The 72,089-nt window shown below is 37.2% G+C and overlaps 1 protein-coding gene across 8 annotated transcripts; it reads right to left on the bottom strand.

The window, feature by feature from the left end:
• Nucleotides 1-3,768: 3,768 nt before the first annotated feature.
• pax2a (paired box 2a) lies at nt 3,769-48,252 on the bottom strand. 8 transcript variants are annotated; one of them, XM_015346440.2, is made up of 12 exons: nt 48,012-48,252; nt 40,133-40,153; nt 37,880-38,045; nt 36,346-36,543; nt 31,427-31,512; nt 30,668-30,787; nt 20,548-20,723; nt 17,994-18,114; nt 11,842-12,051; nt 9,247-9,348; nt 7,053-7,139; nt 3,769-6,143 (listed from the first exon to the last, which is right to left on the bottom strand). In XM_015346440.2, exons 1-12 carry the CDS (start codon nt 48,034-48,036, stop codon nt 6,022-6,024), a joined length of 1,434 nt encoding a protein of 477 aa, XP_015201926.1. In that variant the 5' UTR covers nt 48,037-48,252; the 3' UTR covers nt 3,769-6,021. The 8 variants fall into 8 exon arrangements, with proteins under 8 accessions (XP_015201926.1, XP_069045015.1, XP_015201928.1 ...); XM_069188914.1 differs by having other exon boundaries at nt 3,769-6,162; nt 48,012-48,249; XM_015346442.2 differs by lacking the exon at nt 40,133-40,153 and having other exon boundaries at nt 48,012-48,250.
• Nucleotides 48,253-72,089: the final 23,837 nt, after the last annotated feature.

Below are 72,089 nucleotides of genomic sequence, written 5' to 3' on the forward strand. Positions count from 1 at the left end.
TAGGGGACACTAGGTAAATACAGCACATTGCAAAAGACTTTGAATTATTTTTAAAAATTCATAATGATTTTAATTCTGTATTGTTTGTCCAAAACAACAGCGTGGGGATATGGTGAATAATGCACTTTTTAATGTTGGAAATCAGGTGATTAGAATCAACGATGCTTTAGCAATCGGCTGTGAATCAGAAAAAGCAAAAGAAATGGAAATTTAGTTTTGACATCTAAAAAAATGCGGAAAGAGGTATTTTGTCTGATCATAAACGCTGTCAGGGCCAAGACAGCCACTGGAAGCTTCTTGAGTCATTTCTTGAATTGTACGTTGGACAGCTGTGAATCACCTTATTGTTCATCGTTTGCTGAGCAAGAAGCACAGCCCAGTCAAAGGGAACATTCACGCTAGCAAGCAGAAAGAGAAAGACCTAAACATATTCTTCTAAGAAATGTCTTAGAAAATTCCATAAAAAATTAAACAAAGCCTAGCCCCTGAAATTTTGCATCTAGGTGTCTGAATTAAAAACATGCTTTCCAGGTCTGCTAGAGAGCTTATAATATAAGCTCAGTTCACAGTTAAGACAGTTCACAAGCTCCACTTGACTTACTTTCAGGGAACAAAGTAACTACTTTACAAATAGCAATGCCAGCTCTACTAATGATAGGGAATACTGCTCTACAGAGAGGATTCAAATGATATTTTTTACAGAGCACTAATAACATAATAATTAATAACTGTCATGGCACTTACAGGAATGTATTTGCTTTACTAAGAACATAAGAATGTTAACAAATGAGAGGAGGAAATTCAGCCCATCAAGACCCTTCGGTATTTACTGCTTAATTGATCCAAGGATCTCATCCAGCCATTTTCTGAAGGCAGTCAAGTATTGGCTTCAGGTATTCTACTAAGAGAAGAGGGCTGTTTGTTCTCTGCTACGTGAACCAAATCACTAGTGCTTGGGGCTCCAGTCCCCATACCAGTGTATAGTGGGTGCAGAAGGCTGCTGTGGAAGTAATGAGCAAAGCACTTGACTCAACTTGCTCTATCGCCCTGCTGTACAAACACGTGCTCTCCTAGCATTTATCAAAGACTCGAGCAGGATTTGCTCTCATCTAACTGGTGACGACAGCGCCGTAGAGACATTATAAACGTGCACAAAACATACTTCCTTGAGCCCCAAATCCCTCTTCATCGTCACTTTCATCCCTGCCACATGAGGCGTGTGGATAAATAGAAGGGACACAATTAACAGCGCGGTATCAAAACTGTCACACCTGTTTTAACATGAACACAAGTACTGTACCCGGCTGTTGTAAAGATTGTAAACACTCTGTCACATCTTGATATTCCGATCAGGAGTGTTTGCGACTATTCATAGGTCATTGGCGTTGCAGACCTCCACCTGCTTCAGCTGAATGAATCTGAATCGGGCTGAACAAGTGGGCTGAGAGCTGTGTTAAAATGTGAGTCCGTGTCCTGTGTTAGTTGTTGGGGTGTTTAGATACTTGTTGAAAAGTAGTTTTGGTGCAGAAGCTCGATCGCTTGCAATAAACCACTCCTGATTCGTAACAATCAATATCATACTGGTTTAATTAATTACTAAAAAAACAATACAAAAGCACCTGACATTCAGAATTCAGTCCATTATTGACTGAACACAGCTCTAAATACTGGCCACCCAACAGTATTTTATAAAACATTAGGGGTTTCTAATTGAATTGAATTTTAGTATACATTTTAAAGACAATTTCTCAGTTCATCTGGTAACACAGAAGTTGTTTTCTGAGAACTTCATCAGGGTTCTGAAGATAGAAATGTTGTTTTATATTATATGTTGGAAAGTATTGCAAATCTAGTCACATTTGCAAAAGTAAAACATGTAGGAACCTTTTATGAAATGTGCCGATCTTCCAACAATTTGGCACATTTATGAAACATATATTTCATCAGTAGTATGCCTGATGTTAAACCTGCCTTGTGCTTGGTCAAAGGTTTCCTTTAAAAACATTCAAAGTGTGCTCAATTTGCCTCAAAAAGGCTAATGGTTGATTAATGTGGATGAAATACAACAATTTTAACTTTTAAGAATTTACTTTGATTTAAATTTATTTTGTATTCTGCATTGGGCAAGCTAATGTGTATACAGTATGTTTTATATCTATTTTGTATTTACTATTAGTTTTAAATATTTGTCATTTCTGTATTAAGTGTGATCATCATCCCCTAATGAAGCAATGCTTTTATTTTTTTTAAAGAACTACCCACATGCATTTTTGATTATGAAATCAAATATTATACTACACAGTGTATGTTACACCCAAACGAATGAAAATATCCAGGTAGGTGTACTATGGACTACATTCACTTGTTTGCGTTGCTGTAACATGAAAAATCCCTTTACAAATTTCACTGATCTATTGATCCACTCAGATAAGATTTATTAATCCAAAGAATTGTAAAGTTGGATATGTAAGTTGTGAATATGTAATCAACACGCACTCACACACACTTAAAATAGCAACATTACCTTCATCGCACTGAACAGGAAGTTGGCACCTAGAGGTGCTCCCTTTAAAACAACAGGCAAGCTTAGGCGCCTCTGAATTCAAAAGAGACCTTGCAATGAAGCAGTTAATAAGAAGTTACTCGTGATTCTGAGTTGACATACAAAAATTTATTTCTCATGTGCACAAAAAAATCTGAACAGAACTGGAACAATGATTGAAGCCATGTGGCTTTAGTTATAGACCATCAAAAATCCTTGTTAAGATCTGTGACACATCCCTTGTATCATCTTTACAACCGGAGGAGACCCATTCCTGCTGTTGTCAGCTGTGCAGTCTTACTTTTTATGCCTGTTTTTTAAGGTGGCACAAATGTAGTACCCAACCATAGCTTTAGAGTTCAATAAGAAATAGAGCAGTTTATTGTCGAATCCCAAGTGCAATATGACTATGATCATTTCTTCTTTCCAAGTGAGGGGCTGCAATGCTGGAAGCACAGTCTTGCTGTTTGATATTTCTGCCAGAAGTTTGCCGGCATTATAGGGTCACCTGATTCAGATGTGACATTCACCCAAATAATTACACGAGAAGAGTTTTCGATGCAGGCTTTGTCCAGGATGTTACTCTGCTGTGCGCTTTTAATTTTATCCCATTGGGTGTGTGTGTATGAAAAAGCATGCAAACTTGACCACAATGAAGTAGGTAGGGTGATGTTGTCACTATAACGTCTAATGGTCACAAAAATAAGTTGCTTTTTACTGAGCAAGGAAAGGCCGGGCTTTCTCATCACTTCAGTTTAAACATAGTTACACACTTCACAATGAATGTGGAATGAAGGTCACGTTTAGACAATAGTTGTGACAACAGTCTTCAGAATCAGAGAATGAAAATATATATCTTTTTCTTTTCCCTCTGGCAAGCACATCAGTAATTTCAGTTTTTTAAAATTGAGGGTTGTGTTTGACTTGGTCCAGTGGCAGAGCCCAGCAACAGAAGAAATTAAAAAAAGCCATTTTCTTTCTTTGCATAGTGATTTAAAAAAGTCATTGTGGGAAAAAAGACAAAACAACGCAACCAAACCTACAGGTGATGACTGTCACGGCCTGAATCCCTTGAACAATTTGTAGGAGACTTGTGAGTTTGTAGGTTCATGCTGTGCTTGGTCTTTTTGTAGACCACAACCACACTTCAGACACAAATGTGATGTCACTTTTGTCCTTTTTATATCTACAAATGGGAGAAGTAAATTAGTATTCATGTAATGCTGTAATGCTCAGGGTGTACGTGATCTTATATACAGAGAAGAATTGTCTTCACATTATACACAAATTATTCTACAAAGCAGCAATTTGTTGCAAATAACATAAAATTAAATAATTGCTAGAATTCACCTTTTCGCATACAGAGATTTAATATGCATAATGATGTTCTTTTTTCTCTGCATAATATTACCACATAAACTTTCAGTGTTGACTAGTTGGTTTTTACTATAATACTGCTTTTACAATGCATACACAGACTGTAAATAAAATATTAACAAGAACTAAGTCTTTGGCAAATGTGGTAAAAAGTTACATTCACTTTACATTTTTAGGAGCAGTAAGAGTGAAAAATTTCACCACTGAAAAAATATTGTTGTTTTATATTCCTTCTTCACTGCATTACCTAATCTTTTAGTTTAAAGACTAGCGGAACTAACAATAATTGGTTGAGTTCTTACAGTTGCTTTCTAAAACAGAAAACTGCTGTAATGATGCTTTATACTAGAAATGTAGATTGTAAGGCATTAACTGTGGTCTCAAACTGTAAGACTTGAGATGGGTTTTTTTCAGTTCATGTCTTGAACTAATCTTCATGGATTCAGTGTGAGGGGGTTAGGGTATATCCAGTTTTATCACTTAGAAAATAATTTATGATCCATTTTTTTAGTAAAATTTTAGTCCATCAAAATAAAGATGCCCTTGTTCTTTTCTGCAAGTGATTGGGGGAAATGTGTTGCGTGAATATAGTGTTAATCTTGTTCATTATTGATATGGCTTGAAGCCTGAGGCCTGACAGAGTCTACATAAAGCCAGCAATGCAGTAATAGTGCCTGTCACAGCTGTCTGCATCTTAAACAGCTGCCCTATGCAGTATGTGCCTCCGTCTAACTTTCATACCTGGATGTTGTCACAAAAGCTGTTTGCTTTGTTCTTGTTTTTCATTATAAGTGCAAATAGTTACAGAACACCTTTAAAAAGACACCTTGTCTTAATTTTTTTTGCTAAAAAATAGAATTTTGGACTAAGGCTTGGAAGCCAGTGTACATGGAGGATGTAACATAAATTTAGAGAAAGATTTTAAAATGTTTGCTTGTACTGTATGTATGTTATAACTGTAATGACTACACCATGTGAATCTAACCAATGCAATGGCATGGATAAGTAATTTGTAAACTTCAATTCAGGGCTTCTTTAAGTGCCAGCTCTGATCAATTGATATATTTACACACGTTTTCAATGAAATGGTTGTCTATACTGCCCTACAGAAAAAGGTAGTTACCAACAGTGAGCTCTGAGTGTTCCAATCCTATAGTGTCACACCTTCAGATAATAGTGCAAAATAAGAACCAACAAAGGTCAGATATTGCATGGAATTGGATCATTTGCTCTGTCTTTAAAATACAAAAATGAAATGAAACAAATTAAAAAAAAAATCAAATGATCCTGAATGTTCAAAACAACAACGACAACAAAAAAAACGACCTTCATAATAACATCAACAATGATAAAAAAAATAGAAAAAATTAATTTAAGAATATATTTACTCATTTAAATTCTGGTCGGCAGAAGACCATGATGTGTCATGGCTTCCTTTATTTTTACATTTTAGTTTTTACAACTGATTGTGTATCACATAAAACATGTCCACATAATCCTCTCATGGCATCATCAGTAAGGAATATACTTCGTTAGACGTGCTGTGCTGCTTGTCAGAAAGAGTTTCTGGAATCTGTTGACAAGGGGACGGCCCACACTGATGGCTCTGTCTTTTCCACAGAATGAATGTGATGTGCAGTCCTCTTGGTTACAGCGCGCAAGTGAAGGGAGCTGTGCCAGGCAACTCAGGAGAGTCAAAAGATTCTCTGCTTCGGAGTAAACTGCTGCTTTCAAGTTTGAGTCCGTTTGCAAACTTTTAAGAGGTGAGATCACAGTCAGATAAAGGAATGTATTGATCCATGAAAAAAAAACAACTAAAAAGAAAAAAAATCACATCACGTTTTTTACGTTGCCTTCTTAACAAGCCTTGTTTTTCTTCTTTTTTTTAACAATATATATATATAATCTCTCAAAGTCTCTTGAAATTTTACAGTCTTGCAGATTGAAGCATAGGACTGTGAACTTGGAAGGGCCAAATAGTGTGTGTGTGTTTTGGTGTGTGTAGTGGTTGGGAGTCCCTGTTAGTTTGTCCTTCATAATGTAAGCAAGAGACAGTAGGAGGGTTTTGGAGCGGTCTTCCATCTGTTTGCCCTTAATGCTGATCAGACTGGTACAATATGGAGGCCATACCCATGATCCTGCAGTTTGATTTGGTTTCCATGGTAACTAGTGGCGGTCGTAGGCAGTGGCAGCAGTGGGAGGGGCGGAGCCTCTAGATGCGGCACTATAATAATAAGGGGAACCTGAAAGTTAACACAGGAGAAGAATGGACCGGTTGAAAAGACACAAAAGTGCGACATAAAAATTTATAATTCATGCACACTCCAATACCTGTGATTTAGATGGAGCAAGACTTTAACTCACATGGAAAATAATAAATTAAATCGCTTTAGAATGAGAAAAAATTATTAGGTAGAACAGATGTGAGGGGGACGTTTGTGTTGTTTTTCTATTTATAGGTTTATTGTTGAGACCAATATTTGAATTTCATAAACATAAATATAACATAAGCTAATATCCTAAAGCCAGTACCATAGCTTCTTTCAAGAAGCAGCTGGATGAGATCCTTTATCAATTAAATACCAACTACCAAACGGGTTAGATGGGCTTCATGGCTTCCTGGTGTGGCCTTACAAACACATGGACATGTATTTATTTTCAAATTAAATTGACTTTGTAAGACCAAAATTTATCTGATGGTATTACATCTGCAAAAACACCATTCTCATTAACATACTCATCTTAAAACTGATTGATGAAGTTTATTGGCGAAACATTAAAAAACTCTAGATTGCAATTGGCTTAATTTGATTTTATTTTTCCACAGACAGAACTGCTCATTAAAAAAGGCACAACATGTAAACCACAAACGCCACACTTTTATTGTCAATTAATATTGTAATTATACATTATTTACTTCATAGTCAGATGTAATTGCTTTTGCAATGAACATTTAGCTGCAAAATAAATTATTCTCCTTTGTGTCCTAACTGTACTTTCACTAAAATATTGATCAGACATGAGTGTGGTATTTTATTAACATGAAAGAGTAATTATTAAAAGGGAAGTTGTTATAAGAGACAATAGCAGTAGTGCATATGCACAAGAAATATGCCATTTTAAAAATACTCACTTAATAATGCTGGGTTGCTGAATCTCCAGGCTTCATTGTAGGTTGTGTACTGTGGATGGGTATAGGGGTTTCCAGAAAACTCACTCCCTAGAAAAATAAATGATAAGATCTCTATTTTTGAATTCTGAAAAGCATGTAACAGCAAAACAAAAAGGAAAGGGTTTCTGCATTGGGGATTTGTAGTCTGTTCTATGGTAAATAGTTTGTTTTAGAAATGTAAATTGTGATGTGTTTTCTTCCCACTCTGCTTTGAAACAGTGTAATCCCTGCTTTGAAATTCTTTAACAAAAATCAGTGCATCTGAAATTAAACCGTTGGACTGCAAGCCCTTTAAAGATTTTGTTTTTTGTGTGTGGTGATCATTTCTCCTGCAGGAGTACTTCCCTTCAATTTATTACTCAGTGGATCCTTTGGTAGTTTTAAAGATCTGTCTTTGTTTCCTTGGATATGAGTTTAGAGTCTTCTCCCTGCTCTATTTGTTGAAGCAGCCGTTTAAACTCCTGGGGCCGTGGTAGGAAAAGGATTGTTGTAAAGATTTCTTTTCTCTCTCCACTGATTTTTTTTTTGTATGCTGCAGAATTCCAGTTTCAGGAAGTAACTCAGACCATGTCAGTGAGCAATGCTGTTGGTCCAACACGTTTCTTTCTTTTATGAGACAATAAAGGCAAGATTTTATATGAAGCTGGTGAAGAATGGCTTTTGGTTTAACAGTGTTTGGGGCCTGTCACTAAATCTTAGTCGGTCTGTGCCCGACGAATGGGGTAGTGCACAAAATGTATAGCCTTAGGATTAAGAGGGTTTCTGAGCCTCACATTACTGTGTGTGACTGATGAAAATGAATGTTTGATAAAAAACATATTTGAAGTACTAGAAAAGACATGTTTTCCAATGGAATGAAGTCTGTCACAAAATCAAATTATCAAGCGGAAAACAATATTTATGTCACTGTATGCAGAGGTAATGCATAAAAACTGAAGCTTGTTTTCGTTTTAGATATATAAATATTTTTCTGATAAAGTGAGAGAACATATACAAGTCCCCCATTTTATGTAAATCGAAATCACCTTGCTTTCCCGAATAATGTGTCCTAATATTTTTTCACACAGGTGAATGTGTTCTTGAGAAAATGCTGGTGCCATTTTTGGTTTAAGAGAGGGCTTGAGCTCAGTGGCGGATTGCATCCTGTTGGCTGGAACTGGAACTCTGGCCTGGTCCCTGGGAGATAGTGATTTAAATATTTACAGGCCTCCCCTGCCTCTGTTTTGTGACCCTTAACTGTCTGCCATGAACCTGAACCGCAGGTTAAGTAGAGGCGAAAGAGATACGCTCTGTAGCACTGGGGCTGGAGGACGGCTGAAAACAATGTTTATCGACGACTTGTGAAAGTACGCGCACAAGGGGATAATGAGCTTTGGAAGTGAAGTGTAACTGAGAGGAACTGTCCTATCTCCTTTCCTCTGATCAGTTATTGAGCACATTTAATTTCCTCATCCACTTCAGATAAGTACATTTACAGCTCTGAGTCCCCGGTTCTAGGTCAATGTCACTTGGCATGCAGAGTCATGTTGCTGATCACGATCTAAAATTATTATCTTATTGCCATGAAAAACAATAACATCAATAATGAATTTCAACTCCTACAAGTATTCACTTTCTGATTTATAATCTGTATCCTAGAAAACTATGCAATTTTTAAAACATTTTTCCTGTACCTTTTGAAATATACATATATATCTCCCTTGACTGAAAACTATGAAGTTTTAAAACTTAACTACAGGAAGAGCATTTTCCTTAAATTTTAATTGACAAGAGTCATTAATACACATCTTAGATTAATTTAATCAAGCCAGAAAATTCATATTTTGTTGATATTTAATATATAAAAACGAGTTTTTATTGGTAATGTCTAGTCTACATCACTTTATGTTCTGTACATTTGAAAACTGGATTTTCTTTAATAAAAATTACCTGAAAATGTTAGAATATTTTTTTCTCTTAAAGCTGTGATTAGTGAATACACAAGCTGTTAAAATGTCACATATGTGAGTATGTAATATTTTAAAAATTGTATGAAGTCAGTAACAATTTGGCAACTAAGATGCCTATAAACCTCACATTTTGTATCTGAATTTTCAAGGATTTTTGAAATTTCCCACAAATGTTCCAAAGAATGACAGAGTAGGTTTTCACTTACCAGGAACCATTCCTGCAAGTGTGGAGGTGGGATAGCTTCCCTGTCCAGTGGGCGGCACATGAGGTGGGTATCCAGGTAGGGTAGTACTGGCCATCTCCCGACCTGGACAGAAGGCAGACCAGAACAAAAATTGACTTTTTGAACAGCTTCCCAGAGAACATAAAATAACTGGTTTGCTATTTAATAAAGAAACCGTGGAAGTGTAACCAAGAGAAACTGTACCTTCCCAGTTTATACAGTGTATTCTGTCCTCTCTACTGGTACAGGTCTCTTTGTGGAGCAGTGGTTCGGGCTCTAACTACAAGGTTGCAGGTTCAAATCCTCAGTAGAACAGTGCTGTGGTACCCTGGAGCATGCCCCCCCCCCCCCCCCCCCCCAATATACCACACTATAGAAATAGGGTTAAGTGTATGTTGCTCTGGATATATGGCCCAACCAATAAAATCAATCATTAGTACTTCATTTCATCTGTTCCCGCTTGTCTCCAGAATAATATATCTGTCTACCTACCTACAGTAAGCTGTTTTGATTTCTCATTATGTTATTGTAAGGTGTGCTATTAACATATATGGAATTTATAAAACATTGTTTTACCTTATAGGTAACCTTATATTTAACAACAGTTTCTATTTTTTTTGTCCTTTTAGATGTGTTTTCCTGAGGACAGTCAAGTCCATGATGTCAATGCTAAAATTCATAAATATTTTTTTAACTACTTTCTCATTCTTCAGAAAAACACATTAAACATCTTCCTTCCACCATTTAAAACTTTGTCTTCCCTCAATAGTGTTCTGTACATCACAAAATAAAAAATCCACATGTGCTTTAATTAAAGGCACAATGACAAAGCCATCACCTGTTGTACACATTTCATCTGAAAAAAAACATCATTATACAAATGATATCATGTATAGAACAGTGACATGATAAATACACACTGTACACTCCTAAGGACACTCATACTCATATTTAACATGTTAATATATATCATATTCAAAATAAGACTTATTTATTCGAACATCTCATGGATTAAGGTGTGTAATAAATTAAAGAGAATAATTGCCTTTATGGTTACACAGTAAAGAAGAACAAAAGTAGATCTTAAAGGAAAAGTAGGAAACTGCAAAGTCTTGTATCAAACCGAAAGCACTAGCAGTCCCATTTACTAGGGTGAGAGTGCTAGTGAGTCTTGACTTTGTAAAACTCTTATAATGACTCAGGACAGGGCATTAGGCTGCACTGAAGATTAAATGACCATGGTCACGTGTAATCAACTGCTATGCCTTTTTATGTAGTTGTAAGCACATACAGTACTTTACAGGGCAATTGCAACATTTCACTTTAATAATGGTATCAGTGGGGGTTAGAATGTTTTGGAAAAACAGAACCTGGGCAGTTCTCAGGAATGGTGTGCCATATTGCTTCTTAAAGCCTATGCTTTTACACAGAATAATTCCCTGACCACACACCAAAAAGGCCCACACCATGTGAAATCCTTTTCTTCCTTCTCTATTGGATTTAATTCCCCATCTTCTCCATACATGTAGTGAAACCTTTTCATTTTCTGCTCGTTAACATCTTCCAAACTTTCTTCATTCTGAGCTTGTTTAACCCCAGAGACCCGACTTTCCAAAGCAGAGCACTTCGGTCATGGTAGAATCCAGAGATGTACAGCAGAGCCTTTGTGGCTCCGGTCCCTCTCAGTCTTGAGCATCATAAACACAGTGTTTCCACATTCAGCACTGTAATTGGTTGTGACGGTTGACTGTCCTACCCAAGCACCAGAGTGCTTGTGTTGCCGCACGTAGCTCTAGCAGATCCAAAGGCCGGCCTTTAGAGGCCCCGCAGATGATACATTGTTAGCAGGAGGAGCACTGAGGGTCAGGGGAAAATCATTTCCCAATTGTGCATTAATGAGGAAGGCAGCAGTCAAAATTGCTTTTGTTTACATAATACAACCCTGAATATTTTAATAAGGCTTTGTGGTATGCCTCACGACGTGGAGGTCCACATTCTGCTGTTAGGAAAAAAAACTTTGTGAGCACCTCGGAAGAAAACTCATAAATGTGTTACTTTTGCCTGCTTTTAAGACAAGCATCCATATGGCCATCTGAAGGTAGTCCAAAGCAGTGACCAAGAACAGGAATGTTTTTTCCCATGTAGCCATATAGATATACTACTATATCTCATGGCAAACTGATATATATATTTGTTTTGATTTTAAAATTTCACAGATTATGAAAAAAATGTATGAACCAGCAAAGAATGAACTGCAAAAACATTGCTCAGGCAGGCAGTGCCATCAGCTTTTCAGAACAAGCGTACTGAAAAAACGGAAGAAAACGGCAAGTTTCCTTTTATTTTTGTTGCGAGATTCTACTATCTCTGTCGCCATGGTTATTTCTGCCCTTTTTATAGTGTTAGTGAAGACACAAAGGAAGAGACAGATCCGTCGATAGCTGAACGGGAATTCATTTTCTTTGGCGTCGCATTCAGCAGTGTATTAACAGGGAATGGCTAATTGGACCCACAGTATCCTCTCCAGCAGCGGCTTCCCCACCAGCGCGGAGTACTGTGACTGCAGTAGGGATGTACCTGCTATTAAAGGTTGGCTTGCGTACTGCCCGTAGCTGGAGCCACGGTGGGCATAGGCACAGTAGGAAGGGGTTGAGGCGTCTACAGACACGGTGGGCTGGAAAGGCTGCAGCTCCGCTAGGCCTGAGCCCACCAGGGACGAGGGGGTGAAAGGAGCCAGCGAGGCTTCGTGCGGCTCCTGCTTTACACAGATGGAGGATGAATGGAATTCTGCCGGATGGAGAGAAAAAAAATACAGACAAAAAATAATGACGCACAGACACACACAGAGAAAAGAACAAGGGGAGACAATGAGCGGTGGGAGAAGGTGGAAAACACCAGACGTGACCAATGCTGGACGGGATGGAAGTAAAAGGGTGGAAATGCCCCGTGTCGGATTTTGAGGGATCTCAACGTCCTCAGTCAGGTGCGGTGCCTCGGACGTTTCGCAAAAGAAGACGCCGCTTGTGTGCGCACTGGTGTATCGCACGCCGAGGAGAACCGTGGACGCTTTGTGGTGGAGTCACGGCAGACAGGCCGCAGGTGAAGGTATAGTCTCAGCAGTCTGACACAGCGAGGAACGGGGGGCTCAAGTTGAAATGGACACACTGCGGGTAGGATAGATGTTTTCATAATGGCTTTGGAGCCCTTGTTATCATCACACGCCGGTGGCGGTTTGCTTCAGTGTTGTGTTAATGCACCGGAATCTCCCTCTTTAATCCCCTAATCCCATTGTTCTCAGAGTGCAGATGCCACCCCCTACCCACATACACCCCAACATTGACTTTGCTTTCAAGAAAAAAGAATCCCTCTGCAAATCCCTCTTTAAGGAGAGTAGGCAAACCCCAGTAGCAGTACTCTTTGCCCTGGATTTCTCTCGTGGCCAGGCTTCACAGACAGAATTTCTGGCTAGAGCTCACGGTGCTCTTACTGTGTTAAGTTTGGCTCCAAGGGTTCAAGCTGTTAATAGCGAACACCTCCCATTTCAAACCACACGGAAGCAATATGGTAATGTGGTGGGAAAAACAAAAAAAAATGTAGCTGTTGAGGGTGATCAGTCTGAATTCTGCCAGGTTTTTCTTGGACTGCATGTTATTGAGAGAACATTGTACAGTCATGGTGGTATGGTGATATTAATTATTATTAATAGTACGTTCATCCCTAGAGGTCCCCAAAAGCACTTTCCGAGCCTGGCAGCCATTGTGGACCAGCAGTCCCACTGTGTAACACATCAGGTGGAAAAGTGAGACATTTCTTCACCAGCTAAATTAAGGACAATTAGTGCAATCCTAGTGTAGCTAGTGTAAGCTAGCCAGAACTCCAGGGTCAACATCCTTGTTCTTACAAATAGCACCATGGGATCATTAACTACTGAACACTCAGGATCTCTCTTAACAATCTCATCCAAAGGATGGCGCCTCCTACTGCGGACACAACACCATGTCCCTAGTGAGCATACTGGGGTCCTGCATTAGAAGTTCTGTTTAAGAGGGAATAGTGCCACCTACTTGTCTACCAACACCACTTACAGCAGCAACCTGATTCTCTTTATAGGTCTCCTATTTCAGTACTAACCAGTCCCAAGCTTGCTTAAGATTCTGAAATCTGAAAACATCAGATTAGAAAGTGGTATAGTTGTTGTCAGGTTACACACAGGAATACAAGCAAGACTTATATCTAGCAATCAGATACATACGAACAAGAGCTTACAGTATATGCGGGCTTGCTTCTATAGGACTTAATCATAAAAGCATCTGTATGGAATTAGGTAGTTATAACTACCTAATGCTATTCTAATTTGAAACATAACAAGCCTTTTAAACATACCATGCTATGTTGTTTCATTAATTATAGAAGTCACAAAGGCATTTCACAATTGTTTTGCAATAAAAACTAAACAATCTTCTTCCTAGATTATTGTGAAATGCATTCTTAATGCTTTTTTTAGCGCAAGATATCTTTTTTGTAAGCAAATGTTCAAAAGCTGTACATGTTTTATGTCACTGGATTTCCTTTTGAAACATAAGCAGTCGATGTGAGTGCTGTTCACGGTACTACATGTCCTCTTTAAATTTTTTTTCAGTTTGCAAGGCTGGTGGGGAAGGCTCTCAGGACTGCATGATAACCTCATTAGCTGCTTCCTAACTATTGTTGTTTTACAACAGAATTGTGTGTCGAGATTCCTCATTAAGATAAGGGCTCCTTTATATGGAAAGCTTTAGTGACAACCCTCTTAGACCTAATGCCAGGAAATCAAACAGCCTTACTGGCCCCTTTCCCACACAAATCAATTCAAAAGTGAAGATTTACTCATTTAGTATAAATAGAATAAAGGAAGTTAAAGATAAAAATACCTTACTGCTTCATTAAGTGTCTAAGAAAAAAAGAACATTACTGAATGCCTTTATCCTTCTATAATTAAGGAGGCTATTGATATGTACTTTAATTTTCACTTCACATGGCTATAAAAACACAGAAAAAAAACAAAGATCCAGGAAGGTCTGAAGAATGGTAAAAAAAAGTCTAAAACATATTTGAATTACAATAGTTTGACCATAAAATATCTGCATATATAATTAAGTCATATTTTAAAAAATCTCCTGTTTAGACTACATTAACCAGTATCAGAATCAATCCAAAACTCTCATTAATTTTTTTATGACACAGCACCGTTTGCCAAAAATAGAACATAAATCGCAAGGCAAAAAAACAACAACCAAGCAGCAACAATAAAAACCATTTGTTCAAAGAATTAGGCGAGTGTTTGCACAGTGATTGTACAGTAGTTGCCTGACAGACAAGGGCACCACAGAACACTGACCTGAGTGTGGTGTTCTAGACCACTGAACTTTGAAACTAATAAAAATGGTGTTGCTTATTGTCCAAGAGACAAGATACCCCCCAAAAGGAAAACTGTCAGCTTGCGATTATTGGGATGAGGGAGAAACACAGACCTGTGAGAATCCTCTCCCAATACAGCAGCTCACAAACTCTTTTAGTTATTGCAGTGTTGCAAATATAGTTTCCCCAAACGCTTTTAGAAAACATCAACAACCTTTGTTCATTTTTTTCCCTGTGTGTTTTTTTTAGCAGTGGTGCAACAGAGTCATCAGCAAAAGTCTCTTTAGATGGGTGAAATATTAAATTTACCATGACAGGGACACCTTCATGTTAATAACAACAACAGCAGAAAAAAAAAATCTTTGACCTCCATCCATTCTGGTATATCCAGGATGTAGCAATTTATCACCAGCCAAAAACCCTTACACCCTAATTAATTACAACTAAGTAAAGAATGTTTGGAGAGCCAAATTGCTTTAATTCCCCTTACACTTGGTGAAAGTCATTCATTATCAAATCTGTGCTCAAAGGTTAGTGTGCTAGTGTGAAGACGAAATAAACATTAATTTCAGGCCCTCCAGTGTGCAGATAGAGGAGCAGTTTGTCATGAGACCACACATTAAGACCCTGAGGTTAGGTGGCTGGTTGTTGTTTGCAGTGCACTGGAGAATGGAAAGCCACACTTGAAACAAAAGGTCCACTGGATGGATGTACCTCAAGCAAAAATTACTACTTTTTTAATAGGAGTACATTTCCCTGACACTGTATTCTGCCTGGATTGAATTTCATTTTATATCAGTTTGAGATTACATTATCCACTCTTTTTCATGAATTGATGCAGAGCAATCTTGACCCCTGCCGAACCATTTCAATTTCTCAATGTGAGACCAAGGGGTGCCCACTGAGACTATACTATCCCACTGCAACCAGGATGCCTCGTATTAATAGACTCAGCAGGCACAATGCTTCCGGAGTTGTTTCTGTTGGTTCGTTTCTATCATCTCTAAAACATCACTTCAAATCTCAGGTAGTTAACTCATTAAATCCTCCACATTTCTACCGAAATTTTGAATTACACTCAAGTTTTTTTGTTTTGTTTCACTGTTACTTCACAAATGTAACATATAAAACCCACATTCACGTACAGTCACTTTTTGAAGATGTATTATAAAGGTATAATAAATAAAACCTCCTCTGTTTAAAGAAAAAGTCCGCCGAGACTGGCTCTTATCTGCACATCGCAGATGACCCCTAGCATTTCCACTTCTGAGACCATTTAATATAAAAACTGCTATAAATGCGCTGAAAATATTAATATAAAAGGAGGGTAGCTGCTTTCTGCTGAATTTAAATGATGTACACAATGCTTTAAATCCCTTTCTTATTTGAACTGCCTGCCTACTTTGCAGATACTTTTAGCTGTAATAGGATAAACAGAGGACACAAAAGATTTCTATCTTTCTAGCTTTGCAGTTCCCTTAAAATTCCAATCTCCGCTGGTAATGAAGAGTTCATGAATCATTCATCTTTAATAGATTATGCAAATCTAAGGACATAAAATCAACAAGATCAATAACTGCAGGCATTTTAATTGGCACTAGAAAACATTTTAAGAATGAACATAATCTCCAGCTCTTTCCCCTGTTAAGGCACTATTAATTCAAAATTGGATCCCTGCCTAAATGCAGAAGATAATTTAGCACCTTTTTTGCTTGGCTTCAATTCGGATTGCTTGGGTTTATCATATGCTAGTAAACCATAATATCCTGCTATTAACCAACCCCCAAAACGCTATACCTGATTAAAATACATTGCAGATTAAGTTATTAGTGTCAACAGTCACTAGGGGAAAATCAAGTGTAAAATTTTAAGTGCCAGTGACTGGGCAATAACCACAAATATAAAAACAAGCCCAAGCTTAAATCAAAATCTAATCAATATATTTAAAACTGCAAAAAGACTGCAGAGTTCAGCAATGAATGATTCTGCTATTTATTTTTTATTTGCGCATTTTGGATGATTTAACAACACTAACCTACTGCCAATTAATTTCCCAATTGAATACAATTGCATAGAGCCTTAGGCCCTCTCTTGCTGTTTTACGTAATGTTCCTATGTGTACACCCACACATACTGTATATATTATACACACACTTGTGTATAAGTATAAGAATCTATTCATGAAAGGGTTCAAATATTTTTAAAATATATCTTATTAAAATGTTCTAATTAATTTTGCCACGATTAAATATTTGAAGAACAGCATTACAGTTTAGTTTTTGTTTTCATTGGAAGTTAGGCATCCTTTTGTACCGGTAGACTGACAGGTAACCTTTGCCGGGCCCCTTTAAGGAGAAATACCTCCTTTTAAAACATCCCAGATGCAAACAAAGGCACCTGCCATGAAAGGTCTAAACCAGACTGGGCCTGCTTTGATACAAGTGCCAGAGCACCAAGGACAAAAACACACCTTTCTTCTCACGAGGCCCAGCTTGCTAGGGAACTCTACCTCCCACATATTAATGAGAAAAAAAAGGGATTTCTTTTCCACATAACACTGCATGGTATCGTTTCAGAAGGGGCACTGCAATTTTCAATCATCCTGTCTTCCCCCACGCAAAACTCATTGCCTTTGATGGCTCCTGCATAATTATGTGAATTTTAATAAAACCTCACTGTATTAATCTCATCCCGACACTTGGCTATCAGTAAACGTAACCTTCTTCTAGGTAATAATGGCAACTACGAAACAATATTTCAATTAGCAAGATAGTCATTAACCATGACAGACTGAAAAGTAGGTGTTGCTAGCAGCAAAACCAAATCACTATTAGATGCTTAATAGAGACTATTTCAAGCTTATAACCATTTAAAGAAAAACAATACATACACTGCATACATTGTGTACGCCAGTCTGCAAGAGATTACAATGCACTTTGCCCTTCTTTCAATGCTGGGATACTGTACAATGACTCAAATCATTCAGCCACATGTTCTGGCTTCTAAACAACGGTCTGTCGATTCACAGATACAGCTTTTGATGTCTCGGACCTGTCATACAGCTTTTAATTATAAGAAAGCCTTTTTCACATGATCCATTCTCCAAAATAAAGAGGGGCTACCTTACAGAGCAGGGTACTACAACCTTTCTGATCAGATATTACAAAGGGTCCTTTTCCGATAGAAAAACAACACATTGTAACACTTTCTAGCCCTGTCATGGGTATTAATAAAAGGACACGAGTTTAACAGCAGCAGCAGCAGCTAGATAAGGAGAGATTCCTCATCCCCAGTGGAACCTGCGGCTGGGCAGATGAATGGGAGTGTCCTACCTGTCACTACAGGATAGCTCTGTGACACGTTGGGTCCTAGGTCTGGGTTGGCACTGGCAGACAAGCTGGGCTTCACTTCATCAAGTCCAGGGTTCAGTGCTGGTAGTGAATACTCGTTAGTCTGCAAAGAAGTTTGAGGGATTAAACACCAGCATGAAGTTTTGCGGCAAGAATCGGTTAAAGCAAGTGTTTTCACTCAGCTTTAAAAGTATGGTGTCCAGGAGAATCCGTCAGTACGTATATAATTAATGCACATGTTGGGAATCTCTTTGAGGCAACAAGCAAATCAAAGTGGGATTTTGAAATGAGTGAAAAGACAAGGCGTCAGCTGTCTCTTTGTGCTTCAGTGCGATCATCCCCCTGACCAGTCAAGAGAGGAGACATTGCTGCTTTGTTGCAGAAGCGCACCATGTGGCTTTGTACGAATAATTCACCGTTTTTTTTTTCCTCAAGTTAAATCGGAAATAAGAAAAGAAAATTCCAAATGATAACGCTTCTTAATCCGAAATTCAAATGTGAAATTTCTAATGCCTTTGCTTGTCTTAAATGTTACAGAACACAATCTAGCAAATACATGCTTACTGTTGGTGCAAAGTTAAAACAGAGGAATGCTTTATTCCACTATAACTCGATTCTTTATTTCATCTTCCTGCAATGTTTTTGAAACAAAAATGAAAAAAACAAGGATTAACGGTTGATTTATCTTTTAATCGGCCACTATAGTCATTTTCATGCTGCTGTTGTTATTAATCAAATGTATTTACAGCAGGAGATTGAGGTGGATTCTTTTTTTAAGTTTCGAAATAAGATGGCTACTCTAATATGAGCAGATGTACATTAGTTTTGTCTTTTATTTTAAAAGCCCTCTTTCTGAGCGGTGCTCGTACATGTGGCAAACAGCACCCCAGCCCCCTATGTCTGAGCTGCTCTGGGGGCAGTAGCCCCCTGAGGACCGCCTGTGACCCCAGTCATGTCTGCTTCTATCCCAGATAAACTCTAATTGTCTGCTACAACTGTTCACTGGCACCATTGCGGATGTTGTCTTCTATTCTTAAGGGCTTCAGATGCACAACAGCCATTTTATCATGCAGATAAAGAAGAAAAAACGAAACAACAACTGAAAAGGGAGTTTTGAAAAGGACGGCCAAATGGCCAGCAGAAGTGTGGGAGGGGTGAATCCATTGAGTTTTGCTTCAGCAGAATGGGTTTTTAATGCCTTTCTTTAGACACCAGACACAGGCTAACAGGCTAACCTTTTCATGAGTTAAAATAGAGAAAAGCATCCATGAAAGGGGAAAGTGGTCTGATTAATATTACATTAAATTAAAACTGATTTTTCTGGACTGTTCCAGGTCCTTTTTATCCACAAGACTACCCTTTTCCCTCTTCTTTTTTTAATACTCTCTCTGCTTCTCTTTGTGATTGCAAGTCATTTCCAATTCGTTTTGGTATTGATCTTGCAGTAGAAATCAGTTTTGTAATTAGCTGCAAATTAGGCCTTCTACTAGGGGTGAGGGCTGTCCCCCTGATTTATCACCAGCGTAATTCGCCGCGATTGGAGAGAAATTAAAATGAACTCAATTAGGCGACTGCTTTTGCTTTATGGGTCTGACTTGGAGTTTCAAGGGAAAAATTAATAGTCTCTTGTTGTTTAATAGTCTAATGAAAGTAAATAAAGGTTATCCATTGTAATAAGCTCAGGGCTTAAAATAAAAAAGTTGTACCTATAGGGCTCTTTTTTTTCCTTGTGGATTGTTGGTTGGAGCGCTCCTTTTAATTTTGTCCATTATGATGGATAGCTTGCCATGTTTGCAGTTTTAACATCAAAAGAAACTAAAGGCAAATGTGGAGTTTGATAAAAATCCAAAGCGGAGCTTTTTTTGCTGTATTTACAATTCAGACAACCTCATTTAAATTATAAATCTGGCAGCACAAAATGCCTTGTTTATATCTTAACCATGGCATAACAGTGGAAAAACAACCACAAGAGTTGAGAGACCCACAAAATAAGACAGCAATTCATTACACGCTGTACTTTGTGTTATTTTCAATGATGTCAGTTTGAAGGATCTTATCTTCTAAATCAACAATATGCAGGGGAGGTTTTAGTGATACCCACCACTTTATCAAAACCATGTTATAATGCTGTGATTTGTTTTTTGCTTTTATTTTGTCCCATGTGCAATTCTGATTGCTTTTTAGCCAATACATCAAGAACATCCCAGCAATTAAATTTAATTTTACAGGAAAGTACAGTAGATCCTAAAGTAACATTTCAGGCACGCGTGCCATTCTGTTTCACCAATTACAATAAAGGACATGATTTGGACAAATTGAAGATTGAAGATAAATCGTAGGATACATTGGTATTTGGGTTTAATTAAGGATGAAAAAGAAAGGCGCACATGTTCACCACTGATTTTTTTAATTGAGCTTTTAAAGAGCACTTGCAGAGAATATAGCGAAAAATCTCCCCCAAACAGGCAACTTCTTCACCACGAGGGGCCCTCTGCCTCTTTGCTCATTGCTTCAGTCTGGATAGTACGATACTAACCTGCTCTGGCTTGATGTGCTCAGATGTTGGGAAGACGTCTGGGTACGAAGGCCTTTCAAAGACCCGGTCCAAGGCCTCGAGCTGTTGCTGAGTGAAAGCATCGGCTCTCAGGTGCTTCCGTAAACTGTCCACACTACCCTGAGAGTCACTGTTTGGGCCAGAACCATCTGAGCCATCTACAAGAAGAAAAAGCGACATGCGATTTTCTCTCCCCTGGAAGCTGCGCTCTAGTTCAGTTCACTAGCGTGCCACTTATATGTCTGTCTGTGTTTTTTCGGTGCGCGTTTCAGGGTTTGATAGATTAGATTAGAAATTGGTGCGTGACGCCAGCTCAGATGGATGATGCCACAGACAAATCCTAATGATAGCGAGAAGATGCTGAGTGGTGTTTGTCACCCTCATGCACTCTGCTAGGGTAGTGGCAGTCCCGCCCATCACAGCATTAGCACCAAGGGGCTGTGAGGAGTCTGTGGTAATTGATGGATTACCATCAGCGCAAATACACACTTGCTGGAGAGGTTATGTATTTCAGTGCAACCAGTAGCAATTATGGTGGGCTTTCATTATACATCCAGTTACAGAAGATTTTACTGGAAATCAGGGGCTGTAATTTACAGGTACAATTTCCTTTACAATTTAATACCGCTTTCACATAGAGATTGCTTTTCATTTAGGAAGACGGGGGTTGACACGAGCTGAATACAATTTTACAGCCCAGTCGCTGGTTTAATCACTTCCTGGGAACACATTCACAAAGTATGAGCATTTTCTCTGACTTTTGACCCGATTACCCCGCTATTCCAAGAAGGATACCTTTGCTTTTCCTTTGTCACTTGTGTAAGACACCTTAAACCTCTTACAAACCTCCACCCCCCTTGAAAATGCAGCATCTGTGCCTGCAGCCTCTCTGCTCTGCCGTTTATTCAGGAGGGCTTCAGCTCCCTTACAAATCTGTCATTCTAAATTTGCGGCAGATTATGTTCTCTCTTCAGCGAGAGAGTGGTGATATATGATATGCAAGGCCCCTATTGATTGCCTGATCTGGTGGCAGGAGGCAGCCGAAATGAACTTGAAATGAACATCATGCCTCAACTCATTGTGTGTATAATACTCTACTTAATCCCACATTTTTCTCTGCTATGGAATTCAATTGATCAATCATGTTTCACTGATAGTACCATTTCAGGGCGTTATTGCCATTCCACTCTGCTGCTTGACCTTTTTTCAATGGCTGAGGCCAGAGGATGAACCTGACTTTCATGAAGAACAAAATGTGTGGGGAACTGAATATGAGGCCAAAATAGTCCGCATGTGTGTATGAATTTAACATGTAACTGCTGAATGTTTGGCTCCGATATACCCTGAAATTAATAGGGTATTACACCAGTAACGCATACGTTTAAAGTATATTTTATTTTCAGAAAACAGGTTTGATTAAAAAAGTACCTTTTTTGTATATGTCCTTACAATTAAAAAAGCCTATAGATGCACACATGTCCGCACGATGCGACACACGGTTTAATTACTTCTTCTGTAAGAACTCTTTTGTAGATGTGATATTAAAATCACAGTAAACTCTTCGTGTTCCCCAGAACAATTTGAGCTCGGATCAAACAGCTCTTGATTGATGAGTAGCAATCTTCTCAAGTCCATTTCTTTTGTAATTTTCTGGAACCTTTCAGGGCTGCTGAAATAAACCGTCTTTATTCCTGTTCAGATTGCAAAATTCCTTAAATCGTCTTGTAAGTTACCAGTAATCTTTCACTAAATAAATCATGGAAACAATAAAGAGTTTATGGAACAACTATATATATATATTTATGGATATCATCAGTGCATTTGCATGACAGGATACGGTTATCTTGAAACGGGTCACGTATGTACACACATGGAACGTGATGTGTGTGCGTAAAATATTTGAATCTGAGATTAGGCGAGTACTATTAAAAATGGTTTATTCCTTTCTATCCCATTATTTCCTGTTGGATTGTAGTGTATATTTTTTCAGTATCCTGGGAGCCTGACCACATATCTCTGAGCAGGCGTCTCTTATGGACAGCTCCCTCGGGGGCCTTTCACACCACTGCCAGTTGTTACTGTATCAAACTCAATTGTTCTCTTTGGTACTGAAGCAAATAGAGTCATTAATTACTTTCTATCAGCTGGCCCGAGTACAAAACTCGATCAATAACCCGGCATTTGTCATTCACTATAGTGGAGCATGCTTCCCATACACAAAATAACAAACCTTGCAAGGTTTGCCTACAGAGGTAGCAGCATGGCAGTAGCAAGATCTTGTGGAGGTGTGAGGTTGTCTTCTTTCTTTTTAGTTGTACTAAAAACCCATTTCAAATGCCCCGTTTTACACAGGTTAGGCTCCCCTCACATTTTACTAAAATCTGAGCATTACAAAGCTGTATTTTGTACAAACCTAACTGATCCTCCTTGAAATATATTTCATAATGTTAAAATGCATGTGCCATGGTTAGTTCTGTTATTACCAACATCAGAAGAATTGTGTCTTGCACATGTAAATCAAGAGGACCGAAACTGTTATTGAAACTACAATGAAAACCAAGAAAAAGGCTACAACAATAGTTAATGACAGAACGCAGAAACAGAGAATTGAATTTAAAGGAAAAAAGTGCATCCTTCTGAAGCAGCTTTCTCAGATTAGCTGCGATGCAATATTAATTAACTCTAATCAGGATAACTCTGGGCTCTATATTTGAACAAGCCTCCCTCTGTGATGTTTTGTTGGTATTTTATTGATCATTGTCACACTTGAGTGTATTCATTTTGACATCTCTCAGTATTAACACCCCAGTAACAAGGGACCAGACTCTATCAGATCAGATAACCAGCTCTATAAAACTGGCTCCCCGGGCTTCACACCCAGGGGTCACGACCCCTAGCAGGAGGTGGACTGGCACAATTCTGTACTTGAGAGTGCTTGTCATGTACCTGCATTAGAGAGCAGACAAAAACTGTACAAGATAGTACCCTGAAACACCCATGTGGTATTCTCTCTGTTTTGTCCGCTTTTTGTACACGATCCTCAAGTGAAACTTGTTCCTTAAAAGAAACAGAAAATCTGAAACTGAAAACAGTGCACATGTTTTCAAGCCTGTGAGTAGCCTGTCTAAGCCAGACAGGTGTTGCTTTCTCTTCTAACTGAAGGAAACCATGTTTCCTTCTTTCATCTCATCCTCTTCCTGATAACATCTTATCACAGAAAGTGAAGCTTTTTAAAAGCCTAATTAGGCTTTGTTAATTCATTGATCTTTGTTTTAATTTAGTATCTGTGAATTCTCTAATCAGGTGTGACATCTTGTTCACCGTGGGATCCTGCTGGTATTTGCTTTACGACTGGCAGAGTCTCAGGGAGGTGAAGAGATGCACTCAGGGTCACACAAGTTCTTAGCTGCACTGTGTGGTTTCAGGGCAAACGTTTAGACTTTGAGCAGAAGTCAGTTCACGTTACAGCAGTGCACTGCAAAGCATTGTTTAACTAAAATATGGTCTTTTTCACTGTGTCTGAAAATAGGCAGATTGGCATATCATTTCACCATTGTTACCAACTGATAAAAAAACACAAAATAAAGAAATTAATTTCATTTTTAAATAAAGAATGTATTTTTTTAAATAAAAGATGATATATTAAATCTCCAAAGGGATTATTCCATTTGCAGATTTGTGCCCTAAATGTACTTATTGGGAAAAGATATAATACTGTGCATACTGCTCAATTTCAACTGCCTACAGTACATGTACATCTGCCTATGGTTTCCTTTTCTCCTGCTTTATAAATTTAGTCAATGAAATCACTGCTTCAGCACCTGTGAGGAGAGCCCTAGAAGGAGCCATCGTAGCAGCACAGGATGCAAACACTCACGTGCATTCAACTACTGGGAACAGACACCTCCACTCTGTTTCCCTAACTATGCTTGTTTTGAGAAACCATGCATTTATGAAACCCGTGGTGCAGAAAGGCTGTACTGCAAACAACTGTATCAAAAGAGGTGGCAGCAAAACCAGGGCTATTAATTTCATGTTACGTTTCTGCATGTTGACGGGGTTTATTAATTTAATTTTATCATGCCGAACAATGCACTGCCTGACAGTGGTGAGCAGGATTTTTTTTTTTCCTCTTCCTCGTTCTCATCTACCCACATGCATGATCGTGGTGTACTCCATCATTTAGTGCTGCTGCCTTGGTGGTGCCGTGTTCTGGAACACAATTAATGCATTTTTTTTAAGCTGGTATCGCATCGCTCCATTAATTCTCAGCATCAGTGCCCATAATTGACTTTTTTTCTGACATGATTTCTCTTTATGTGAAATCCTTCCTTTTATTTTTTAGCGTTCCACGGATCCGGCGGTATCATTTACAGCCAATCAGGTTGCTTAATGACACGTCTTGTTGAATGCAGATGCACCTCTGAGTGTGACAGGAAAGGCCGTCAACTGTTTATGGGTTTTAATGTGTTCGATACAGCCGTGGAGCTTTCTGACACAATATTCCACCAAATGCCAAAAAAACTAAAAGTATTTTTTTATTGTTGTTGTGTTTTACCGAGAAGCAATTACATCAATAAAATCAGCCCGATCTGAAAGGTTTACAATGCCTAACTGATTAGAGCAGTTTTAATAATGGTTTACTCGGTGTATTACTGTTCAAGTTGCTTGCAACAGAGACTTTTGGCAAACATTTACTTCTTTCATTACTTTCTTTACATTCATTTCTTTAAAATCATCTGCAGTCACTCAGAATATTTAGTAAGCTTTTATGTGAATTAATTGGGTTGTTGAAGTTGGCTTTTTTTTTAAAAAGAGAAGGAAATTAGAAGTGGCACCCCTTGTTGTATCTGCATAGGTGAACAAGCATCATGCATCTGTGCGAGTACCAAGCACAGTTTCTGTAGGGGCTCTTCTGTTTCTGTACTATGCTGTCTCATTGTTATTTCTTCATAGTGTGTTAAAGAACTTTTCTTGTAAATAGAACCCTAGAGTGACAAACGATTTTTCACATACAAATTAGTCCTTGTAATGCTAGGAAACACAGTATATGCTGTATTTATTCAAAATTCTCATAGTTAACATGGGGGTTGAATTCACATTGTGTTTTACAGCGACTTAAGCACATCGATATTTTGAATATAAGGCCCGGATTTCTAGATTTGGACATTTGGATTCTATTCATGCATTGCGGGCATGAACTTGGAGTCCAACATTGCAGAGATGTTTTATTCTAGACATAACTGTTGTATCCTTTCAATCACATTGCTGTTGTCTGACCTGGACATTCTACCTCTTATATCAACCCTGTGTCCCATGCCTCCCCCTCAACGGGCTAGCTCTTCAAGGTGTCAAGACCTTTATTTTTGTGCATGTTATTTATTACAGCCAGCCTCCACCCACATGTCCTGGGAAGGTAAAAACACATTGGAAGCCTTTCAGAGCCCACATGTGAAAGAATTCCAACAGCTAGGTCATTGCAACCAGCACACTTCAAGTCATTAACCTTACGTCTAGCGCAAAATCAGATCATCATTCTTTACAGCACGCCTACATAGCCATCCTACTTTTTAGATATAAACGAACATGTGCAATTAAACACCTTTCTCCTTTCAGACAGTTATTGTTTCTCTTTACTGGATTCCAAGAAAATATTTTTTTTACTTCTTCTTCCACCTCAAATGGTACAATCAAGGTGAAAGATTTTGATCTGTAATTCTGTTACAGTGGTTGGATGGAAAGCCATTGACTGGAATTATTTTTCTTAGGTTGATCAGTCTGCTGAAAAGATGAATGCAGACAAAAGTATCTCTCCTAGAAAAGTACAGAAACTGGTGTCCTTACTTAATTTCAGAGCCTGCATTGAAAAGCATGGATTTTCCATCGGATTTTTCCCTCCCTTTGATATTCCCTGAAGCTGATGTAACTTTCATGGTCGTGATTGTTGGATAATTTGGAAAAACTACATACACGAAAAACTGACGTGCTATGTTGAGACATGACCCTGTTAAAGAATTTCTCGATGTTCTTCAGGGATGTAGTGTGACATTTCTGTCTTTACCATTAAGTCAACAGACTTGACAATTTTGGCAAAAGGATTACAGTTGTGCTGTGAATTTTAGCCATGTACTCGAATGACCTTTTGAACCAAAGCTGTTATTCTTCTGTAAAGATCTGGATCTACCGATCAGCATTCCTGAAATTAGATAACCTGCGCTAATCCTGCAAGAGCAGTGCCAAAAGTTAAACAAAAAAGTTAAATCAAAATTCCAGTAATTCACTGTGTGTTCCTGTTTTTGCTCTTATTCTGTAAATAAGTAAAAGCGGTCAAGTCAAAACAATACCTCACCCAAACTTAATTTTCCTGGCCTAGTTATGTGTCCGACAGGCAATATCATTCTGTTTTACATAATGAGATACACGACGAAATCTAGCTATGGATTCAGGGCCTACAATGGAAGCAATAAGTGGAGGCACATACACGGATGCAGAAGTAATTGGTTTATATATCTGCAAGCAGTGATACCAATCTTTACACAGATAGAACTGAAGCCCAGTCTTCTCCTCTAGGCTATTTCTTTTGTCTTTTCAATAGCTTGCACATCCGAGAGAGAGGGGAAAAAGGGAGGGGGGGGGTGGTGTTAATTTGTGAATTAATAGCTTTTCTCTGCGGAATTGCAAATTCTCTTAAATGTCACTTGTACAACGTGCAGGGGGCTATCCACCAAAGAAACAATCATGAGAACTATTCCCCCCACCCGACTTCTACTGCCAACGCCACCAATAGCCGCCAAGTGTAACATGCTACTTTTAATTTGCAATAACACATGACAATGGCAGATTAATGGCTCTTATGACACCTGTGTCCCTGAAGCTCCTCTTCCGAAGACCTGGTGTACATAACGTGTGTCACACTACATTATCTCAACATCCTTCTTTTAATGGGTGCCTTTTTTAAGGGCACTGCTGACTTGGAAGTTACAGAGAGATACAGAAACTCAGACTCCAGATCCTGTTGTGAGTCACATCAGGGTTAAAACAAGTACTTGTCTTCAGACTTGTGACTACATGGGCTACCAGTCTACCGCAATATTAACATACGTTGCTGCATCTGACTAGGTTTATTGCCTGCTTTGGTACATTTGTGTATATATTTTTAAATAGCTGTGCATTTTTCAGTTATTAATATCTAATCAAGCTGAGATATAGCAAGCCAAATGAGGCTCAGGCAGCCTAAGGCTACAGTAGCACTATGAAATTTAAACCATGTATTAGCTGTCGTACAGCCTCCCTGATGTCTCTGTGTGAAATAAGGACTAAGTTTAAATAACACATAGCTTTTTAGACAATTGGCAGGGTCTCAAATAACCAGTCATGAAGTCTTCATTAGGGCCTTATTATTTAAATAGTAAACAGTTCGAAGCAAAGGTAGAGGTACAGTGCATAATTTAATACTCACTGTTTATTACAAACCTGTCATCTAAAAACATTTCATTTCAGAATTACAGTGTTTCCAGACACTTAATGGTGGAACAATTGCACTGTATTTTTTTTAATCTATTTGTGTCTTTATTATACCTGTTTTAAAAGGAATGGTATGCTGCAGCATTAGGACTAATATGAAGTATGATAGGATATACCATCCTTTTCATTTTATTGCTTTTCTAATGACAAAAATAATATCGGTAACATAAGTATTTTTAGTGATATGCGCACCCATTTTTAAATTATTTATTCTTGTAATTATGCATTATAACTTATTGTCCATAATCATTTTGTAGGATATATATTTAATTTTTAAAAAACACTATTTTATTTTCCCTCCGTTTCATTTTCATAACTAACAAAACGGTAATCGCAGATCGCAGTAATAGCAGATTTAGAAACAAACCGCTTGTGGAAAGGTTAAAACAGAATAATCCAACATTGTGTGGGTATGTGTGGAAGGGACCTATGCAATGTGCTGTTAATCTTCTAATATGTAAATTGCTGCTCAGAGGGCAGTGCTGTTTCATAGACCCAATGTGCAGAATGCTTCAAGCAACAGCGTTTTGAAAAATAAACTGATCTCTATTAGTGATCCACAAGGGAGACCTTAAACTGATTTCTGAACTGAAATACCGCATCCACATGCTTTTCAGTCAGATAGGCTATTTCACTGCAGCTTTTAGAAGAGGCAATTGTTAAATAAAACAATCTAAACACTGCATAAAAATCGCTGCCTTCCGTATCAGCAGATTCCCCACAATGCAGGCCAGGCACTCAAATCGAGGAAAATTGTTAATTAAGGTGAGAATGTGAAACACAAAATGCTGAGAAAACCTGTGGTGTGACATCGAGCAGACCTCAAAAGCAACAGCCATCCGCTCTCTGAAAAAATTCCGCACCTCCTTTCCGAATGCCTTTGTGAGTCTTCGCTACGTCAATCTCAATCAAAATACGGGCTGAGTTACACTGAAAGATTGGCGTTTGACTAGGTACATACTAATCTCCCCTGCCATTCACCCTCTGACCAGTGTACCTCCCTTTGAGGTTAAAGAAAGAGAGCTTTATCAGTTTCAAAGCAGTACATACATTTTTAAAATAACTGTTACTAGTCTTTTGGCTTTGGCTGCTGCATTACTGTATGCAGAAGACTGTTTTCAGGTGATTGACCACAAGGCTTTCATTAGTCCTAACTTTTGCATGATACACCCACCCTGTTTCTTCTGACTCACAAAACACTGTTCTCGTCCAGTCTCTGCGACTCTCCGATTGTCCGGGCAAAGCGAATGTGAGCAAATCCAACTTATAAAATCATGTTTTTCTTTCCCTGCATGGTAGCCCACTCCAGAGAACTAAACATATGGGAAAATGAGAAGAATCAAGTCACCTGCTTTGATAAATGGTGGTTTAAGAAATAATTTCCAGCTAGATCTGTTCCTTGTGCTATTCTGGCATTACTGCATTTCGTGATTTTTCACCAGGGGGATGTTTATTCAATAGCATTAAAAAGCCTATTGCTTGCAAAACCAATAATCTATAAGCCCTCAGGCTGCCTGTATCCCTCACTCACTCAAAAAAGAAAAAAATCATTCCACTTGGAGCTACTGAGTTGAAATGTCTTCTACATCAGCAGTGCTTTCTCTGGCTGACCTGGGTGGTTGGCTACATCATCTTGACATGTAATTATCCTAACTCTTCTTAATCATTTCAGCTAAGATTAATTGCTGAAGACAACACTGACATACGTGGAGGTCAAGTCTTGAAATAAAAAAGAACTCTCTTCCTCAGTCTTCACTATGCCCTTCTTTTGAATTGATCAAGGGATGTGATAGTTCTCTTTCACACAGCCTCAGTACTCTCTGCTAACTTTTCTCATAGGAGCAAAATTAGCGACTATTTTTTAAAACTATTGTGACCAGTGACTATTGGCAACTATTTTTGGTCATTTGTTTGAATAATTAAATGATCTTGTAAAACTTTTATTCTTCCCTGCATTACCTAAATGGAAAATTGAACAATTACATACTGAATGTGAAATAAGAAATATTCTGTAATTACTCTCTGTGTCCCTTGATTTCTACATGCGCCTGTATGCAGATTGGATTATATTGCCATATACAACAATCAATGCAGGTATGAGAGCACAGTATTTAATATGATAATGCAAAGTAGATTCACTTAGATGAGATTTCAAATGTTTGAGTGCCGCCTCCAATTATCCTTACGCTGATATTCCATAAATGCATGTTCAGATCTATGAAAGTGCTTTTTTAGATCGATTCTTGGCCAACAGTGATCTCTGTGCATGGAAGACCATTGTCTCTGGTAAACAGCCATTAAAATAATCCCTCCATGATGCCAAACAAAGAGTGCCGCTGCCTACTAATTTACCCTTCCTGATGTATTATATTGCATGGAATCAAGACACCAAGTTAAAATGAAATACTAGGTAAAGTTAAATATATCTGTGGCCTGACTGACAGGCTCCATCCAGGACTCTGTATACGCTATGACCCCAAGAAAAGCAGATGGCAGGCACATGGGTCCCACAGTCAGAAATGCTAACCTTCTCTACAGGTGAAGAGACATGAAAAACCTTTAGCACCCATTTTCTTACCATCGTCTCGTTTCCTCTTTTCACCGTTGGATCGGGGAATACCCAGAATGCCATTGATCGAGTAAGACCCCACTGGATCGTTGGAAGCACTGGATACGGGCGGCGATGTCGTGCTCGGTACTGAGAAACAGGAAGGTTACAATGAATATAACTGAAAAGGTCACAATCGTATCAGAGATAGCGCTCTTACAAAACCGATCTTTCGGAAGGTTGGAGGAGTACAACTTTGTGAACCCCCGTCTGAAAAAGTAAGCTTCTGAGTCTGACTCAGATAATCTGAAACTTTGCTTTATTCTAGAAGGTTCCAATTCATTACAAGATTTGGACAAGCTAACCAGATTTTTGATGAGGCATGCAACATGGAGTAGTATCATCCTTACTAAGTATGACATTTGCTTCTCATGAGTAAACTACTCTCTGGATATGACTTGATGGATTAGAGCATCTTTCAAAAACAGTAAATCTTGCGCCTTTAGCACACAGATAATGGGCAGGCTCTGGAGTCATTTTGTTGTCTGGGTTCTCTAGCTTCCTTCACCAGTCCTTGACCTGTCCACTTTACACCTCTGCCTTGTTATTAGTATATTTAAGTTTTCATCTATGATTCATGCTCTACTGGATTGCAGATCCTACTTTTTTGAAGACAGGTCTTTTTTTTACACAAATGTGTCATGTGTCACAAATTCAGCAAAAAAATATAATTATAAAAATCATAAGTGGTGCTTGGCATTTGTAATCAGTTTCCCATTATTTGCTTACCTATAGTGTGGCCAGGTGTTGAGAGAGGTGTTCCTGTTCCGTCAGGAGATGGATGGAAGGGCTGCTGAACTTTGGTACGTATAATCCTGCACAACAGATACACAACTTAATTAGATTTCTTTGCCCTCTTACCTTTTTAATCTAACATAGTTAATGCACCAATCAGAATTATCTCTCCATGTACCAGTGTGCATGTTTTTATTTAATCGTTTATTTATTGAGGGCAGCACGGATACATGCAGTGCAGGCTTTCTTGTGTGCGTCCTTTCTGTTAATCATCATGGTTTTGTGCGATAGCGAAAACAGTAATTCAATGCACCAGTGAGAAAGGCTGAGTAGAAACTATCCGTGAGAGTATATCATATCAAATTTAATTCCAGAATTCAAAGGGGGAAAAAAAACTGCGCCTTTAAGGTGAGATATGGGGAAAGTCTTCATTGCACTTTGGTCTGAATGATCTTGCAAACAAACCATGAAATCACATCAATTCACCTCAATGATCAGCTTCACTGACTCTACCTGGCCCAGACTAATCAGCTCTCTCCTCCTCTCTCTCCCTCTTTCTTTCTGGAACATTTACAGGAGTACCCGAGACTCTTGGCTTCTCACTTCCCAGATCAAACATCTCTGTATAACTCAACAGCCCCAAGTGCCAATGCGGATGAGGTTCTATTGATCAGGGCTTGGGGATAAAAAGTTGGGGATTAGTCACACGCAAACAGATGCAAATGGAAAGCTATAAATTATATGTGACAGGAAAGCAATAGTGCCTTATTGCTGTGCACAAGCTTGCTCCAGCATTAGATTCCTTTAATCTGAATGGCATTTTAGAAAAAAGAGGTAGCTGCCACAATAATTTGTAAACTTTGAAACTATTTATCACAACTGACATAGTATCCATTTGCTGAGTTCAAATTTTAGAAGTAGAAGAAAACTGAAAACCTTCTAATAAAGGCTTTCATGACTTTGTGCCTAGGCTGGCTTCACTGCTCACTATCGTCTGTGGAAGAATATGAATGATAAAAAGAGATTATTTAAGTCTTTTTGAGAACATTTGTCCATTTAGTGCCTAAATGAAGGGGATGACTATGGTTTTCCTCTTCTATAGAGGTAAATAACATGCTTTAGGCATAAACAGTAAGGTAAAAATATTTGAAATGAATGATTTGAAAAGATTGTGCTCCTATGATACCATAGATGGTGTTTAGCTCTTTTAAAGCTATTTTGTAAAATGATCCACTTGCTTGTCAGCACCAGGCAGCTAAGAGTTAATACCCAAAGGAGTTTATATACATCAAACCTCCATTGATCTCAATGACTTAGGCAGCCTCCAATCTCCCCCAATGCACTGTCCTTGGGGCAAGGCGACAAAAGCTACAAGCCTTTTCTAGAAAACACATATCAATATTTTATCTGGATTTTTAACTTCCCTCCATAACAATTATTTGACCCCTTGACTCGTGTGAGTCACATAAATTCAGGGACTTTATTTGGAATCCATGTTCTTGATATTGAATAAGCAATTTGGGAGGGTGAATTAATGACTTCAGCTGTTGCTGAAAATTCCCTGAAGAAATATTAAAATTGCTTTGAGTCTGAATCGATACCATTGAAAGCCATTGAGGACCTTGGGTTTTTTAATGTCTACAAGCAGGTACTTGGTGGTAATTCCTTGCAGCAGCTCAGACACAAAGTACACCCTCATCCCTGTGTAATCTTTAATAATTCATGCAGGAAAAAAGTGTTTAAAGCTAGAACATCCTCTTTTGTCAACAGACCTGCGGTCAGTTTCCTTACAACATAAACCCAGTGGTGGATTCTCTCTTTTCTTATGTCTAATTTATGTCAGAGACTCAAACCTCTCTCCACTGTAATACTGTATCAGCTTGTTAATAGATATCAGCCTTAAAGTGACTTTCCCTGTGTTGGAAGATATTCAGACTGGATGTGTTCGATGTACAAACACAGTTTATTTCTTTTTCTACAGCAGTCATGCAAAGGACAGGAAATCTTAGGTTACGTAGTGTACATGCCTGTACAGTGCATTGCATATTTTATGTCTAATTTTGCATTGATATACAGAAAAACAGATATATTTTCATGCTTTTTTGTGATAGACATACTTTTGTTTCAGAACAAGAGTTGATATTTTTATTTTTATTTTACTCTGTATATTTTATATAACACTAATGCATTTGTCACATTGTTTTTTATACAACACTGATTTATTATTCATTTACATTCACATGGGGTTTTCATCTTTTAGTTGTTACACATTAACTATTGATAAAAAGATACCTGAAACTATTGATTAGTCCTCTAAACTCATTACTCTCAGCTTTTAATTTCTCTTAATTTGCAAATAAACACAATAATATGCTGTCTGGTACAAAACCAGCTTTTGAAGATGTGCCTGGATGTAGGGTGGTTCCTTAAAGTTTAATATCTAAAACAGTACACGACACAGGAACTCAGAATCTGCTTACACAAAGAGAAATATTCAAATCTAGCTGTTTTGTAGTCCTTTGAAAAAGCACCAAAAGATCCTTCAACTTCCTCTGGTAATAGAAATAAATTTCTTTGTATTTGCATTTTAATTTCCCACATAAACAAAGGCCCATAGAGTGCTTCTATTTCTAAATCGCTCGCTTGAATTTAATTAGAAATGAAAAGTTTATAGGGGTCTTTTAATACGATTAATGTACATTTTAAATTTATCACATACATGTGTTGGAACCTGCTCAAATTGCCCTTTTTTAAGCAACCATGGTGCATGAAATGAATTTTTTCAACCTTTCTATTTTTTTTGTAGCTGTCTTGTGTGAGGCTGCCCATGCTCTCCAATCAGCTCATTAAAATGTAATGCTGATGCCAGCTCTATGGAAGACTGCCTCCTAAGCAAAGTTCATTACTTGTGTTCCTGGGTAGGGGGTTTTCTCTAAACCATGTTCTTTTCCCTTTTCCGTCTTCCCCCCTGCTCACTTACTTTGCTTACCCTTGTATCCTCCCTAGTAAGAGATGAAGGTTTAGATGGGATGTGCTGTTAATGTTGTTTGCTTTCGTTTGTTAAGGGGTGTATCATCCAACAGAGTAACAGGCTACAGCTTTACAAAGGATTTATGAAACCCTCAAGCACAGTAATAAATGAATAATCTGTGTATTCATCTTTCTGTAACCCATCTGACATATTGTGCTGTACATGTTAATAAATATAGAAATACCATCATCACCAAAACTCATATGCCTGCACATCCACTACTGTGAGTTTTTCATGGAACTCTTTATTTTACTGGATTGATCTCGTCATTCATGAAGCATATATATTAATTTAAGATTTCTTTGACAAATCTCGCCCTGTATGGTCCTGTTCAGAACAGAGATTTAAGCTTGAAATCCTAGCAGAAAGTAACCCACCTCCGCCCCCATTTATTTATCTTACACTTTAGAAATGAAAATGTAAAGCACTGTAGCGTTGTTGATATGATACAGGATTTCATAAATACACACTCGCAGTTCTTATATTGTAAAATGGGTAAATCGAGCCTTTTTAGATGTTACAACCATGTCCACCCTCTCTGCCAAATACCAAAATTAAAGAAACTGTTCATTATTATTTTTACAGGTTAGCGCATGAATTACAGCGTTTCCTTTCCCCCCAGAAACAGTACATGTGCTCTAGCTGTGAATCTCTAAGCCTTTTAAATTGAAATAGCCGACACAATACTCTCGTTATGTAATGCACTGTGACTACCCAAACCGGCTCTTCCGCCTTTTTCAAACTACGAGGTTTTGCGAAATCTGTTCACAATGAAGAAACTACGTTTTCGAACACATTAGGTCTAGTATTGAACTTTTGTGTTGAGTATTTCCCGGTGGCAGTGGATCTGCTTACAAACTATTGATCGGTTTTCATCCAGACAGATGTGATTTTGGTGCGCTCAGCTTCAGATTCAGTGCTGTAAAGGCTGATTGTTGAAGGATTTGGGATTGAATTACACCACAGAGACCACCCTCGATGAAAAACTAAATACATTCGATATATATATAACGTAATTTACCTTTTTATTGAGAATGTTGTTACTTAATGTTTTTTAAGTTTGAAACTTCAACACGAACAGACTTGATTTATTGATTAATGCTATCAAATGAGAATGAGATGAAATAGCATCTTCAGACAACATATATGACTTTCAATTACAGTTAATAATATTCTCCATATTTACTATTAGGTCTTGATTCTTTGGTCTGTGCTGCTTTGTTTAAGCCTTCTCGTAGGTTAATTTGATTGTTGATCGACCTCTTCAAATGTGATAAAGATACTGAATCTCAAACAGAGATACTAATGAGAAATATATATTCCGAAAAACTTTCAGTTTTAATGAAAACGTTTGAAATGGTTTGCCTTTGTCCTACAGTTGACGCTACAAGACGGTAGTTTCATTTTTCCATAAATCGATGTCGAACTTCCCATCAAGCGATTGAAAAAATAATTTCTTTACGTTTTTCCCCGCTCTTCTATTCTACCACATAAAAACGTTCATTACTAATCGTTGCCCGTTTCTTACTAGACCCGGTTTTCTTTTTATTCAATACAAAAACTTTAATAATTATCTAAAAAAATGTATTTTAAGAAAAACACCTTGATTGACTAATAGAAATCATAAATGTGATTTCTAAAGATATCGGGATGTTATATATATTACATTATAAAGGTCTAGATTGTTCTTGATCTGACATTAAATACCATTAAAAGAGGGTTCTGTTTCTTTTTTTGTTACGAAGAAAATAAAATTGACATGCTTATCGATATAACTTTAGATACAGTTCAAATTGGCAAACATTGGCATGATGTTGCTGAAAATATAATTAGCTTGAATTTAGCGCTAAAAGCAGCGGTTTCGTAGCATATATATTTTTACCTGTTGATGGACGACACACTGGGGACTGTATCATTGTCGCAAATGCCTTCTGCCAACAGTCTGTCCCTGATCTCCCAGGCGAACATGGTGGGATTCTGGCGCTTGTATTCTGCGATTTTATCCACTACTTTTGGAGTTGCTACCTTTGGTTTGGAGCCCCCAATTACTCCGGGTTTAATGCTGCCGGTCTCGTAGTATCTGCAACAACATCAAAAATAACAACAACAATAATAATAAGAATAGTAATAATGACTGATTACACAATATATATACGTAGAGCGTAAAGATCCTTGACTTAAAATTTATGGGGTTCAATAATTGCAGCCAGGTATGACATACATTTTCGTGAAGGTACATTTTTATCACTTACAAACTTCTCCAGGGGGCGATAGCAGGGGATAGTACACATAAACTGTCAAAAGTGTTGCTTTTTTATATAAATATATATTTTACAAAAGGTCAATAAATAGTGCGCTGATCCGAAGTAAAGAAACGTAAACTTCGATCCTAGGAAGTATTGTCACACGTGCCATTGTTACAAGGCACCCGGGGACATCAACACACAGTTTAACAAAATACGAAAGGCATTTTTCCTTTCTTGAATATTTTTAATGGCAACATTTCTACATCATGATATGTAGCTTACGAATGGTACACATTATGAGACTTAATCTATCGGCTGCAGTCATAGAAATGATTAAAACTATGTATATCATACGATTTAAGAAATGTACCCAATGGTTTCAACGCTATTTACGGCTCATACTAACAACAAACTTGAGAACATGCATTTAAAAAGTACACATGCTACCAATTTTAATAATATTTCAGAACACTTTTGTGAGAAACATTCCAAATGCATAAATAAAATACCTTTTAAAATCCGTCTGATAGCTGAAAAATATTTCAAAAACATTCAAACTGCCATATATAACATGATACCAGCACAACACCGATTGTTTTATTTTCCTTTTCTGGTGAGTAAAGTGGGGATCACAAACAAAAGTACAAAGTTTTGTGGTTGAAAAAAATCGTGGTTGTAATTTTTTTCAGTTGTGTTGTACAGTATTACTTTATTCTGTACGAAATATTTTCATAATTTGTCTCGTTTGTGCCCTTGATAAAGAGGCTTAGATTGTGACAGAAAATATTCACTTTTTCTAATGGTTAGGCGACCCTGCGTTTTTTTTCCTTTTCAGGTCCAGTACACCCGCCAGATCTGCGTCTGTTGGGAACTTTCAACCGGACGCTGAGTCACCTGCGACCACCTTCGGCCCCCGTGAATTTACACGGTAGTTTGTGAGTGTGTGTCTTCTACTGAAAAGAGTCGTACTGTTCATTCAGCTTCAACAAGAAACGAGACTCAACCATTTAATAGAGGCTTCCCCAATAAAGTTTATTTTCTTCACACCACATGACAAAGTTTGGTTATTTACTCGCGCGCGCCCGCGCGCACGCCACCCACAAAAAAAATAAAATAAAATAAAATAAAGTTTGACTGCAAAACTCGTGGCGCGGTTGTGTCGTCTCTCACCTGCCAAGAATCTTGCTGACACAGCCATGGCTGACCCTCAGTTGTCTGGAGATATCACAGGGCCTCACCCCCTGATGGGCGAGCTCGACAATCCTTTGCCTCACCACATCAGGTAAGGGTCTGCCGTTCACAAACACCCCGCCTAGCTGGTTCACACCCCCATGCCCTGCGCAGGAGACAACACGCACAAAACACAAACATGACATTACACACGAGGAGGTGATGCAGAAGAACTCACAAGGAGTTGCCGTAAAACAGAAAAAAACAAAACAGAAGAAAATCAACACCTTACTGTCCTTACTGTTGCTGGCAACTAGTAAAACAGACAGGAATAAAAATACAACAATTCAAACAGTATCAACGGGCCTGAAATTCTTGCGTTCTGATATTACAAAGTTGCCACATTATGTGTGTCAGTGCAAAAAATAATAATAATGGTTTCTAGTTTCATTTAATAATGATTACATTGTTTTCTGTTTTTTAATCTAAGACGGGATTCACCTTACGAGCCCAACACAATTTTAAATCACAAAACTGTCCACACAATCATTCTTCTATTTATATTTTGAACGCCTTTCATATTGTTGTAGGTTCTAAATGATCCAGATTGATCTTTTGCATCTAGGACGAATTTTAGAGGTTTCGTGTTTCTGTATTATAATTTTCGAGCAAAGTTGTGTATTACTTGATATTGGCAGTCCATACTGTATTTTGACAACAGCCTATACGCAAGATTTAACATGGTATAGCATGAACTGTACACTGGTAATGTCTTTAAAAATTGTTTATAAAATGCCCCTTTTGGTTTTAGTTTTACTGCAAGTCTTTATGATATCCATACACGAGCTTATTTTTGAGAACGAGCAACAAATAACATAAAAATTATAAATTGTTTTGCATAAAGCCAATTTTAATTTAACTCCGACCATTAAATGTATTTCGCTTCATAGGTAATCAGCTTTTTACGATGACTAGTGCCTAGAATTAAAAATAAGCCAACCACAGAGTGTTTCTACTCTTTTCAATAGACTGCATTTTTAATATTATATTTTCATGCTACATGCTTTGCTTTTAAACTGATACACAGACTCTGGTCCATTTTATAACTTGGGCACATAATCCCTTCTCGTTTTCGAGGCCTTACTGAAAATATGATCAGCACACTTACTGCCATGCATGATATTCTCTGTTTACGTATTTTAATCAAGAGATATTATTTAAATTGACTATTTTGAAACATAAAGCAAATACAAAAATATGCTACTAACTCATCTCACAACAAAGTAATATAACGGTAATAGCACTGATGAGTTTTATTTCTTACTGTTCAAACGCAACCCAGCACATGTCGTAGCTATTAGGTTACAAGCCCTTTAATTTTCTCTGCACATTTATTGTAAATAATTAAAAAGAGCTTTGATAACTCATATTACAGATTATTTAGCAAAGGCATGAGGAAAGAATTAGAAATGAATTATTTAAAAATGCAGGTAAGCCTGTTTTCTTTTCGAATAGCCCAACAAAAAGCATTATGACTGAATATTGTTACAATCTCCATCTTTCTTTTTTCTCATGTTTTAAACTTCATACAAGTTCTTTTTGTTCGTAAAATAATGAAGAGAGCAAATTTCAAAGGAATTAAATATTCTCTTATACGTAAACATAGACACCCATACACGCTGACATTCGCGTCTTTGCTTATGGTGTGTATATTCGTTAAGGATTCTTAGTCGTAGCCTATTTGAACGTTTCGCTTTTCATCTATTAAAATAAATGGATACATTCCTTGCTTCTGAAGGCACGACTGTTAAAACATGGAAATCCCGCTTAAATGCAGGTATTTAGGAAATGTACTTATTTGGAAGATCAAGCCGGAAATTGCAGTAGCGCATCATTTAGAATTTTCCCGGACTGTAAACACATACATCGTTTAAATTATAGCATTTAAACAACAATTAACATCTAACAAATCCAAAGCCGGAGAGTATAAATAATATTGCAAATATCACATGTTTCATGGAAGATTTTACATGATCGTTCCTCCATTTAGCATCTGTGGAGAAACTCCGTATAAACAGGCACACATTTAGCCACGCGACGTCTTTAATCGAATCAACATGCTATTCCGCCACACACATTGACAGTACAAATGTATTTTGCGGTCACAGTCCTCGTCAGCAACAATGATAGCTACAAAAAAATCAACATGCGTAGGTACATAGTATTTATGTATTTAAAACTCTCTCTACTCACGGTGCATCGCGGAGAACGGGTCTGCTTTGCAGTGAATATCCATGGGATAGCAAAGAAAAGAAAGATAATCAACTGAAGTCGCCGTTTCGCCTCGTTAATGCAGCTTAAAATTTAAAAGAAACGAAACAAATTCTACAAGACGGAAGAAAAATAGGCTGTCTGCTTCCGACACCGATCGATCGGAAGGTAACTTCTTAAAAAAATGAAAGGAAAGACGGAAAAGTTGTTCTCTCGCGTTTATCAGTCCTTGCAACGAAGATAGGAGGGAGGTCTGTCAGGTGAAGAACATGACCGATACTTGTTTTAAAAACGTATTTTGCCTCAAAATTCTCACAAAAAAAACCGTGGGTTTTATTAAATAGCTTTGGACCACATAATGACGAGGTAAGAAGCGTTGCTCGGCTCAAGGAGTCTTCCCGTGTCCTCTTGTAAAACTGCAGTAGAAATTCCTCCTTATGATCTCTGTGGCTGAAGCTGGAAGGTTTTGGGTTTGATCAGATATATACAAGGTTGACAGGGGAAACATGGACACTGAAAGTGTCTCGTGGTCTCTTTTTTTTTCTAAAGATGGGATGTGCTTGCTAGAAGCTTTGGAGTGAGAATGAAGCCCCTCTCCTTGTGTGTCTGTTTCTAAAAGCTGCAATCCCCCCCCTACCAGCACCATATCCACCACCCCCGATCCCCCCTTGCTTAGAGATGGATGACTTGTCAGACAAAGGCAATAGATTCCGACACTTTGTGATTCGCTAACGCAAAAAACTGGAGCCCAAATGAGGAGGTCCCTTCATCTGACACTTCGAAAGGGGAGGGAAGGAAACAGGGATATGATTTAGAGTTTGGAATAAGAAAAGGGGAGAAATTAAAAGGACAAGGGGAAAAAAGAAAGCGCGCATATGGATCCTCGCAATCTATTTTAATTCGCACGTGGTGAGCTACTTGGGAAAGTTTAGAAGTGTACCAGTTCTGAAGTACGAAAAAAAATTTCTGATCGAGATGACCAAAATTAATTTATCAGCCAAACTGTTATTATTAGTATCATAATTATTATTTTTTATGATTCACAAATTCCCCACATAACCTATGTAAGCATATGTGTGTTGACATATGCATATGCTGTATACACAGAAGGCACACACATTGCGTGCACATCATCCATAGGGCACAAATCGCACAATTTAGTACTGTGCTGCATTTTGCGTCTTTATGATATTTACGATAAGTCTAAATTTGATACGTTAACCAGAGACTGATGCAAAACATTCAAATTGCAAAGCGGATGAAGACTGAATATGAAAATGAAATTGCACGCAGTGAGTGGGCAGGCTCGTGGCAGCACGAGCGAATACTTTCAGTAAGGTAACGAGTGGACAAACTGATCACGGTCAAATTTCCGATTGGCTATGTCGACGTGCCTGCTATTCATGTATTCTTTTATTTTTATTTAATGAATAGGGTGGGGGATTAGGGCTGGGGTTAAAGAGCTGGAGTTACAAAGGTGCTCCCGCTGACCCGTTAGGTGTCCTGTAGATGGCGCTCCTTGGTTTCGCTTGTTTTAGATCCTCCCGATAAGGTTTGAGAGTGGAAAAAAAAGTTGGACAGTTTAACTTCAAAAACTACAGTACTATTTAACAGCGCGGTTAATCTGTAATCGTGTGTTAAAATTAAAACTTAAACGAAAAATACGTGGAAATATTACGACACACGTTATGGGCATTCTCAGTTATGTTTTGAAGATTTTCTTTAAACAACCAAATGAATAAATTATATAATAAGTTAGGAAAATGACCTGCATCTGTCCCATATTTCCGTCACCCTATTCAATTATTTCGAAATACAAACTTGACGCTGCTCTTCGGTCCTAGGTTAGACACTTTCGATGTGAAATGAGTGTTTCAAGAAATACTAATTTATTAAGTTTCGAACAATTAGATGACTGCTCTATCTATCACATAAATAATCGTCAATCAGATTATGTATGTAAAAGAAGTAAAAAAAAATCTAAAAACTTTGAAATTATTGGAAGATGCAAATATTTTACATCCATAAGTTTTATCAAGAAGGCTATGGAGCAAATATTTCAAATTGCATAACGCACAATGCCACCTGACATCAAAACGTTTATATGGCATTTTAATATACCGATAACAAAATTGATATTGTTGACGATAATTATTGACAAAGGATTTTTCTTATACAAAAAGTGTAAGTTGGGAAGCACATCTCACAAATCAGCGACTCAGCGGTACTCAGTTGGTGGCAGAACTGTATTTTGTGAAGAAGCAAAAAACAACTATTTGATGGCGTGATTCTTTTTCCAAAATAAGGTTCTTAGTGAAAGGCAAATGGAGGTAAATTTAAAACTTTTTCACGGCAAAAAAAAAAATATCAAATGGATGAAATACTAAATTCATTGTATCGTTTCCTGTCGCTTATCTTTAGAGACAGGTTGCTTAATTTTCCAGTGAGGGATCTGGAGGAGTTTTCATTAACGTTTATAGGAGGAAGCAACTGGAATTTACACTTCAAAAAGCTTGCCCACCCCTTAAAGGAAATTAAAGAAAAATAAACTTTTTTTGGTTTAAGAGATAGTAATCACTGGATTTGCATCATTACCTCACCAATACGAGTGATCAATTCAATAAACCTTCTGGTAATTTAAGTAATATTTAACGCTACTTAAAAGGAGTAGCCTATGTGATGTGGATTTACAATTTCAGACTAATTCTTTAGGGTAGAAGCCGGTGGTATTGTTAATAATAACAACTATAATAATACAGTACACATAAAACTAGATGGACGTGCGGCGACGTTTCAGAACTAGTGGTGTATGCAAGGTGTGTATTCGTTTTTTGAAGGAGGTTTACAATCAGGATTTGACAGATTAATAATTAAACTAACAGCAAAATGAGATGCCGTGTACAAAACAGCACTTTTTGTTTTTTTAAAAAAGGGCAAATCGATTCCTTAAACGCTGATATCCAATTCAAAATTCGAAGTACTTTCATAAAAGGTTAGAAAATCTTCACTCGATTTGACTTCCACCCTCGAGAATCCCTGTATTCTGGTAACCTGGGATTCTAAAACAAATTCATTCCATTTAATGCGCATAAAATCAGCTTTAGATTTTGAAAGTCGGAAGTACAATTAAATAAAATGTAACTTTGCAAAATATTTTAGTACTGGCTTTAATTTCAGGATCAAGTATTTCCGAAAGAATGGAGTCTTGGTTTTATTATGTCTCAGGGTGTTTTCATCTTTGTTTGCGGTTACGATCATATTTATTTAGGCTCTGCGAACTAGCAGGATTTGGGGGTATCTGGCAGAGAACAGGAGGCCACTTTCTGCGCTCTGCCTTCTGGCCAGGTTTGAGGACGATTCTTCTTTTTGTTACAGTTTTTGGAGGGAGCTTCTGGTACAATATGTAGCACCATGGGCTGTAATTTCACACTCTGCTGCACATTTCCCCTAAAGCTACATTCCTCTTTTTCTATAAGACCCCCTGAAATCTTTTCCCCCTTCCCTTCTGCACTGTGATATCTGGGCTCTGCAATGCAAAATAATATTGACAATAATGGTAATAAATAATTATTCGGCCCAAGCCGGCTAAGCTAACGCTGTTTGATGTGGTGTTTTAAATTGGTTTCCGTTGTTTTGCATCTGCCTGTTTTGAATGTTAATAACACACGTGTAAGACTCTCTGTTCTCGGTTCGACATCTAACCCTTCCTTTTTCTTACTGTTTTTTTTTCCTCACAATTCTCCAAAAAGCACCTCATCGCAAAAATCATAACCAAACAAAAACTGTAATAAACTCTGGTGTTTCAAGCTTAGATTTAAAACACGTTTATTATACCGATTTAGGCATTGCGATTTATGAAGCGCAAGTGGCAGAAATGTTTGTACGTTTCCGAAATACGGAAACGGTGCATATGTGCGGAAAAAGGCAATTTGTGCAAATGTGCAAAAGGCAAATGTGGTGATAAAATACATTTGTGAACGTGTTATCTTCGCTATTTTCTTGTACAAAAAATCCCACTAATTAATCGGAGAACTAACAGGACAGTATTTTTCCGAAGTTCAATTTAGAACTATATATTTTTTCCATTCATTTCACAGGCTCCTTGATTAACCAAAACCAGTTTTTCTTAATGCTACAGTTGCCATGTGTGCGCAACAAAGCCAAACGGCTGTAGTGTTTCATTATTTACACACACCAAACACATGACATCACCAATCTGATATTCACATCAAGCTCGGAAAATCAATAAGGAAAACATGAGGATGCACGTGAAGCCAGGGAGACCACATTCCGTCCTTGCAAACTAAATGACAGCACTGCAAAAAAAAAAAGATGAAAGTGCTTACGAAACATTGTGCCATGATGAAACTGTTAATATATTAGTGATGAATTTGTAATCTCGGTCAAGGGCAATGACTGTGTCTGTATGGGGCACATCATCGTTCCGTAGGAATAGAATGTCGGTTTTCTTAAAAAACAAACAAACAACCATTATCGTGGCAGGAAATCTTGAAAAACAATGCACCCTTAAGCTGCCATGTGAATATTTTTATCGAGTTATTAATTACATTTGATTAGATAGAATGGATGAACCTGTCAGGTTACCCTGGTAATAAAACAGTAATAGTAAACAAACTTGAAAGATGGTTTTGGAGGGTGGGTATGGCGTTTCGTGTGCCAGCAAAGGTAGGATTTGTTCTTAAAAATATTGAACATTTTTTTAAAGAGAGTTGACGCCTAATTAAAAGAGGTTTGTTAAAGTGACAGAAAGCCATTCATCTTTAGCCTCAGCTGTTAATGGCCTGTGGATTAGCGGAATTGAGAATGAAGGCAGAGGGAGAGAGAGAATGGGACAGAATGAAACTCCTCAGATCGGATGAGCCCAGGAACCAAAAAGCTAGAGTCTTGCATTGCTTCCTGCCTCCCGTCTGTCACACAACCTTGTCCAACACTAAGTTAGCCAACTGAACAGTAATGAACTTCCTATGAGAAGGGGGAAATCCGCTTTTCTTCAATTTTCTGCAGCCTCTGGTTCCTGTTTCCATTCACCTTAATATTATTATGCCAACGTCACCAATCGATACGGCTTTTCCCTTAGACCTGACGTGCACTTCAGTTGGGAGCTGGCATCACTGGGTGTAAGTTGAACATCAAACCTTCTAGATCTCTGGAGAGATTATTTCTGTAATCCTAAAATTGAATTTCTGTATTTGATATTCCTGAGCTGCTTATCGGAAGGATATTATGCCTGTAGCATTAGTGCTCCGGAGGAAAACTGTATGTTTGAAAATGATGCAGACTGCATTTTTAAAAACTGTAAAGTGCACGATTAAAGGTAAACGATTTAAGTGCATAGTAAGACGTAGACGTATTGTTTTGTTGAAACGCACGGTGCATGTTTTGTTTTATTAAGCAATTAAGCAATTCTAAACAAAGCGGTTTTGAAAAATGTTTTATTTAAATGTTACGCTTTTCACTTCATCTTGCCGAGGTTTTTATTTATAATTAGTCAAACAAAACCAGCTGTCATTCAAACATTTTCTCTGGTCAAGCTAATACTGTAATCTATGGTAACTATTAAGTCAAGGCCTATAGTTATATTAAATAAATTGCAATATGAACGACTAGACTTTATATTTTACTCCGGTTAGAGATTACCACGAAGATAATGCAAAAGATACATTTCTCATAATTTCAGAAGTTGAAAGCACGTTTCTTTCTGTTACAGTGTTCCATTTAAAAGTAAATGACAGGATAAATTCTTGATCGTCTCTGTAATATAAAGTACATTACTTAAGATCACCCTATAAACCATAATGAAAAAACGACAATAGATCACAATCACTAATTTTAGTACCTTTTGTAAATTTGAGATTTTAATTGCATTTCCAAGTCTTTAGAAATTTCATAAACAATAGTGATTTCGTGAAATTAGATACATGTTTTATTATCCTGATCAGAGATATAATAATTGTTGCTGTATTTGTATGAGGAAAAACTCAAAAGATACGACTGGGTTCTAAAGCCAAAGTGCATGTACTCTGTTTTTTGTAGTAATTCCATCCCCAAATCAACCTCTGTTTCCTAAAGAATCGATAATGTAAAACTATGTGAGCTTTATCTTGACCTGTCTACAGCTACATTCATTTACTGTTTCAGAATTTTAAAAACGAATGTTTTAGAAAAGGATTCCAGGTTAAAATGTGTATGGCTTCTTAGGAAGGACAGTTAAGAGAAGGCATTCCAAACTCATCTTTTTTTTTGTCCGGAAAAGTCTCAGAGTAAGAGACGCACTTGTTTTTTGAAGGTAACGTTTTCGTTCGACACCTAGCATTTTGTGTACAACAAAGAAAACATATATTCTATCATTTTTAAAAGCCTAAATAGTAAAATCTTAAGATCGATCTTCAGCTGCATGTAAGTCTACAATAGTAGAGTAAAATAAACCTTGAGCTGCAGTCTGTTAGCTGCGTCCTTAGATTGCTTATTCATGTAGTCTGTAGTGTGAACAGATGGACCATCAATTTAATTCTATCCTCGACACCATCAGAGATTGATTTTGTACTTGCTTTTAATTTTGCCATAATTAATTAGATCATTACAACTGTTTTTCATTGATCTCCCCATTTAAACCCAAAATGGAAAGGTGAAATGGTATGAGATCTATGTTTTCCATTATATTAAGTAGTAGGACGACGTTTCTTATAAAAGTACACAGGGTAACAATTTAGACCTATTAAAGTATTTATAAACGTTGCACGCTATTGAAGAACTAGAGAAAGTGAAACAAAACAAAAAATAACAGATTTTATGAGATAAAATTGTACATATAACCATGTGACCACGTCTATGGAAAAATATATTGTAACTCGAATTTCAAAATAATTATATTTGTAATAGAGATACGACTGCAATGAATTCAACTAACAAGCACTAATGTGCAAACGACTCTTTATTTCTGTAAATAGGCATACTTTACACCCCATCAACAGCAAAAATAATTAAATATACTGAGACAAACCTTCCTCCTATGTTCTTCGTGATTATCTACAAGTATCAAGGACATTCCTATTTAAATTTAAAAAGCCAATTTTAAATCAGCTAAAAGTTTAAAAAACAACTTGGAAATCAACAACAGACAGCATATTGAGACAAACATGACATCCAGAAAAGCCACATAAATCCATGGTAGAATGTTTTCTTACCCTGGCACTGGGAAACAAATACTTGCATTATCGCAATGAGATGTAGGAATAATGTTTAAAATGTTTTGAAAGTAAACGTGAGTTTGATAGCAGAAAGATCAAATGCCTAACTTTACTGTATGTTTGAAACTTCTATAAACCCAAAAGAAATGTCAATTAAACCCCTGAAAGCTATGTGCATGCTGCTAAGTAACTGCCTGAAAAACGTGCAGGGAAAATCATGGTTGTGTTGTTTTACGATTACTTTAAAATACGTGGTGGCGTGATTCGTTTTTAATATCAATAGAATCAAAAGAATTAAATAAATCCATCAGTTGTGACAGTATACAGAATTACAAACCACAGTAATGTAAATAAGCTTATTCTACAATAAGTATTCTACAGAGTATTTTAAATTACAGAATTATGTATCTTCTGGACGCATTTCTTTTATTGAAATGCTGTTATCACTGCATTACCATAAAAGAGATATATATACTCTGGCTATTTTAAAGGCCGTAACAGAGTAGGGCACCTAGACTCACCTCTTGCAAAGTAAACGTGATCTTATCTCGGAACAGAAGCCAATACACCTCTCTCGACAGCAAATAAACACTCTGACACGGTTTGTGAGAATCACGGAGAGAGCAAGGGGGAGAAATAAAAAAAATCCTTACCTGAACGCCCAACGCTGTGAGCCATGGCTTCTTTCTGTGTAATGGTCCGTCTCTCCGATGCAGCCCACTAGATCTCTCCGGCCTCCTGCGCTCTCTCCCCGGCTGGGTGTCTTGCCTTTCCCCGCTGGCTCTCAGAATCTATGAGCGATCATCCAAAACTAAACGGTTTAGACGACAACAAAAAGGGAAGCGGACCTTGCTCGACTGAGCTGGGGGTTGATAAAAGAGAAAAATAGCAATCAAATCAAGTAAAGCGTTTCAGGTGTTATATAAAAAGAAAGAATAAACTTGCCTGCTGGAAATAAAGAAGACTTTGTATAATGAAATGCGGTTAGGTCTGTCCAGAAGCCCGTCTTTCTCGTTCATTAACAGGAAACTAAAAGGTAGGATCTAAATTATTGAACGCTCATTCACAAGTCGTGCATGGCGAAAGTTGTTCTTTCGGATTTTAATTTCTTAAATTTATTTTTCAAAAGCTATCTTCATCAATAACTTCCTTGAAGTTTCAGCCAAAAAAGTTCAATGAAAGGTTGGGTATTGCACACAGTTTGATTACAGAAGGGAGCAGCCTATTGGTTGAACTCAGCAATGAACCTGCAGCCGAAAGTAGGAGGATCCATTTCATCATAAAGCACACCTAATATACTAATAATAATAACGGAGGAATAATTTGCTTCAGAAAATATCTGATATAATTGCCTTTACGGTAAGAAGACCGCGAGAGGGAAAGCGATCCGCAAACTGAATTCTTGGCGTTGCAGTCGTGTCCAGTTAGGATACTTCAGAGATTTCGTTTTGTGTCATCTCTCTACAATATCTGTTCATCCATGCATCTGTATTCATCTATCTGTCCAGCTATCTCCTGTGTCTCTTTATCAATAAGGGTTAATCTCTTCCAAGATTTGCTGGGTCTTGCGATGACATTTCTATTGAGTTGATTTTGTCTGCTTTTTTCTGCTTGAGATTCGGATAACGTTAAAAAGGCACAAAATGTTTTATATTGCTGCAGTAATAAAGTACTGATCGTATATAAGAGCACAGCTTGTACGATTGCTGAAACCAGCTTATTAAATATTACCTAGCTTGAAGGACCAGGAGACACCAGACAAACAGCACTCAGCTTTTCAGAGATGCTAATTAGCTAAGAATATACGATTCACGATATGACAATTGATATTAATTTTTAATATAAATAATTAACGTTTAATGCGTCACGCTAGACGAGTTTCCAGTCTGAAAGATTTCCCTGACAAAAACCTGTTAGAACTTCATAAACTGCAATTATTGTCTTACACTGAGACAAACAAACAGCTAGACGTGGTTTTATAGCATTGAATTAAGAATAGCACTCGAGAGCCAGCGGACACATCCGAACAGCAGCTCATTGTGTTTACACGGAGAAGTGAAATTGAATATATCTGACTTCTTAAATAACAGTTAGCAATGTCACTGAGGGTGGTGAAGGCATTTTAAATAGACAGTTAACTTAATTATTTTACGCTATATATGGGATATATTCCAAACAAAAATACAACTGTATGAAGTTGTCCAAAGTACAAGTTCAGTTACTTCTTTGTTAGGAGTCTAATGAGTTAACCTTTAAATTATTATGAAAGAAATGAGGAGGTACAGTCCAGGTAAAGAAGAACTGTTCAGGTTTTCTAACCCGTTTTTAATACGAAACCGGGACAAACGTCACGACCAAAGACCTGGATCAGTGGTAAAACATAAGAGTTTTACAATTGGTATAATCCAGATCATAAAATTTAAATTGGAGGAAATCTGTTTCTTAATTTACAGCCGTAAAACGCACTACCTGCCTTTATCGTGTTAAATCAATTAACACTGAAAACTGGAATACACAACCAATGCCATAAGCCTCTCAGAAATAGGCAGTAGTGATGTAAAAGTTCAGACTAAAGTTTCCACAAGTCCCGGAGAAAAGAGAGGGTATTCCTTTTAAAACTGACGTTATTTAAAAAAACTCGAGATGTGTATGAAAGAATATCCTGTAGGTATTATGACTAAAATGTAAGGTGCCCTTCTATATTTCCATATAAAGTACACTGAAACAAAAATGAAAATGATGTGGAAAATGAATTCAGGTTAGATTATTTTAATTAGAAGAGACTTGTTTAAATTACTTTTTATACCCTGAGCGTAATATCAGTCAGAATTTAAAGCTTTTCGAGTTTCTGCAGCCCGGGGTCCAGCAGATTATTAACCACAATTAACATCTCATTTGCAATTTAAACACATAAAGGAATTGGAATTGTAAGAAGGACAATAGTATTTGTTTCTTGTTACATGTTTTTTTAATCACTGAAATATTTTCATTTTATGTATTTTTGTTGTTGTTCTTGTTATTCGCAATATCGTGAAACTCTTTTTGCTCTTGTGTTCCTTTTCAATTTTGTATTTGATGATTTGCGAAATTTGTTTCTTTCTTCATCAGTCCTCTGATATGGGGGCCTGCTAACATCATTTACACAGTACATTACAAATGTTGACACTAACAACAACAACAACAACAACAACAACAACCTAATTCTTTCGACCAGAAGGGGCAGTGCAATTCAGGAATATTTCGCTGATATTCCTCACGGCTTTATATAATGTATAGATTAAAAATGAAGGAAGCCGTTGCTAAGACTTGTTTTATTTTTCAGACATTGTTCTAGTATTTACTCTCAGTTTTTAATGGAAGGTGATACTTACTACTGTAGCTAGTTTTCCAAACCTACAATAGTCTATCAGAAATGTAAACAAAGGGAAAATAGATCAGGTGTTTTGGTGAAGGGATTAAAAACGATGGCGCACTTTGATTAAGTAAACAGTTTTGTTGGAATTCTGTCAGTGTAAAAGTATTTTTTTTTTACACTGTGCATCAGGATGTAAAGAAAATATATGTTGTAATATTACAACCCCCAGGAGAGCACGAGCATGCTGGAGAACTTTTTCCAACATAGTTTTGTCTTGCGTTTCATATCAAAACACCCAACTAGCATTTAGAAATAGTCTATAAGGCTATATTATTTATATGGCTGTCCGGTCTGTTCACATGCTTAAGTTTGTGCTGCATACTAACTAGAAAGACGCAGCACGTGCCACATATGCGCTAAAACCAGAGCTGATTGTATACCCATGGAAACCTGTAGAGAATAGCTTGTAAGCCAGGAGTCTTTAGTGTGGACATGCCTGTAGAGCAACTTTGGAGGGTAGAGCGCTGTGCACTTTCTACTTCATTAAGCCGAGTTTGCTTTGCACCAAACGAACTTAGTCCTGGCTCGCTGCACCTGAGTCAGGGCTGGAAAGAAACTACGCAGGTTCCAAACGAATGTACACATCTGTACGCGTCTGTGTTTGTGGATACAGGCGTACAGATATAACAGGGTAGAAACAGTTAAAAGAGTTTTAAATGCAGAGGACTTACGTGTTAAAAACGTTAAAGAAATTAGCAAAACAATTTTTTTCCTTCGTTTATTTTATGGGAAATTCTACCTCTTTCAGCATTACCAAAAATCACATTGTCTGTGTGTCACTGTACAAATGCCTGCCAACAGTGCCAAACTTCCATGTGACGTTTTAAACACGGCAAACGTGCCTAAAATACTTAATTGAAATAAAACGAAATGAATTTGGCCCACAAAAACCAGTGTTCAAAATCACAGCACCCTTCCCTATGTTAAAATAATAATAAAGCATTATCCAACACGAGATCATTTATTTATTTATGTATTAATTTAACTCACAAATAAAGTGTCACGAAATTCTTATGTTGCTGGAATTTCTGTTTTATTTAGGTTCTTAAAAGTTTGCTATCGAGCACGGAGATTATTGGGCACGACTGTTACCCACATCGGCAATGACAGATAGGGGTTAATTTGGTGACTATCCCTTATATTTAAAACACCAAGGAATAAGAAATAATTACATACACAGACCACGTTCTGGCAGTTCATAAAATATGCAGATATTTGAGTAATTATTAAATGTGCCCTGGAGTAGATGATTAAAATAGGACTCTGTTCATGTTCGGGTTTCAGAACCATCCTAGGATTTGTAAGGCAGCAGGGCAGACTCCCTGAAATACCTGGCGAGGAGACGTGGGCGAGGGCACCCTCCCCTCCATCTTTCCAGCCGATCAGTCAAAGGTGTGCCGCTGCTGTATCAGTGAACAGCCACCCATTCTGAAAAAAGCAGTTTCTTTTAGGAAGAAAATAAAGCGAGCTTGGTTAAAGGCGGCGACATTTAAAGTCAAATCTTCGACTTTGCGTCTTTTCAAATAAGTCATCTATAAAGTTTTGTTTTTTTTTGTCGAAGAAAACTTTTTCGTCTAAAAAAACATTCCCGTTTATCTTAGTGAACGTTTTGAACAAAAGAGGTATCAAAACCATTAGCCACATTTACTTTTTAGCTGTACATGCGTGTACTATGTAAATAAATCAAATGTTGTTTTCAAATTGTTTCTTCTTTCTTTTCGCAATATGCTCCATTATTTCTCCATGTGTGTGTCATGAGTCATTGATGTACGTATTTAATAGTTTACTTTCCCCTCTTGAGGGATTTCAGGTAATGAGGTCTTCTTTCCAAGTACGGGTCAGGTAATTTTTCCCCCAGTGGCCTGTGAGATTATAAAGATTTTCAAGCGATCAAGTTACAAATCACTTTAAATTTAAAGAGAGAAATGAGACTTCTGGATCAAAAATTACAAATCGCACACATTCTTCCGAGATCTTCTCGGTTTATATTTGGCAGTTCCTCATATATATTATAATAATAAATCACATCAGCATCAAATATAGAAGATACACGATAACAGAATCGTTTGCGGTTGGAACTGTCCGCCTTCGGAACATTTTTTTCCATAGATAACTACGTTTACCAACACCCTCCAACTGCCGTTTACTTAAACTGTGCCGTTTTAAAACTATAGTGTGACTTTAGACTTTCATTTGTACTGGCTATTTTATAAATGTCCGTTTGTAGAAAACTTAAATGTAAAATATTAACTGCAAAAAGCAGACATATAGCTGCGTTTACCCTTAGCCGCTGAGTGCCCGAGAGTAAGATAAGATACCCCTGGATATGTACAAATAACGCATTTACTATTAACTGACAAAATGAGAAATGTTTTTTTCAGCGATTATTTCACATTAGTAAAGCATGTTGACAGCCCCCCCCCCAAAAAAACGAATTTCTAGGTAAACCAATGGAAGGAAGTAATTTTTAAGGATGAAAAACATTTATTTTCATAATCATGGATTGGACAAAAAGTTTTATTTCTAAAAATTCTCATTCTACCCATGTTTGTATTAAATATGCGCCCAGTGAAGAGCTGTCGCATTTCAAAATTGTGCTGAATATTTTGGTTGATTGATTTTTTGTCATTTCAGATCATTTTAAACTGTGAAAAAGTAGTTCCATGGAAAATGTTTGTTAACTAGGCTATATGGCTGCTATAAGACTTAAATGTTGAATTTTATTACTTTACCACGCTCTGTCGTTCCTGTGAATATTGTAATATTGCATTTTTTACAAGTTACTCTTCTGTTAATGTTCCAGTTAGTAAGTTTTATAATCCTCCTCTGATTTTTTTTGTATTCTTCCGCACTGTTAACCTCTACGGCGACGTCTGAAGTTCAGTGCTCTGTTGCGAACACGTTCGTTGCTAAACGGGAAGAAATCACGTTATTTAACTACCTTTAGGGTTTAAATATGGTTCATTCTAATTTCTTAGCTCTGAAAAACTTTGAATTAGTTTTTCGTCTTTAAAAGTGAATATATACTTCAGAGCTGACACATACAACAGCAGAGACAAACGATATATGCTCTATATAGCATTTCCTTATAATTGAATTAGTGGGCGTGTATATTCATCTGCGTAGAACACTTCTAACACCCAAGAATAATTCCCAGTAAATGCCTTCAAAGTGTCATGTGGGGAAACAACCTGTCGTGATATTGTGTATTTGGAAAGTTACTAGTAAAGAACAACAACAAAAAAAGAATAAATGCCACCCACGCGGGGCTGCAGCATATGAAATGTTGTGAACTTCGCCAAACCTGCTTGTTCTGTGAAAGAAAAAAAACTTAACGAGGAAAATAAAGTTTGTATTGTCAAATTAAAACTGTCTCCTTGTATTTTTGTCGTTTACTAATGAAGGAGTTCAACATTAAAAGTATTTTGGTTTACTTTTAATGCTACATAAAAATAAACGAAATTTCTTGTAACAGTGCACCGACCTTATGATAATGGATGTGACGACGAGGCGTAATGGTTAAAATTAACTCTAATTGAGACTGGGGCAAACTCCCCAATTAAAAAAAAAAATACAAAGTCACCTTAGAAGTGTGAATGATTTGATTATCTTTTCACCAATGTAGTAGGAAGTGCCCTTTGGCATTAACCCCGGAGAATATAAAGAAAGGTGTTGTCGGTATTGAATTAAATGCACAAACCCAATGAAGGAAATTGCGATGCTCTAACTTTTTTTCATTTAAAGATAAACTGTATGTAACCAGTACCATGCTATCATGCTATCATGCAAACTGTATGTAACCTCAGCAATTCCTAAATATATTTTAGTTGATTTTAAAACTGTTGTTTAAAACTGTTGACAACATCCAAAGTTTCGTTAAAGATATGCATTGCTATACTGTATGCATTGCATGTGTAGTGCTGGTAATAGATATCTGAATAATCAGTGTCAACTGGAACTGTGTATCTTTAGCATAAGGTTACATGTAAATCTCCAGGGCTAAAACATTCTCCTTAAACTTGTCAATCTTCTTCCCACACAGAAAGAAGCAGAGCTGACATTTTCTCTCAAAGCATCTAATTGATTTGAAAACATTGCTTGACTTGTTTCTGTGCTCCTTGCTTGACATTTCTTAAGAGCCTGTTTCATGCGTGCACGATCTGAGGTCAGAGCTAGGTGAAGTTAATAAAAGCAACACACCAACAATTAAATGATAGCCTGGTCTGGCACTAACTTCATTCTTATATACTGGGAAATCTGCTCTGTATGTATATACTGTAATTATTGACTGTGCAACTTGAACACATTTTATTCCTTGTGGTACTTTTTTTTTTTAAAAAGAAGTTTGTCATGATTGCTGTTTAGGTACAAGAGTAACATACTTTAGAAAATAAACAGCAATAACTCTGATGTATTTTTGTATATTGTAATTAAAAAATAAATCATTTCTGAAATGTGAAGTGATTAAAAAATACATGTATACCACTTGTTTCTTTATATCAATCTGGTGTCTTTTAAAAATATCTATGTTATTTTAAAGTTTTTCAGCAATAACATTTAAGCTGTTTCAGCAAGCAGATGTCCATTGAACAGTACTACCTTTACATATTCAGGGCTTTAAAATGTCAGAATTATGAGGTTAATAATGCTCCTTTCCTCATTGTTCCATTAAAGATTAAAAGTGTAGACAGAAATCACTCGTCTGCTAATATTATATTTTGTGATTTCAATGCCTCTCTAAAACTGTGAATTAAAATCTTTGATCTATGACTGCCAGAAATTCAGACTCCGTATTAACAGCTTAGCTCATAGAAACTTGTCATGAAAAAATGACATTTTTAGATTCCTCCATCCCCCAATCTCCCCATCCCCTCCTCCCCTCTCCTGCCCCTAAGGTGAAATGTCTATAAAATTCCCCGAATGAAAACCTTATTCATTGTACATTATACTGTATTGCACCTTGCCCATTAGAAAGTTTCAATTGATGCATAATCTCTGTATCTGTGTATGTTAGCCCTGAGGCTGCCTGGGGGTGTTTCAACCCAGCTGCCACATTTTAAACCAGACAGGAAACAGCTTCCACTAACATGTCAGCAATATGGGAAACACGGCTTTTTCCAAGGAGCCTATGGCACACTCTTGCCTTTGTTTGCCCTTGGCATCTTGTTGTGTGTTTAATCCGCTCTATGCTTACACACAGATAATGACAATGGCAGTTGCATTGGGCCGTACTCCATACATTGAACTGTTACTATTTTTCTTTAACTCCTGAGGGCGAAAAAAAAATCCTTATGAAAACATTGACATACAAAGTCTTTTTCATATGTATTTGAATTTGGCATGTCTTACCAATATGAACAATAAATAACAACAGAGTGTTAAAATATCAGGCAGCTCTTTATGGCTAATTATTGTTTATGTTTAACTTCGCCATTTCTGGAAGTGGTTGGTAAGTAAGCATCTTTGCAAATGAACAAAGCTTGAATGAAATTACTTCTGGCAGCAACATAAGTAAGGTATCTCTATAATTCTGTTGAACAATACCAAATATGATGCATGTGCTCTAAACATTTAATATTAACCTCTGATATTTTGTATAAATCAGTTCCATGAAGGAAGATTTTGCATACCTTTGTATTACATAATATTGGAATAAACCTTTCTTTCTATCTTATTTTTCATTTTAGTAGGAAATCACATTTGTGATGCGTTGTGTTATTCTATATGCCAGTGTACAAACTTAGTGAAACGTATCTGAGTCGTCGGTACTTGATGTTTTTTGTGTAGCAAAAAAAAAAAGTTTGTGTAGAAAACATCTATTTGTGTAGGTGTATTTCTGTGTGTGGTACTGTACGTGTGTGTGTGAATATGTTGCCTTCCATTGAAATCTGTGGATGAGCAGCCACACATCAACTCCTGATCACTCCAGTAAATTCTCCCTGTCACCTTCAGTGGTGTAATGATCATGAAAACTGTGACCTTGATCTATGGAAAACTATAATGTGGAGTGATGAAGCCCCCTACATACTTTTCAGTTCTGATGCTGGAGGCTGAACATGGGGAAAGTGAAGGAGGGACTCCAGTAAGACTGATGAGAGGCGGTAAAGGCCAGAGGAAGGACTGGAATATCCAGGGCATGCTTTCACTGGTGTGCGCTTTGTCCAGTCGCTGTGATTACAGTCCATATGAGACTGTAGGAATGGCTGATGACAGATGGGCTTTTATCGCATGCTCCCTCGCTTTTATCAGCAGAATAAAGGCATTGCTTTTTAAATCAGTGGTTTGGTAGCAATACTAAGTTTTCCAGGGCAATCGAAAGCACCAAGAGGAGACCTTTCGCTGGACCGCTTCTGAATGCGTCACAGTTCCTCCCGCTAGAAGTATTATATAAACATTATTATCTCCTTTCTCTTCTGAAAGACACTCGGGGGGCTTTGCTCAATGTCAGCTCTGTTTACTCAGACTACGATCCTCTTATCCAAGTGGCTAGAAAATTGAATGTACAGTGTTATCAAACCATGTTGAATGACCAAGCAATTTCGATAATAGGCCTCTGTGGTAGTGCGATATTTCCAGCAAATGATGTCCTGCCATACAGCAAGGTTTCTGAAGGAGTGGTTCATAGATAATGAGATGGCCATTTTACAGAGAGTCTTCGCCTGAGCATCACCGAGATGACCTGCACTGGTGTGCTGTGTGAAAAATGGAAGTCTATTCCAACCGAGACACACAAGAAGCTGATAGAAAGGATATCATTCAGGACCTCCTTTAATTATTTGTTCATGAAAGGAGAACCACATAATAAATAAGAACTAAAGTGATAGAGCAGTGCCATGTTTTCTCAGGGGACTAAATCAGATTAAACACTTGAAACGTTGCATTAACAAGTATTGCAAAGACACATATATCTTTAATTAAGAGTTTTTTTCTTGATAAGAATAGGAATTAAAATCAGTTCACTACAAAGAGTTAATCAGAAATTGTATGTAGCTGATGAAACTTTCATGGCACTCTAAACACCAAACTGTAAAATCTCACTATTAAATAATAAAGCATAATTTAAAAAATGTTTAAGGATTTATACATTTTAGAAATCTATTTGAAACCTTAAATTAAGACACGTAATTCTGAAAGCAAGAGAAATGTGATTTTCAGTTGTATGATTATGTTTTAAGTTTTTAAAGCCAGAAACAATCCCTAGAAAAGGGATTGTAAATCAACAAATTAGAACATTTCTAATTACAGTTATATGGAAAACATCTGAGTAAATTTTTTATTTGCTTTTATTCTAAGAATGAAAAAAAAATATGTCAGTGATGAAAATTTTCTTTCTCCGTGTTGTCTTCGTAAAATCTTGGCAAACTTGCTGTTGTCATAAATTACTGTATATTTATGAATAATAAACATAAGCTTGACAGAGTGTAGCATTGTTGTGGCATGTAAAAATACTATGTCTTTCTTTTGACAAACATTTTAATGAATACCAATTCACTTTTAATTGCTGGTCTATTGTTATGTTAGTTATGCACACATGTTGTTATAACACATGAACACATGAACAAGAACACTACTTGAATCCAATGATAATAACCAACAATGAACGTGACTTTGAATGAGAAGACATTTTTCACTGCTTTTCACCTGACTTGAGCCACCCTGATGATATTAAAATAAATTATTTTTGAAACTCCTTTGTAATTCAGGCCTTCATGGGACGCCTGGAATACGTCTCTCATCGCACAGACAGGATGTTTGGAAAAATGGAAGAAAGGCAAAATCAGGAACTTCATGTCCAGCCTTCTGAAAGTACAAAAAAAAATAAAATGTTTTACGTAATAAATATTTACAATCTAAATAAAAAATCATATAGTCTTATGGAAAATTAAGATTTCTTGCAGGCCCTACAACAGCGACTGTTATGATCAAACCCTAGCCAGCTATTCATATTTAAAGTGAGTAAAGGTTTAATTACCAAATGATGACAGTGTCATATGGTGCCATGATGGTGCAGAGTGTCTAATGAATGCAGAAGAGCGAAGGATATGTGAGAGACACTGAGTGACAGTGGGAAGTAAGAAAGCAAAAAAATGCTGGAGACAGTAAAACATCTGTAATTTGCAATTCGCTGGTGTTCAATGGTTGCTCATGGATTAAAGATTAAAAACTATTGTCTGGCAGATGGGAGAGGGAAAGAGGGGGGAGATTTCTAAGCAGCACATTTACATTCGTATATCAGCACTGTTAGGATAATCACAGAGAAAAAATAAACTGTCTCCGTTACACACTCAGGGCAATGCATCCGTTACCAGTTTTCCAGTAGCACAAACATTAAACAAGGTTTTCCCATTTTTTTTAGACGTATTTGAATTCTCGGGGACAGCTCATAGATTGTGACAGCTTTGTGCATGGTTCACACTATCTATCTCCATATCATCAGAAGACACTTTGGAGGTCTGGACCTAGAACTGCTCACTTCAGAGTTAATTGCTCTACAATATTGATATACAACAGGATATAGTCTTAAAGTAATACCAGTTAGTATGCCACAAAAAGATGTACATGCTTAACGTTGCATGAAACCTCAGGAAATGACATGATATTCGTACTTATTTCAGACTGGTGGTTTGTCATTAAAATTCAGCACTGCCACTTTAGTCATCGAAACCTTTTAATTTTATGGAGGTGTTCTAGGAAACTTCGTGCATTTCATATACGATCATGCATTTGGAAAAATTACAGAAAAGGCAGAATGTCCTATTACAAGTGCACTATGATGCTACATTTAATTAAATGCCTTTTTTTCCCCCTGCAAAAACAGAGAAAGGTGAGGCAGCAATGAAAACACCCTCTTCAATACAAAATGGTTATGACAAGCAGATTAACAATGTGTCAATGACTGCGTAGTTTTAATATAAGCAAAAAATATGCATTTGTCATGTTCTTCTGAAAAAACATTTTTCAATTCTCTGTCAAACTATGGATAAACATTCTTAATCAATATGTGATTCTTTTTTAGAATATGTGTTTCCATGGAAGCATCAGACCATATAGTCCAGTTCTGTGTTTTTCTGCTTCTGTTTGTTCAAGTGTTCTATCATCTTCGTTTTGATATTATCTGATTTCCCTATCTGCAGTCAGCCTGACAGTCCTTTCTCTCACATCGGGCTTTTCTTATCATATTACTGTATATTGATAGCACTGACTTTTAACTATGTACAGTGGACACTGTAGTCTTTATTGCCAGTGCTAGCAACTAACTGCTGATATCTCTGTTATACTGTGATGTAATGGGTTTTGATGTACACAGCAATGGAAGGAATTTACAATCCCATTTGTAGCAGGAAAAAACATATTAAATGGAATCTCAACCAGCTTGGAATGCTGTTAAATTAAAGTATACTATTGTGAAATAATAAATAAATAAGTATATATACATTCACTATAAATATGTTAAATATAGCACTTTATTTATAATGTATTATTTATAAATAAAAAAACAGCACTAAAAACATACCGTATATGCAAAACCTTTCCAAACAGGAATTTTGCATGGATGTTAAAAACATTATATTTGTCACATATCTCATTTGCTTCTTGAATGGAGTATGGGGTACATTAACTGTTACCTGTCAATGTTTACAGGAATCCTGCAGTGTTTCTTATTAGAAGAGGGGTGCAGTTTTAAAAAGACAGGGGAGAGAAGCCCTGAACATCAAGAGTTTCTTAAACCAGTGCAATGGCTGGCTATGTGTCAAGGTTAAGACCTGAGCAATCAACCATGACAACCCACCTGAGAGCTGTTTTAGGTATTGTAAAGGCAAGTCACAACTGTCAAGGTTTGGAAGGTAGTATGTTTGGTTTCCTGAAAGATTTTGATCAGTGAATCAAGAACTTGATCAGAAGAAAACTGGCAACTGACATATGCCTTGTTAGGCTGCCTTAATAATTTCTTGACTGAAAAGAAACTATAGTTATCAGGAATCAACATAAAAACAGATGTTTGATTTCAGAACTGGCTATTTGGAGTACTAGGGGGACGCAAATGCATTGTTGTGACAGACAAACTGTGATAACTTGCAGTCTGCAGAAAGTTCAATATAGCGAAAAATATCCAGGAAAACATCCCATAAAAATCTGTCCTTTTGCACACCCCTGCTGATATTACATAAACAAGGAAATGTAAAATAATACAAAAACAGCACCTAATATTAATACACATACTGCTTTGCTATGCATTCAGACCATAAGTAATTTTATGAAAACCTTCATAAGGACAAATAGGACAAAAAAGAAATCTTCTAACAGTAACTTCTGTGACCTTTGAGCTCTCCTCGCAGTGAAAAGAGATTAAGACAGTAGCTGAAACACATGCTACCTGGCTGGATCTTCTTTGGTATCATGCCATTCATGGCTGAGTGTCTGAAATCACATGCATGAGCTTGAAGAAATCAATATTGTGACACTTCTTGTCCTGTTCCACCTGTTTGTCTGTCTGTCTGTCTGTCTGTCCACCTGTCTGTTTATCTACGATTTTTCTTCCAGAATACCACCTGACTGTCAGGGGACCTGCTCAGTCCAATCCTTGTCACACTGTCAGGTGAAAGGGCTGCATGTTATTTTCATGGATACCTGGAGCAATGTTGCTCATTAAAAGGCAGAAGCAGAGGAAATGGAGCAGCATTTCATAGGGATAATCCCTGCCAGATTGCTCCGATATCAGAAGTGACATCACAAAGCCAACAAAAATTAACATCCCTAATCATCTGCCAGGCAAAACATTATTCTTCATGATCCTGATTAGCCATGCTTGCCCTCAGCTCATGGTGCAGTTCCACTTTCATCTGGGCCAAAACAGGCAGGCTTTTCTATTTTTATCAGCCCCATTTCATAGAAAGGACATGTAACATGGGATCTTGGTTCAAAAGGCATTTTACAGGGATACAACTGAAAAACAATCTGCAGAAAAACAAAGAGAAGATGTAGATGTTATAATAAGTCATGAGAACAGGCACAGAATTTACTGGTTGTGTGCATTTCCTGGAGTAACCCTGATTTAATCAACAAGACCATTATTTTAGTAATACCATCACTCTTTCAGTATGTGTTCAGCAAACATTATGGTTCCTAGGTTCAACTGTGTTGAGAGGATGAGGATTTCCACTGTGAGTCTTAAACAGGGTTTAGTAATTCACGTCTATGTGCAAGAAGTGACACAAGGCCTTCCTTCTCTTTAAGCTTGAGTCTCGCCAAGTACAGGTGCGTGCGTGTTTGTGCTCACTGTCTCCGGAAAGGCTGAGCTGAAGAGAATCCTGTCTTGTTCCTTCTTCAACCCAACAGTGATAAACTCTTTAACGTGAAGAGAAAGTGAAGTGAAGAAAGATCAATGGGAGGAGTGGGGAAGCTTGGCAGATTTAATTAATTGCTGCATATTAAAATGTTTGTTTACAGAAATGAACAGCTACAAGAGGTCTGATGTTAATTAATTTAAAGCGTACTTCCCCAGTCCCCACAATGTGTCGACAACAGCAGAGGTAGTTTCAAGGCAGGTAAGCCTACGTCTCATTGGATTTTTATCAACCGCTTTGAGGTGTGTTGGAAAGAGAGAGGCACGCTACGCAAATTAGGGTGAATGTTAACATGATTGCATATTAAGGATTCTAATTAGTATTCACAGTACTGCAAAAAGAAGAACAGACTAATATTGGAATTTCTACATTATGGAAGGGCTCTGCTCTGTGGATTATTTGCTTGTTCCTGACAACGTTTCTCAGGTTTTTTTTTTGCTTGTTGCGACTCAGGAGTTTTTAAGGTACATACGCCAAAAGATTTGCTTGATCTCATTTACGAAATATGAAACTTTTTTTAGCAATCCATATTTCATTCTTTATTATTTTCTGAAGAGAAGAACTGTTTATATTTTGAAATAAAATTCTCCTGCTCACAAAAAACAGCAACAACGCTAATACACTTTTTTACTGCTTGTTTAAGGATGAAAATAACTTTTTCAGTTATTTTCTGGAAGAACTGCTGGAAACTAAGCCTGGCGTTTTCCTATGCACATCTATCATCGTTGTCAGCCTTAAACCATCTGCTATTTCAAAATGTTAATGTGTCTCTTTTCATAAGAGAAATGTTAAAAAAAGACCAGGCAAACAGAAAGCAACAACAGCAGTAATACACAAGTCTAGCATATATCATCCATTCACTTTTCGATGAATTCGATTTATTCATTTTTCCTTTGGCAAATTGCTCGATCAGTAGAGATTAACATGAAGAGCAGAGGCCTATGTGTGATGTTCCAGTGGTCTCCAGAGGTCTGTTCTGGACAATGATGTATATAAATCCCTCTCGAGGTCAGCTGGACTCTGTCCAGAACATCACCTACAATCAATAGTAGTGGTAAACCAGGCACAACTGAGCAGACATGCAGTCTCAACTTATAAACACACACTGAGAAAACCTTATGGGCCATTGCACAGCTAAAACTGCAAGGAGAATGGCTCCAGACACACTGCCATTTTAAGGGGAAAAATACCATAAGCAGGGAATCCGCAGTTGACAAAATCCTTTTAAAGTGTCAGAAAGGGAGAACAATTTGACAGGAACATTTGGCTGTTCAAATGTTCCAGTGAGCAACATCCTTATGAAGATAAGACTTGTGAGAGGTGCTCATTGAGGTGGGGGATAAGTGTGTTAAAAAGGACGTGTATAATTATTTGGCTGCATATAGACATTATTAGGCCTACACTAACCTGACAGTGGTTAAGGACTTTGGTCCAGAAGCTTCTATGAATTAAATACAAGCATAACATTTTAAACAGCTACTGAAACATATGTTTCCCTAAATGAAAGCCTACCTCTGGTCTTGCTGTCAGAGATGGAGAGACTGCTGCTCAGGTTGGATTTTTACAGTGTGTAAAAGATTGAGTAAAGCCAAAGTGTATCCCCTGATTGTTCATAAAAATCTGCTTTGGATGCATTTGAAGAATATTTTGAAAAGTGTTGATTTACTATTAACGTAACAATGACTGCTTAATATACGTAATCATTTACCACCATGCAGTATTTGTTAACTGTATTTTTATCTTAAAATATTAATTTTAATTCTGAGAAATAAAGCAATTTCACATAACCCAGTGAAGGAAAAACAGAAGATATCCTCATAGGACTATACTGTTTTTTTAAAATTAACAGATTTACTGGATGTACTGCAGGTTTGAAAAACCAAAATATTTAAATAAAAAAAAATCCCTACTTATATTTTTATTGTGCCATGTCATTATCAAAATCTCTTAAAATAAAACAGCAGTTATTTTGAAGAAAAAAAAACAACAATTTTGAAATAGATTCTTCCAAAAAATATTTGCAGGGCCATTTGATCTTTTGCAGTTACACTTTCAGGGTTTTCAGAACCTGAATTCGCTCAGCTTGGTGGACATCAGTAAACCTGTGCCTCAAGGTGAACTAAGGCAGCACACATAAGTGGAACGTTTCACAGTCTTCATTTTTAGGAGTCTTAGCCAACGGCTGCGCTGTTTCAGTAATGGCTTTCAACATTCCTTTGAAGAAGACTTGGAGACTCAGAAGCACCTTTGTGTCTGGTTTAAGTAGGTTTTGAAGAATTGGCGTAGTCATTTTTAGCAGCACGTCTTGTCCCTCACAAACAAATGAAGCCCCAGAGCTTCAAAGTGAGATTGATATCTCCTTCTGAACTTCATACAAAATATTCTGAATATTGAGAGAGGTGCTCCCTCCCCTGGGAGCTTGGCTGCGCTTCTCCCCATTCTCCACCGAGGGAAAAAAATTGCACTGTGGATTTCTCGAGTTCATCAATATTCACTCATTCATCGCGAATCCTGGCAGCTGAAATTCCAAATTGTATTGCTGGATGGATGGCCTTGGGTTCTCCTTTGTCGCAGTAAGAATGTCTGAAATTGAGTTCAAAATTAAAATAGAACAATCCCCAATTTTTATGGACTTCAGACACAGCCATACATTTCACTTAGTGACTGAAAACTTTTCAATTTGCTCTTCAGGTCTTTAGCAGTACCCAGCCATTAAATAGGTCAAGGATGGATGTATCCCATATGTTCAGCTCTCGGAATAAAAAAAAAAGAATCTCTCTCTTTGTCAGAGGAACACACTTGTATTGATTTACAAAGTTAATGAATTAAAACAAAAATAGCAATAAAAACAGTTATGAGCTGAAAGAAAGCACTTTTCTGACATGCAGTTGTTTTAGTGTCTTTTTATGTATTAACATTACTTGATGTGATAATTCATTAATTAAAATGTGGAATAACAAAGCAAACATATTAATTAATTAATATGGCTGCAGCACATGCAAAAACATCAACATAATTGATACTGTTTTAACACCATGAAAATAGAGCACTGTGAAACCAGATTATAATCAACTGGGGAGAAGCCTTTTCCAGTAAGTTTAAAAGTCAGTGAACCCAGTAAATGTACTGATAATATCACTCTGGACAGAATTGGTCATTCTGTATTCCTCTGACCTGTTTTCATATGGGTCACAAAATCTGCAAAACTCTGTGACACAGAAGCAGTGGAACACCAATATCCATCTCTGTCAATTTCTAGACTGCTTGACAAGGCTGTATCCTACATCAAGGCAGAAAAGGAAGACATGGTTTTCTACCTAATTTCATTGCACGGGGAGGGTTAGCAGAAACCCCATCACAGTGGGAGAAATCATTTAGTTTCAGGATTAGTTAACATTTAAAACTGAGCAGATTGTGAGGGTCACTAGCTCCAGCAATGCTCAAATAAGAACATTTTCAGTAGATCTGTTTCACACTCTGTGGTTGGTATCAATACATTTTCCTTAGAGTCGCATATTCATATAATACTGACCCATAAGACATTAATACTTCTTCATTAACAGAAATAAAGCATAGAAACCGGATATTCTGCACATCAGCAGTTATGACATCATCTCACACAAAGTAAAATCTTAGAGTGTTATTCTATTCACATTGTTATTCTACTGGGACTTTCAGTTAATATGCAGGTGCTACCAGATTTAGGTAGGCTGACAGTTACCATTAACTATTTTTAGGCCAGCTTTCTGTTTTAATATAAATGAACCAGGATTCAAGCTGCAGTTTGATTTTTCTTCTGTTTTTGTTCAATTTAAAAATTAAAAATAAGTAGTAGTGCTATTAAATTAGTGCTTGTAGTACATTAAAATAATTTACTTAAAGAAACATTAACTAGGTGCTCAAAATACACCACATGAATAACAAATAAGAGTATAATGAGAGAAGCTCTAGTACATTCTGCATACAATAAATATTCTAAAAGTCTGATTAGGTGTAATCAGTTTGTATTTTGATGTATATATTATCAGAAAGCAACTCATTTTTGTCCCAAAACCTGTACAATTTCTTGGCAATGTTGAAAGAATAGAGGTAGACTGACTGTCTTCATCAGAACAAAGTTCTCATCAATGGAAATCTTAGCAAGAAATCTTTGTGTAATGTATTTGGCTCTTTGAAAATTGGTGATTATTGAACTACATCTTTAAGGATTTAATCTTGGGCAGAATACTCAATAATTGGTTTTATAATTGACAAAAACAAAGCAGGTTGTTATTCCATTAATCTTGTGTCTGATGATCTTATGCAGTTGCTGATTTAGCTACTATTAGCAGGAAAATGTTGTGAAAACTATAACTAATTTGTTTTTAATCTGAAAAGTATGTTACAAATACGTGGTGTTTTCGCAGTAAAGCACTTTTGTCTTAGGAAATTTTTACACTCTACGATGAAAGAATGTTGGAGGATTTTTTCTTGTTTTAATCAAATACATTTCAAACAGGAATTAAATCTTCCCATTTTTAGTTTCCTAACAGGAAAATATAAAAAAACTTTCCTATTATGTACTAAATTTGTATTTTCTCTTTCATGTTTTAGAATACATACAGTATGTAGACTGAAGTATGAACACTGCATTATTACACCATTTTAAAAATAAACCTTATAGAACAGCATTTCAGATTTTTAGATATGAGTCAAACATGCCACTGTCAAGCACACCGACTCCATAATAAAATGTGATAATAATATATGATAATAAGTGGTTTGAGTGAAAGTCAACAAACAGGTAATGCAACTCATTTATTCATTTTAGAGCACTTGTATTTATTTTCATTTTACTGAAGATGAATGTATTTGTGTTCAGTTACAATTGTGAAAATATGCAAAAATTCAGACTCAACAAGGTATAAGTCAAAAAAGGCAAATACATATACTAGTCAGGATTTAATCATCACACTTGAATGAAATGGAAGTCAGAAATGGTCTAACAAAACCAGGATGATCGTGAATGACAGACATCTGGTCAGGTGAATACAGTTATCATCAGCCGAAATGGTGAGACCTGTCCAATAATTGATGATTCAAATTAAATTGTCAATTCAAACATTTACCTCAGAAATTATACCACCACAAAGTGGAATTGCAAGCAAATATTACCATTTTACTGAAGATTAACAAGAAAGATTACAACTATATTCAAAACAATTATTGAAGAAAAATCACTGCGCAGAACAAGTGAAAACCGGAGACATTTCACATGAGCTGATGGTCAACGTGTGAAGTGTTGAAGGAAATACTTCAGACTGCAGTTAAGGATTCCTTTCCAGAGTTTTGCTGATCGACGACCTTCTAATCTGTCAACACACGTATCTCAGCAAAAGTAAAAATGTTGGTTGGTGTATGAAGAGAATATTCACAATTCCCAGACAAAGAGCCCCTTGAATGATCAGACGGAAAGGTAAATCAATTATAGAATTGTTACAAAAGAGCATTTTATCATAAAATGTTAATTACCAGGGGTCCTGACCTTCTTTTTGGCATTCAGTGTTCCCCCATCTGAGGACCGGGGCATGTCCAGTGTTGCCACTTAATGACGGTAACATTACACACTCACTGAACATTGTCGCGCTTTTGTCTTCATTCACATCGAAATGAAGTTCTCTGGGCCGCATTTATCAATCACCGTGGGGCTCCAGCTGTTCGCTAGTCTTTGGCCCGGCTTCAACAGCCGTGCTTACAAATTGTCTCTGAATAGCATGGAGAAAGCCCCCCTTTTTGTCACTGTCTTCCCACAAATGTTTTTCCACAGTCTCTCCCAGACACATCCTTCCCTACCTTCTGCTCCCCACGATTAAAATGAGGGTGCTTTGCATGATCATATGCAGCCACTATTCGGGAGGCTAGCCTGCCAGTCTGCTTCTCCCAGCTCTCAAATCATGCCAAGTGCAATTATATGACCAGGTTTGCCGATCACATTATACACATCATCAGGAAAGGTTCTCAGATTGTACTTTTAAATAATGCAATTTGATAGACTTCAAAAGCAGTACAGGGCTCAGTGTGTCCAGTGCAGTCTGAATTTGGCCACACCAGTGCAGCTTAAAACATTTTCCTAATGCAACCTTCCTATGCATTTCAATTTGAATACAGTACATATCCAGACAGATAACCGATTGACTCCCTTTACTTTCATGCAACCCAGGTAGGAAAATGTCCATTAATGAAGTGGGGAAACAAGACCCTTGTGACTGAAACACAGCATCCTACTGTTTTCGTAATTTTGGACTGCCTTACAGAGTGAAGAGTTCCCAAAGCTTTACGCCACATGCACTGTACTCTTACAATATGTGTTTTTTTTTGTTTCTCTACAACTCACGGTGAAGAATTGCTGCATCAGGAAAAAAATGAAAGTGTTACCATGGATAAAAGAATGCAATTGTCATGGCAGAATGAATGAATTGTACAGTTTCTCTTTTGTAACCGTTTCACAGGAAATAATTAAGATAGATGGGCAGATGAATTAGCTGTCCTCCAAGGTCAAACGCTGATTGCCTTATTACTCTATTATTTCACTGTTGTGGAACTATTACCACTGACACTTTTTCATGATATTTTGTACATCCGCAAAAAAAAAAAAGAGATACAAATTGATTGTTTGGCGGCCAAATCAGTCATAGTCATCTTCTGCGGATGGATTAATGGGTTTGATGGCTGTTGCAGGTTCAGGCAGAAAGACTGGCTGAAAACAAGAGAAATTGGCTTGGGCTCTTGGGAGCTGAATCGATGTGAGTTGCATGTAAGCTGTGTGATGTTGTTTAGAAGGAGGGAGGTAGTGAAAAAAGGTGGGTGGTGAAGTTTTACCTCTTAAAGATGATTTTTTTTTCTCACGTCTCAAAAGAAAGCGCATGTCTAGATCTGAGAGATGGTGGGTTGTCCCTTCTCATTCCCACAATCTCGGTTGCGTTATCATGAATTTAACAGGTTGACAAAGTTATTTTCCTCAAACTTAACGGAGGACTGATTTCACTTTAAGATCTGCAACCAATAAGATAAGTTTCCGATTTTGACAGCTTTTAACCCACGTCTTCTAGTCAAGTTATGAAATAAAAAGAAACAGAATGTTATTAATTATACATAGAGTACTAGTCAATATACCTATGTGTTATGAGATAGAAAATATTCTAAATGTTTTCTAATCCATTACAGAATGTTTATTTTGAATGACTGTTCTAAGTGTGGGCCATGTATATTCTCAGATCACTTTTGTTAAATTCCTTACAGAATTTCCTCATCTACTGCAGTTTCTGATGTGCCAGTCTGGGGCTTTACCTGGTCATCCAGTAAGACAGAACAACTTGAAACAGGAAACCAATATATGCTAATTTAAGTCACCCAGATCATTCAGGGAGGGCACAGATCTGAAGCTCAATTTCAAACAATCAGGAAACCTTGGAAAGGCACCAACTGTATTACTGTACATTAGAGAGCTTAATTTTTAAAATGGATGTGGTTTTAATCCCTTTGAGATTTTTTAAAATTTTATAACATCCGCTGGAAATAGTTTATAGTACTAATAAAAGTGTTAAGACCAGGAGCATCACACTGTTCCGAGCCTCTTTCATATTTTGCAAATGAAATCTGAGAAATCGTCCTCCTCTTGTTTGTTTCTGAAGGCCGACCCATGGGTTATAAGGCTACTCAGGCATCCCAGATTTTCTTTCCACCGGTACAATGTGAAATGAAAACAGCACATGTGAGTAGTTCCGTCTCGGCTTTGTAGCACTAAAGATCTCCTTTTATTGGCGTTCTGCAATGCCAGATCCAACCAAGACCTTCAGAAAACTAGTAGGTGCAAAGACGTTGTTTGCAGCTCTTTTTCAACACTGTGGGTGGAACAGGAAAGATTCCCAGAACTATAAACTATAACAAAATTTCAGAACTCATTCTGTTGAAGACAGGAACAACGTAAAAGAAACTAAAACTATTAAGCCTACCACTGTCCGCAGGCAGCAGTTCCATATGGGCGTCTGATCTCTTTTTAGCTCCCAGTCTGTGGTCCTGGGAAGGTGGAATATATTGTTAAGAATTTAGAAAGTATCAAAATAGAAGTAACAACAGATTCTTGCTTGTTTGTGTGAATTATTGTCATTCATTGCTTTCTCTACCACTACAATTTTTTTCTTAATTTCTGTGCCATTTCTCTTTCTTTTATTTGGTATTTGTACAAAGACATCATTCAAACTAATAGTATTAGCTGATGAAAAATACATTTGGGACTGATGAAAAGTCACTTGACTCTCTGTCATAAAATGGATTAGTTACGAATTGTGGAGTAACTAATTCGACACTGCCTGTGGAGTCCCAATCACAATTGGCTAGTGAGTGACATGACCAAGGCTCGAACCCAGGATTATAGCTGTGAATTTCTTGTAATTAATTGCCCAAAACTGAATGCATTAATTTAAATGTCTTGGTTAAAGTACACATTGATTGACATTATTTAAAAGAACTTCATTGACTTTTATTTAGTGGATCTTCTTATGGTCTAGGCATGGCTTAGGAAAACGTAAAAAAAGGATGATAGGGGAATCTTTGTGTCTCCAATCCCTATATGTAAGTTGTTCACATGGAATTCAAAATGGCCTATATGTCAGAATCATGTTTTAAGAAGATGAAACTTTTGAATGCATGAAGAAATGGGGTAGATGGTGATCAACAGATGTTCAGACATTGCTCCCTCTGTGACTTATCGCTGGCCATATAAACAAGATAAAGTGTTCTTTTCTGACACTATGTTGGCAACTATTTCCATGTTGGTGCAAATGTGTGGGAACGATGTGGAAAAGGTCTTTACACATACATTTAACATTCTAAATATTACTGTGTGCTTGCATTCATCCATACATTTTCTAACTGCTTCATCCAATATGGGGAGCTGAGGTCTATCCTGGCAAGTAACGGGTGCAAGGCAACAGTCCTTTGTAGGGAACACATAGACACAAACACCAACACAATCACACTATGGCCAATTTTTCCAGAAGCCAGTTAACCTACCAGTACATTTTTGGGCTGTGAAAAGAAACCAGAGCATAATAAATCATTTCTCAGAAAAAAATCATGAGCATTACTTTTGGGATGACCCTTGTATATTCATTTAACATCCTATATTTCACTGTGTCATTCAGATCCCAATGAAAGCAGTAGAGGGACAAATGTATGAATGGTTATTTGGCGTGAGAGAATGGCAGCCTGACTGTAAGGATGAGGCTGACCAAGCCACCATTCACTTTCATGAGGAATGAGCCAGGGAGCTGCTGCAAGGTTTTAAATGGGATGGTAGAAGGGGTGAGAGACAAATGCACAAATGAAAGTCTAGAAGGTGAGATGTTAATATCAGTAGGAAACTAGAAGCAGGTGTGGTTAGGATCTAACCTTACTCCTGATCTTCTGTTATAAGCTTCATTTGTGTAGAAAGGATTTCATCTGCCTTTTATCTGCACTTTTTGCATTCGTGTCTACACCCTTTTAAAATTCTTCTTTCTTCCTTGCATACCAAGTTGGTCTTGATCACAATCATCACTATCATCACAGATATTTTTATTTTGATTTTGTTTGCGAAAGATCAAGAGAAGACAATCAATACAGCATAATGTTGTATATGTGATTAACAGTACTGGAAAAACATATTGCCAAACATGAACTGCAAACTTTGTTTCATTTTTAATGTATCCCATGTGTGGAAAAGGAAGCCAATTGCTAAAACACCCTTTTATAAACTGGACAAAGACACATAAGCCTGAGCAAACATGCTCAGCATGACCACTGTGTGTACTTAAGAGCACAGCTTTGTTGGCACCAAGAGGAGCTGCATGACTGTTGGCAACAGATTAGGAAGAATTCAAAACCTTTTCCATAAAATTCAAACTAAATAACCAAGTGGTCCTGGAAGTCAGTTTGAAGCTTTGTTGTATAGT

Source organism: Lepisosteus oculatus, chromosome 4, assembly GCF_040954835.1.
Source record: "Lepisosteus oculatus isolate fLepOcu1 chromosome 4, fLepOcu1.hap2, whole genome shotgun sequence".
NCBI classification, from domain to species: domain Eukaryota; kingdom Metazoa; phylum Chordata; class Actinopteri; order Semionotiformes; family Lepisosteidae; genus Lepisosteus; species Lepisosteus oculatus.

Bases quoted from the DNA above. Each gene is read 5' to 3' on its own strand.
- pax2a (XM_015346440.2), bottom strand. From the start codon at position 48,036: ATGGCTCACAGCGTTGGGCGTTCAG. The intron at 12,052-17,993 runs GTAGGACACTCC...TCCATCCGGCAG, and splicing joins GAGCTATCCTGTAGTGACAG to AATTCCATTCATCCTCCATC. The intron at 9,349-11,841 runs GTACATCCCTAC...CCTTCTGTCCAG, and splicing joins AAGCCAACCTTTAATAGCAG to GTCGGGAGATGGCCAGTACT.